The sequence below is a fragment of the Papilio polytes genome, unplaced genomic scaffold, assembly GCF_000836215.1.
Source record: "Papilio polytes unplaced genomic scaffold, Ppol_1.0 DF821544.1, whole genome shotgun sequence".
NCBI lineage: Eukaryota > Metazoa > Arthropoda > Insecta > Lepidoptera > Papilionidae > Papilio > Papilio polytes.
Genome location: NW_013527660.1, coordinates 326,114 through 398,202, shown reverse-complemented (window position 1 = coordinate 398,202; position 72,089 = coordinate 326,114). Strand labels below are relative to the sequence as shown.

At 33.1% G+C, this 72,089-nt stretch overlaps 5 protein-coding genes across 6 annotated transcripts in view; 4 read left to right on the top strand and 1 right to left on the bottom strand.

Moving 5' to 3' along the window:
- The window catches only part of LOC106108399 (putative serine protease K12H4.7), a 7,310-nt gene extending 5,141 nt beyond the window's left edge, over positions 1-2,169 (top strand). The window contains exons 7-9 of the mRNA XM_013289558.1: positions 364-496; positions 1,087-1,256; positions 1,648-2,169. Of these exons, the coding sequence (XP_013145012.1) occupies positions 364-496; positions 1,087-1,256; positions 1,648-1,760 (416 nt within the window). The 3' untranslated portion in view covers positions 1,761-2,169. The remainder of the gene's footprint in view (positions 1-363; positions 497-1,086; positions 1,257-1,647) is intronic.
- Positions 2,170-3,961: 1,792 nt separating this feature from the next.
- On the bottom strand, positions 3,962-11,148 carry LOC106108405 (proton-coupled folate transporter). Its single transcript, XM_013289570.1, has 9 exons — positions 10,896-11,148; positions 10,352-10,546; positions 8,488-8,662; positions 7,574-7,759; positions 6,748-7,038; positions 6,293-6,447; positions 5,422-5,590; positions 4,995-5,154; positions 3,962-4,470 (listed from the first exon to the last, which is right to left on the bottom strand). The coding sequence occupies exons 1-9, from the start codon at positions 10,929-10,931 to the stop codon at positions 4,362-4,364; spliced, it is 1,476 nt and encodes a 491-aa protein (XP_013145024.1). The 5' UTR covers positions 10,932-11,148; the 3' UTR covers positions 3,962-4,361.
- Positions 11,149-11,454: 306 nt separating this feature from the next.
- LOC106108389 (peptidoglycan recognition protein 1-like) lies at positions 11,455-18,020 on the top strand. 2 transcript variants are annotated; one of them, XM_013289550.1, is made up of 5 exons: positions 11,455-11,952; positions 14,158-14,316; positions 15,250-15,456; positions 15,830-15,981; positions 16,448-18,020. In XM_013289550.1, exons 1-5 carry the CDS (start codon positions 11,589-11,591, stop codon positions 16,859-16,861), a joined length of 1,296 nt encoding a protein of 431 aa, XP_013145004.1. In that variant the 5' UTR covers positions 11,455-11,588; the 3' UTR covers positions 16,862-18,020. The 2 variants fall into 2 exon arrangements, with proteins under 2 accessions (XP_013145004.1, XP_013145005.1); XM_013289551.1 differs by lacking the exon at positions 15,250-15,456 and having other exon boundaries at positions 11,459-11,952.
- A 7,098-nt stretch (positions 18,021-25,118) lies between these two features.
- On the top strand, positions 25,119-42,720 carry LOC106108382 (sodium channel protein Nach-like). Its single transcript, XM_013289543.1, has 9 exons — positions 25,119-25,160; positions 25,293-25,453; positions 26,268-26,394; positions 32,443-32,607; positions 39,414-39,531; positions 40,193-40,246; positions 41,256-41,400; positions 41,758-41,864; positions 42,458-42,720. The coding sequence occupies exons 1-9, from the start codon at positions 25,119-25,121 to the stop codon at positions 42,718-42,720; spliced, it is 1,182 nt and encodes a 393-aa protein (XP_013144997.1).
- Positions 42,721-48,049: 5,329 nt separating this feature from the next.
- LOC106108406 (sodium/potassium/calcium exchanger 4-like) lies at positions 48,050-59,818 on the top strand. Its single transcript, XM_013289571.1, has 10 exons — positions 48,050-48,165; positions 50,861-50,970; positions 52,901-53,116; positions 53,466-53,602; positions 54,678-54,848; positions 55,768-55,990; positions 56,078-56,188; positions 57,000-57,224; positions 58,021-58,122; positions 59,353-59,818. The coding sequence occupies exons 2-10, from the start codon at positions 50,898-50,900 to the stop codon at positions 59,682-59,684; spliced, it is 1,590 nt and encodes a 529-aa protein (XP_013145025.1). The 5' UTR covers positions 48,050-48,165; positions 50,861-50,897; the 3' UTR covers positions 59,685-59,818.
- The last annotated feature ends 12,271 nt before the right edge of the window (positions 59,819-72,089 follow it).

The window sequence follows — 72,089 nt, the reverse complement described above, 5'->3', positions numbered from 1 at the left end:
CAAGTTAGTTATTCCTAAATGGAACACCGCAGATTTCCACGATTGTACATTGATTTTTAAATAACATAATTATCGATATGGATTTCTTGTATAATATAGAATCTTTAAGTCTCTGCTTAAATGTATTTTATGGGATAACTTTTTAAAAACATGTTAAATAAAATCTACGAGAGGTAATCTTAAATTTAATTTAAATGTTACATCTCGGGTTCAATAAAAAATATATAAAAACTCCCTGACTAATATTCTACTATTGTTACTGTTGTTGTTGTGTAAACCTATAATTAGGACAAATTATCTTCACGTTACTTATGGTATGTCTACTGGTATATCTCAATAAACAAATAAATAATTTGATTTCAGGCCGTCAATGGATGTACCAGACTTGTACCGAGTTTGGTTTTTACCAAACATCTTCGGGAGAAGTTAGTGTATTCGGTGACCATTTTAAATTGGACTTCTTTGTGCAACAGTGTCAAGATGTTTTTGGTAAAAAGTAAGTATAGACTATTCAATAGCTTATAATCATGCTAATGAAAAGTTTAGTTGGATGTTTGTTAGAGTTTGTATCCTAAACAGCTGAATGGATTTCGATGAAATTTGGCATTATGTTGGCTACTTATGTTTTTGCGGATGGAGTGGCAGACAACAGCTGGTTAATATACATTTTCTCGTATATGTAAAACAGATTGATATGATTTATTTCTTATTTATGAAACAGAATATTTATGAAATAGCTTTCGCCCGCAAATCCGTCCGCGTGGTATTAAAAAAGTGAGTAGCCTATGTGTTCTTCCATACTATACTTTACATTTATACCTAATTTTTATCGAAATCCGTTTAGCCGTTTAGACTACAAACTCTAACAAACATCCATCCATATAAACTTTCGCATTTATAATATTGTAGTATAGTGTAGTATATTATTTTATAACGAGTGGTCAATTATCTCGTTTTTTTTTTAAAAAAAAAACATGGCTACATTCATTTTTTTATGTTAACTTGAATTGTCAAAATTCATCCATTAACACAATATTATTAAAAATGTTACAGTACAGTGTTTTTTTTTTATTATATTTTTTTCAGGTTTGACAAGGAATTTATAGAGAATGCAGCGGAATGGAGTAACAGTTTCTATGGTGGTACAGATATTGCTGTAGAGAGAGTTGTTTTTGTCCACGGCTCGGTTGATCCGTGGCATGCTCTTGGTATCACAACCACAAAAGATAATAATGCACCAGCTATTTATATTAAAGGTGAGTATATTTAGAATAAAAAAAAAAACTATCTATCTATGGATGGATGGATGTTTGTTAGAACAGGTTTCGATTAAATTTGGCATAGATGTAGAGGATAGTGTGAAAAAATATATAAGATATTCACTTTTTTTTTTAATTCTGTGCGGACGAAGTAGCAAAAAGCTAGTAAACAATAAAATAAAGTTTTGATAATTTTAATAGAAGTCGTACGAAAACAGCTACTAATGTTATAAACAGAAAGATTTGTATTTTGTATGTATTGAAATAACCAAGAGTAGCCAATGTGTTCTTCCAGACTATTATCTTAGGCTTTTTATTTAGGCTACAAACTCTAACAACCATCCATGTAAATTTTCACACTTATAATGTTAGTATGATTTTTTTACAGGTACCGCACATTGTGCTAATATGTATCCAGCAAGTGAGAATGATCTTCCTCAGCTGACGGAGGCAAGAGTTGAAATCCAACAATACCTTGATTCATGGCTTTCACAACCTTAAACTTTTTATATCATACGTAAGTTTACTAATAAGTGTATTTTAATTATGCTTTTTACTGCTAAAGTAGTGTTTGACGGTTACTTTTCACTGTCCCGGACTTTATAGGCGAAGGTATATTGAAACACTCTATTCTCATATTAAATTAGTATATTGTCAGGATAAATCAGTCACCTTTTATATTTAAAACAGTCTCATGTTTTACATATGTTGGCTGGTATGTGTCTTGATGAGAAGTCTTCCATCAAACATTCATTACACAATTCTTTATAAAATTTAAATACATTGTTCCAATATTAAAATCATCCTACCTGTGTAGTGTTGCCAGCCAGTAACATAACATATAAAAACTCCAACAAATTACAATAAATACTTATATCTTGTTCTTGTATAACTTTTTTTTTAATTTGACTTTAAGTTATTACAAAAAAATTGATTTTTTATAGGCCAAAAATGTATGGATATTTTCTGTTTTTTTTTTGTTTTTTTTTTTTAATACAGAAAAGTACTCGTATATTATGAATCTCTTTAGACGTAAAACATTTGAAATTATGCAAAACATCCAAAGGTAATGGATACCTATTTTAGTATAAGATAGTATAGTAAGAAATCTATTTTTTTAGACATAAAAAATGTTTATGTAATTTTAAATATCGTTTATATGAAAAAAAGACACGATTTAAATATTCAATTCCTATTTTACTTATTTTAAGACTATTGAATTATATTTGTGCCAAAAAAATGTATTTTTCATTTACTCCCGTTATATTTAACATTCAAACTTATTTAAAAATTTTGTAGATTTGTACTAAGTACTGCTTAAAGCAGTTGAACCTTTTTATCGGTAGATGAATTGTATTAATTAGGGTTGTAACGCAATTCCGCTTCCGCATCCGCAAGAAATGATAACTCCTCATCTGCTTCCGTTATTTCTTATGCGGAGTTGTAACGGAGGTTAATTTAATTTAAAAAAGTGCTATATGATTTAAATGCAGAAAAGTAATAAATAAAACAACAGAGATAGAACAAATATATTTTTAATAGTGGAGAAATTATTATCCTAGACATTTACAAATGCTTTATTAAATAATATTTTTCTTATAGGAAGTTTTTAACGGCAGGATAATTTATAGACTATTTTTTCCGTAAAGGCGAGGTTTATGATTAATGGTTATATATAGATTTAACAAAATATAGTTATTTTCAATCACATGCAGAGTATTTTAAATGTTCTCTAAAACAACTCAAGGCAGTCAACTGTTTAAAATGATAAAAACAATGAAAACAATATAACAGAAAACAAAAATATTTAAATAAATAAAATAATTTTTAATCCTTGTCAACACTACAATTATGAAAAAAAAGTAATTTAACACAAAATAATGAGAAACGTAACTAATGAAATGAAAAAAAAAAGAAATATTTAAAACTAGCTTTGCAATGCTGACTGGATTGGGTTCTCGCTCAGCTATAAATGCTGCATGCTCCTATTGAAGTACCAGCGCTGATCTTCCGCGAGAACCGTTTGATAATATAAATAAAATTATACGTTGGCGCCTGTCACCTTCATATGGATCCCTTTATGATCGACTACGAACATCACTAGCAACAGCGTCGCACGGACATCCCTATTTTACATTCATTCACTCCACAGAGTACTTTATAACATACTGAAATATACTGATTCACTCTCTTGCACTTCGTCTGCGCGGTCGTGCATCGTATCTCGCGCTAATCTATTCATGAATACAACCAAAAGGTAATATAGTAATTAAACAACCATGTAGCTAAGTACCGTTTCATTATGTCTATATAATAAGAGACATAAATGCTATAAATTACACAACAATTATGTTAAAAAATAATGCATATTTTTGGAAACTTTCTGAAATATATTTATATATTTATTTTATTATGTAATTTCAATATGTAGTTTAAAGGTAATCACGTTTAAAAGTTGCACACTTAATTAAAAGAAGAAAACATTCTTTCTTTCTTTCTAAAACTAACTGATTTGGTGTTACATTTTTATAATTATTAGTTTATTAAATTAATAAAACAGTTAATAATTGTTCTATTAGCTTATATATTTTTATAAACTTTTTTTATTAAGAAAATAAAATTGAGCAATGCAATGCTTATTGATTTATTTTTTGGTTTGATTCTCATAAAATTAATAATGTCTCTTAGGATTTTTATATGAATCTTAAATATTAAAAATTACCCTAATACTTACCTCTGGAATATGATCATACTAAAACAAAACCAATAATAAAAAATCTTATTTTTTTTCCTTAGCATTGGATACTTGGTCCTAAAGTATATGTTTTCAACATATACGTATGTATTTCATTGTATATTTAAATAGGAATCTTACATAAAAACATACAGTATTAATAATTTCATATCTTAATATTGGACACAGCCTTATAAGTAATTTCATTTAGGACCTGTCCCACTACTGGCTGATAGAGCATCAGATAGCTTAAAGCTGACGTCATTGTTATAAGGGAACCATCCGATATTTCCAAGATATATTTTACACGTTTGTTTAGACAATTTACAATTTGGTGGGACAGGCCCTTATTTCTTTATTAATTTATTTTAATATACTTCTTGGTCGTTATTCACAGCTGATGTGGTAGGAATCTGTGCTTCGTCTTGTTCAATAAGAGTTTCTATACGTCTTCCATGCAAAACTATTTCTGTTGCACTGGAATTAAAATATATTAAAACATTATTCAAAAGGAACTATAATAACATAAATAGTAATTAATTGTAAAGACTCAATTTACTTTATAAATTAACTAGTTTTCGCCCGCGACTCCATCCGCGTGGAATTAACAAATACATAAGTGAGTAGGCTATGTGTTCTTCCAGACTATCCTCTACATCTAGACCAAATTTCATTGAAATCCGTTCAGCTGTTTAGGCTACAAACTCTAACAAACATCCAGTATGATGATAAAAATTTAAAATCCATACTAAATTAAGAGGAATGATTTGGATATTTGTATGTATTGAAATAACTCAAAAACTGCTAGGCCGATTTTAAAACTTTCACCATAACTGGGTAACATAGGCTACATTTTTTTAATATTTTTTTTAATTTCACACGGAAAAAGTCGCGAGCAACAGCTAGTCATTTATAAAATCGTTAAAATGTGATACCCATACCCACAAACATGCTGTAAATTTATAATCTAACTAGTCATATTATGAAAACATCAAAGTTACCTTGCTAATATAAATACTGCTGCTTGTGTAGCTATGGTAAGATAGAATATAGAGTTTATGTAATCAGTTTTTAATGTCGCCTTATATAATTGCGAGTAAATGATTGAAGCGAACATTGCAACTGCATTTTCCATAACAGAAAGAAATGCAAACGCCACACCTGAAATTAAACACCGAATTAACTTATTTCTACTTATAGTTAAGCACTAAGACGCACACTTAGTATTTTCTTATATTAAAAATGACAACTTTGACTTGACTGTCAGAATTATATATCTTAAGATATGTTATTTTTTATTATACAATAATAGAAAGTAAAAAATTGATTTACGGGGGTTGGACTCGTATAAGGTAATATCCAATTTTTGGAATCCCCTCTGATATGTTTATCTATAATTCGCTATTTTGGCGAAATAAGTTGTTTTACCTCTTTCCGCAGGCGGTAGAACTTTTGACGTCATAGCTCTAATCAATGGTGCAACACAAGGACCAAATGCCGCTATAGTCGCACCAATATATAGACTTTTGCCAACTGTAGCGTGTGCATATATCGTGTGTCCACAAATATGAGCCGCCGCGCCCAACATTATTATCGCCTAAAAGATAATGTATAATGATATACAAACTTTATAGCTGCTCGGAATATTGTACGAGAATTAAACACATTATTAGGTAGCTTTCGTCCGCGACTGACAAAATTAAAAAAAATCAATAGCCTATGTGTTCTTCCAGACTATCCTCTACGATTATACCAAATTTCATCGAGTTCCGTTTAGCCGTTTAGGCTACAAACTATAACAAAGATCCATCCATCTAAACTTTCGCATTTTTAATATTAGTAAGAGTAAGACAATACGAACCAAATTTTATGGCAGCTCGAAATCTCTATGTGTTAGGCACTGGAAAGTAAAGGGTACGGTAGAGCTTCCTTTTAGCAAATATTTACGAGCTATCATAAAGTTTGAATCTCATGATAACGCTTAATTTATTAAAAATAGCATTCAAAAACGTACAATTTAATGTTAATAAAGGGTTATTAAGAATAGAACTAAATTGTTCTGTCTTTTTGGTAATACTTTGGTTTTCATGTACATCTTACTAAAATTATAAATGGATAAATTTTATATGTATGGATGTTTGTTAGAATGTATCTCCTAAACGTAACAGATTTCGATGAAAATTGACATTGTTCTGGAAAATATTGTGAAACACATAGGCTACTTACTTTCTTTACAATTTCCGTAAAGACAGAATCTAGTAATTTTATATACAACTATTTAGTTTGTAGTAATACTAACTGTATCCTTCCAATTCCACATTTTAGTGAACACTGGTATACCAATAAGCATAACTGCGACATACGCTGAACTAAGGAATGTACGAAATTTACTGAAATCAACTTCATTCCAACCGAATACATTTGTCACGTAAAGATACATTACTGGCCTTTCATCTGAAAATATATCAAATCTAAATAAACTTATGAACAAAAAAAAAACAGATTAATTGAGAACCTTTTGGAAGTCCGTTAAAAACGACTAATAAATCTTAAGGGATGATCTGTAGATTTTTTATAAATTCCTAAATAGATTTTTTTTAAATGTCACATAGCTAAGTAGTATAGTAAATATGTTTATTTTTCACAAAAATAAAAAAAAAAGATTTTTTCAAAATAAAAAATTGGTCTAAAGCATTTAAACTCCTATATTCTAGTTTAAATAATGCATAATAAAGTAATAAGAGTTTCTCTTACCTCTTTGAAATGTGTAAAAAGCCATAGAAATTAGTAGGAACCAGAGTATCATTCTTCTGTTATATGATCTCTTCTTTGTTAAAGTGACAATAGTCTGAGTTATATTGTTCCAATCAAAGAAGTCGGTGATTGGATTTTTCACATTGGCTTCTCTAAGGGATTTTTGTTCTATACGTGTTTGCCATTTTAATGCAAACATGCAATAAATAGTCGCGATTACCATAAGGCAAGTGTTAATTAAGAACATCGCTGTAAAAGATTTGTTCACCACTTTTGTGTATAAAAAATTACCTGAAATTAATATTTAATTTGTTAAATGTAACGTTACAAACAATAACGTAACAGTGGTAGAACCCGCTTAACATCTTGTAATACCACGACCACACAGAAGACAGGCGTGAAGTGGGAGCAATTCCGCGTACATTCTGATGAGTGTGGTGCCGGGGACCAAATTTTGGTCCCTTTCCCTTTCCAACCTTTTCTTGAGAGGAAAGGATGTGAAGGAAAAGTGGATTTGACAGCGGAGGAGACGGATAGAAAGAAGAAATATCCTGTTTATGTGCGTCTCGTCTTGTCACTTAAGGGTAGACAATGCATATGCAATTGCAGATATATATGGGCAGCGGTCGCTTCGCCATTTCGGCGGATTTAGGTGGCCGCTTACTCGTTTGCCACCTTATGTTATAAAGGAAAAAGTACATTTTATTACATTCATATTACACTTCTTAATCATAAAATTGTTAAACATAGACACTTCGTTTAATGAAAAAATAAATTAAAAAACAGTCCGAAGTCCACTTAAAATCATTTGATAAAAGAAACATACCTAAAGCTACTCCAACTGGCATTGTACTTAGATAAACAATATCTAAGATACCAACTCTTAACGTTCTATTCTTCAATGAAGATACATCAGATATGTAGGCAAAACTCCCAGCAAATATCGACAAATCCGCTCCTGTCAAGGCACTTGGAAACGCAGCCGTAAAAATTATATATTCCACTGGCCATGCTAAAATAATAGTGAAATTAAATTAATAAACCAACCAACTATCTAATACTTGCTATTGCCGACTTTGCCCTCGTGATTTCAAATTCTTACATCATTAAAAAGCTACGTTATTAGTAACATAGGCTATATTTTTAATTCCACGCGGACGAAGTGCGCCGTCGACAGTTACATTAGATTCGATAGAAAACGATAACGAAGTACAAACTTACATGACGCCTAAAGTATAAAAACTACAAGACATGAGCGATGTTTTCTGTCTGGGTTCTTGTTACATCCTTCTTAGAAACTACGTATACGAACATTGTGTAGATTTCTGTATTACGCAATTGTTTATTTTAAAAACCTGTTACGCTGAGATGGTAACGATTCAAATTATGCTTTCACCCGAGACTCAAAAGACAAAAGTAACTTATGTGATCTTCCAAACTAGGGTCTACATCTGCTAAATTTCATCGAGATCCGTACAGACGTTTAGGCAGCAAACTCTAACATCCAACTATCTAAACTTTTGCATTTATAATATTAGTGGAATTTACAAAGTGAATAACATCCCTTCATCCCTTCAAATTAATATTCTGTACAAAAACTAAAGCTGGAAATCTTTACGCTGCAAAGAGATGGAGATAAAATCAGAATTTGTATGAATATGAATGTGTTTTTGTTAAAATACAATTGGCAATTGCCGTATATAATCTTAAGAAAATTAATGTCAAAAATCATAAACTAACCTTTAATTGTATTCAGAGTAATCATCATAGAGAAAAAAAGTTTGCCCAATAATCCGGCAAGGAGAATCGACTTGCGGCCTCGTTTATCGCTGTAGGAACCAATGAAGAACGCCAACAAGAGAGGCACTATATGACTTGCGATGCCATTCCATTGGTGAAATGTTGATACTGTCACCTGGGAATTGAAATTTTTAAATAAAATATTAAATCTGTTAACATCCCTAAGCACTAGGTTAGATGGTTCACTTTCACGAACCACTGGATTCGAACTACGATCAGTTGATGGGATGTCAATACTGTTAACAATTAGACTATTGGAGCTTAGTGGTCTTAATAGAAGAATCATTCAAACGAGATTTTTCATTTGGAAACATTGCAAGACACAAACAACCTTTTATCACGAAAAAATCCGAGGGAATCATAACAAAAGATGCATTTTCAACATAGAAATGTCATTATCAACACATTATACCATACTAAATACGAAGTTGTTTAAAAATGGTATTATTTTTTTAATTTAATGCGTGATTTAAAAAAGTTAGAAAACATTATTAGTTGTACAACTTAACATAATCAGACATATTGTGAATAAGATAATTTGACATTACTGTTTTCTTAAAACGCAATAATTTTTACACATCAGCAATAATTTTGACCTGATTTAAATATTACACATTACCAATGCAACAATTTGGATGTACTAATTTTTTAACGCCTATCGGGCTAAGTCGGACTACAACATGTACTTACATATAGTAAAACTTTATAAAATACAGTAAATACTTCCGTGCGACAGCGATTTAGAGCGGTCGCACACCTTGGACTAAATTATCGCAAAACTGTCTGAGATTGTCGATTGTTTCGCAGCCAATTCAAATGTTTAGTTGCACAACTAAAAATCGAGTAATGGGTCACCTTAGGAATCAAAGCGAGACTAAACAGTTGTGCGACAGTTCCGTTCTAGGTGTGCATGCTCTCATTATGATACGAAGAGAAAACTACAAAACATTGTTTTTTTTGTTAATTTGCCATTTAAAAACTTAGTGTCTTTAGTTGTTACAAGCACATTGTATAATTACATAATGTAGCAAAAGACGGATTTAATTAATGTCAAAGAGTATGCTTTTATTATATTTCTGGTCATATTTTAAATCACAGTTGAAAAAGAGTTCAATTTTACTTAAACTAATGTTTGTGCGCAATAAACCCGTATGAATTTGGGAACAGTAACTAGTATATAATAAATTGTCAATATGGTGTCTATAAAAAGATAAATATAGACATATGTCGAACAAATAAGAAGACTTATGATAAGGAAATATTGAGATAAAGATAAGTAAGACATTATATTTATCAGTCATGGCCATACATATACATTTACTTGTTATTGCCCGCAATTTCGCATGCTTTTATTCTATAAGTAATCTGTGTACACATGTTTGTGCAAGATTTCATTATTCAGTATTTAGTTAAGGTACAAAAGTGTAACAAATTAATTATATTAACACTTTTAATAACACATATTGTAATTAAATTACATACAATCTTAACTTATAGGTATACATTTTAAGCTGACATTCAAAAAGTACTATAAATGTCTAGTCATCCTAAAACCTTTGTAATAGCTATATTTAAATGTTGTAATGTACACCGGTATAGGTAGACCTAGAAAGAGATGGATGGTGTCAAAGGTGACATGATTAAAAGGGACTGATGACTGAGATGATGTATTTTAGAGTTTTGTGAAGAACAAAAACCTGTTGCTCTGACCCTACCCTACCTGCCCTAGGATAAGATAAGATAATAAGATGATGATTATAGTGTATTATTCAAAGTTAAATAAAATTAACATTATTTTTCTCACCTGAACTTCAGTTTTGATATCTTTATAATCACTTATATTGTAACATATCTCCTCACTGTACCCATGGTTCACTGTACAAGCTTTGAACACATAGAAAGTTTGTTCTATTACATTAGTTATCATGAAAGCAAGCATGTAGAAGAACATCAAAGGCTCCACCGTTATATATTTGTACCATGGTTTTCTTGCAATATCCTAAAATATTTTACATCATCAATATCATCTTACTCTGGGTTTCTATAGTTACTATTTTTTTTAATTCTGTGTAGCAGGAGTCAGCTAGTAGTTAGATAACAACACAGTTTCAGCCAACAATAAGAATATTTAATCAGATAGAAAACGTCTCTAGGTTGCCTACCCATTTAAAAATATTTTTTTTATTCATAACATCTTAAAAACATAAGTTATAACTTAGAAGTTATTTGCTGTTATAGTGAAATTATCAAATAATATAATACTTCGAGGATTTTTTTTTTTATAAAATGTATTTTTTTTAATTACCACGGCATAAAGTATTACTTCGTAAATACACGTAATTACTTACCACGCTGTACGAATCCTTACTTGAAAAATTATCCATTATATTTCTTAATACTTTTTTTTAATTAAGGTTAACTTTAACAAATTGCACTCAACTTTTCAAACACCATTTAATAAAATAAAAACATTAGAGTTAATACCAGTCAATACTACTGTACTGCTGAACGGAGTTCGCTGCTATGAACTATGAAACTTTTATTCGTCTTAACTTGCACGCAACTTGCCAATCGGCGCCAAGCCGCCAATCCTGAATTTAACAGTCATGTCAAATGTCAATGTCAACTTAATGTCAACGGTCAAATGAGCGATGCAGAATATAAAGAATATGAAATAGGTAAGTAAGATTTGAAAATTTATTTTTATAGCATTTTATATGCGCTAGACTGAGTTTCCAGAGATACAAGGCGATACTTATATTCGCAAGCGTAAGTGTTAGAGGAATATTAGAGGAATAAGAGTGTCCGAAAACTTGAGGCAAACATACCGCGGCGCACTCAGAGAGTAATAACTTATTTAGACAAACTATAGGCAATAAACACTTTCACTTTTATCTATAACTCTATGACAGTTCCACTTTACGTGTTTAGCGAGACAAGTGTTTGGTTTGTTTTGTTTGTACAGCAATATAACAATTAAAAATTAAAATGCCTTTTTACAATGTTTAATTCATATTAATAACGTGATTGTCTATCCTAAAATGGCAATGAAAAGTGTACTCAACAATTCAAGTAATTCAGGTTTAAAAGTGGAAGGTGACATAGGAGATGTCCAAATTATTGAGGAAGTGAGCGACGACGATTCGGATTATGACAAACAGACAAAATTAAGTACTACTAACTTTACGCCTAAATCTTTGGGATTATTACCCTCGACTTCTCCTGTAATCGGAACTGTGTCAGTTGCTAATTCCGAAAATGTACATTTTGGTAACAACACTTTCTTTAACGGACCCGTTACAATCATACAAAATAAAAATGGTGTGGAAAACGCTTCCTATACAAATACAGAAGATAAGAATGTGGAAAAAGATGAATGCCAAAACAAGCCTCAATGCGCTCCAAGTAAGTAGATACTCAATATTCAATTCAAATGTACTCATAAATAAAAGAAAGAATATGACATTTACACATACAAATAATATATCAATCTGAGAATAAGATTTTTTTTGTGATGGTATTATTAGCTGTTTTTAAAAACTTTTTGAAAGTAACTTAAAATAGTTTAGTTTAGACATCTTGGTATATGTTAACTTCTCTCAAGTTGCTGTTCAGAAAACCATTTAAGTGCAGGGAATAAAGGGATGCAGGGGAAGGGAAGCTTAAGGCAACAATGTCCTTAAACCACCAAGATATATGAATGAAGCAATACATGCTATAATGCAGTTAGCGTTAGAATGCATAATTTGGTATTTTCGCAGAACAAGTGCATATGCACAACTAACCAAGGCTAGATATTTCATTTCCCTGCCGTTTTCTCTTGAAGGGTTTGTGGCGTATGTTTTTACTACTCTTTCATACACACACCAGCCTATATCTAATACATAATTTGTTAATACCAGTTTTTAGCATGCTATGAGCGTTATGAGGAGGGATGAATTGCATGTTACAAGAAGAATGTTAGTTATGAGTAAATAGGTAGAGGTAGACCTAGAAAGAGATGGATGGATTGCATAAAAGGTGACATGATTAAAAAGGGAGTGATGACTGAGATGATGTATGATAGAGTTATGTGGAGGACAAAAACCTGTTGCGCCAAACCTACGGGAGTAGTATAAGGAGAAAGATGGTGAGTAATATTAGTTTTTGGATCACATGAATTCTTAGAATTTTGCATTAATGTCAACAAAGTAGTTCAATGTTTCATTCATTAAATCAACAAGCTTTATCCTCCTTACATTGTTTTTACCAGTTTCCATTGTCAAAATATATACAAAGAGATATTTTGATCCCTGTTGTTATTGGAATAAGATATCTATACTAATATGACAAAGTGTAAACACACTTTACAGTAAGATGAATTTACTAGAAGTACGGGCTAATCTTCTTTTATATGTTTTCGTTTAATACTTGGAAGTCTGATAAAGTTAAAAATAGTAAGAAGCTTTTTGAGTTATAAGATACAATTGGCATTGCTTATACAAGTGACTTCAATATTAAAGTTTTTTAACATATTCAGTGTCACCAATTTAAGTCTTACCTCTAGAAAACTTTATTGTCATGTAATCTTACTTCTTACTAATATCATAAATGCGAAAGTTTAGATGGATGGATGGATTTTTGTTAGAGTTTGAAACCTAAAGGGCTGAAGGGATTGTGATGAAATTTGTAGAAGTACATACATGTGGTCTGCAAAACACATAGGCCATTTCCTTTGTTTTTTTTTTTAATTCCGCACAAACAGAGTCGCGGGCGAGAGCTAGAGTGGTAAAATTTATTAAAATCAACATACAAAAAGCACACCTTTGACTGAAACCTTAAATTTGCATTTTATGAAGAAATTGATTGAGGTTAGAATACTTAGATATATGTTAGCATAGGACTTTGCTTTAGAGTAAACAAATTCCCCTGATAAAAAAAGCAAAGTAGATAACAAAAAATACATTCAGTTTGTACCTTTTATGTGTTTCCCCATTTGAGGTAGTGGGGAAGTACAAAAATACCAGAAAAAACTGGTTTATTGAATAATACAGTCTTGCTTTTACCATGCTTATAAACTTTTGGTCAATTATTCAGAAAACTTTGTTGTTAATCCATTTAAATGAAATATTTTAGCGATTTACATGACTTTACCATATATAAATTATTGTGTTGTGTGAAATTATATTATCTTTATGAAAAGGATTCTCAGTTTTATTCCATTATTGTTTTCTTGTTATTCCAAAAGAATCAATCGAACTGCTCAGTTAAAACTAGTAAATAGGATATATTGAAGTAAATTAGTAAACTGAATAAGTATAGAGCATTGTATTCTTAGAGCGTCTGTGGCTCAGTGGTTTGAGCTCTTGACTTGACGTCTTGAGTTCGAATCCGAATTTTATATGCACATAATTTATCCGACGTTCTTACGGTGAAGGAAATCATCATGATGCCTGCACATATCGGCGAAGAAATTCTAAGATATGTGTAAAGTCAACCAGCCCGCACTAGACCAGCATGGTTGATTATGGCCTAGTCACCCTAACTTATGGTAGGCTCCGAGCCCCTTGGTGGGGACTTATAGTCACCTGTGTTATAATGATTGTATTCATATGTTTATGAAATTTGCAGCCATAAAGAAGCATGATATACTAACAAAGCAGAAATTAATAATCTTCGTAATTTGCATTATCATAGTCGGTGGTATTGTTACAATAGTTTTAATTACAATGAGTAAAAAAGATGGTCAAAGTAGCGGTACATCCACTTCCTTCAATGATGCATACTCAGGTAAGATTTTCATATAACATAAACATATAATTTCTTTCGTACAGCATACTCTTACATTCTAATGACTATAACAGACTAATGATTCTCATTTTTTTTAAATATTTAAAGGGCAAAATTTGCATTCTAAGTTAAGACATCCATAAATTTATACATGTTTTATCCTACTGGTTAATATTACTAATTTGATGTAAAATATATTTGAATTACTAAGCTTTGATAAACAATTAAATACAACAAATTATTCATTAATTTTATGCCAGAATTTCATATTGTTTTTTTGCATTTTCAGGCCACTTTTTTCATTTAATAATCATGTTGTTAACATAACCCTAAAATTTTTAAATATATTTATATTAAAAACTTTATTTTGTCTGGCTCTTCATTGCACTCTATGAATATCTTTATTTTGTACTAATAATGTTAGAATTTCGTAACCAATGCTTGTACTAATTTTGTATGTGTTGAATGTTATTTTCATACTGTTACGTAATGTGTCACCATCAGATTGTTAATTTTGCAAGTTTACAAACTTACTAGTACTATTAATAGATAATCACTGAACTGGGATGTTAACTCTGATATCACGTTAATGTTTGTTTTTATAAGAAAAAATATTGTAACATGTCAAGGATTTCTTAAGTTCAATCAGTTAATAATACTTAATTATTACTATATACTATAATTTTATAAATGTTAAAATTTTGGATGGATGATTGTTACTATGTATCTCAAAAAATGGCTTAATGGATCTCAATGAAATTTGGCACAGATGTAATTAATTTAATTATTACAAACAATTATCAAAATAATATGATTTTTAATTTATACAGACGAAATCGTGTTAAACCAGTTCTTTATAACATAGCTTGTGAAATTTGAATTTTACAATATGAAGGTGACAAAAATACTAATGAATTATTAACGCTATTTCAGCAAACGAGGTGGAGGGGTTAGGCTATGACACACTATATACAATATTCCACATAATAATCATCTCACTCACTTTTGTACTTGTATTGTACATTGGTAAATCACTAAAAATCATTTCGGATAACACAGATGAGAAGAAATGCAAAAATAAAACCAACAAATCATTGATTAAGACAAAATGTGATATGTGCATGAATTGTTATTTCCGAGGTATTTATTTATTCTGCTTTTTACCCCCTATTTTCTGGAAACCCAATAACTACAATTGGTTTTCCTATGAAAGTAGAATATTCTCACTGGAATGATAAAATGTTTAAGATAATATATACATAGTTTAAGGAGAATTTTTTAAATATATTAATATTCTTGTTATAAGTTCTATAGGATATCTAATGATAGAATGTTTGTCAAGAATAATAATGTATATTTACATCAGTATTTTTTCATTACCCATCTATTTAAAAAAAAAAACCTTTTTTTTCTTTATTTTTTCCTATTAAAACTATGTTCAATTTCTACCCCTTTCACATTATAATGTTAAAAAACCATGCATTTAAGGGTTAACATGTGATATTGTTTGTAGTGGACCCCTTGTTGATAGCTCCGGACCACCTGAGGATAGTATCACGTACAGACTGGCTGGCACAGCCGGTTGAAGGACCACTTGATAAAATAGTACAACCGGTACCATGGGTTATCATAACACATACTGCGACAGAAAGCTGTTATATACAGGTAAACAAAGTAATAATTGTATTTATAAATATTTAACACTAGCTTTTGCCAGAGACTCGGTTCGTGTGGAATAAAAAAAAAACAAAAGTGAGTAGCCTATGTCTTCTTCCAGACTATCCTCTACGTCTATGCCAAATTTAATCGAAATCCGATCAGCCGTTTAGGCTACAAACTCTAACAAACATCCATCCATCTAAACTTTCGCATTTATAATATTAGTAAGATAGTAAGATAATTTCATGGAAATAAAATTACTATAAATATTGAACATGTAAACTAGAAATATAGAGTTATCTTACTTCTTAATATAAATGCGAATGGATGGATGGATGGATGGATGTTTGTTATCATATTGGTATAGATGTAGATTATAGTCTGGATACTAATTTTTTGACTGCAATAGTTTTAATTACTAGTGTAAAATTCACTTCTAATTTTAATTAAGATATGTACATTTCAATTTCAGAGCCAGTGTGTGCTTGCTGTTCGGTTGATACAATCATTTCATATAGAATCAAGGAAATGGTTCGATATTGGATATAATTTCTTGGTTGGCGGCGACGGGTCAGTGTATTTTGGACGTGGTTGGAATTACATAGGCGCTCATACAAAGGGATATAACAAGTATAGTATAGCGATAGCATTTATTGGAACTTTTAACAATGAACCACCACCGAAGCAGCAAATAGATGCTTGTAAGAAATTAATTAAACATGGTGTTGAAATTGGTGTTATTACAAAAGATTACAAACTGTTTGCTCATAGACAATTGATGTCAACTCTTAGTCCGGGTGACAAATTGTTTGATATTATCAAAGAGTGGCCACATTTTGTAAGTAATTTGACAGATGTTGATAATCTTATTCCAAAAGGATATTAGTTGGTAATCATTTAATCTAATAATAACAATAAGTGCAACTTATGGTCAGCTATATTATATTAATGTATATTTTTATTATATTGTATTACATATTTTTATGTATACAATTTATTATATATCTGAGCCATCAAGCTTATCTGTGCATTTTTTTAAAACTATACCCGAATAGTTTTTTTATAACGAAGGCTCCTAAGTCAACTATAGTAAGTCATAACTTTTAAATTTACACTTTGTATTGTATTTTTCATATTGAGAAACAAAAGGTTAGCGTATGGACATGTAATGGAACGAGAGAATGGGGACATAAAGCATAAAGTGTTAAGATTGAATGTGGATGGCTACAAAGGTAGAGGAAGACCGAAGAAAGTATGGATGGATTGCGTAAAAGAGGATATGTTTAAGAAAGGAGTGGATTTAGATATGACGGTTGATAGAGATGTATGGAAGCAGTACATAATGTACCCTACGTAGGGATAAGAGCAAGTTGATGTTTGCATTTTTCAAATTAACATTACCAATACACATTTTGGTGTAAAAATGAAAGTAACATTAAAAAAAATATGTTGTAATTTATCGTAGTATTATATCAAGATTTATGATGCAAAATGTGCGTTTCGAACATACGATAGTTTACATAGGAGCGATTTATTGACGACAGAAGTTGGTCGTAGCATTTATTTTGAAACCATGTGGTTTAATTAAAAAGGTTTTTTTTTTTTGTATCTACAATAATAGATATTATCTCAGAAAGTTGAAATAAAAGTAATTTACAATATGTATTAATTTGATGTGTTCAATATATCTCACAAAAATATAACTGTATTTTGAATTATTAAGAAATTCTTTATTTGTAGTAACTTTTCCTTTGTTATTAAAGTAATGTTATTGTATGTATGTTGCCTTGTGCATAAGTGGACCAAATGTGTCTTATTAAATATAGATAGATATTCTTATTGTCAATTCGAATAACATGCTCAAATATAGTAATAATAATGTTCTATGATATTCTTTAGTCTGTGAGGACACTTTTATCGACACGTTCACATTCACTTTGACATCAAATATATAATCATACTTTATAGTGGTATTACAAATGCGAAAGTATGGATGGATGGATGTTTGTTAGCGTTTGTAGGTTAAACGGCTGAATGTATCTCAATGCAATTTAGTATAGATGTAGAGGATATTCTGGAAGAACACATAAACTACTTACTTATGTTTATTTTTTGTTAAATTCCACGCAGATGGAGTCGCGAGCAAAAGCTAGTATGTCAATAAAAGTGTCATAACAGTAAAAACACAGTTATAGCCTGACAAGGATATCTGACCCATGGATCGGCTCGGTATGGATGGCATAAGTCAAATTGAATTATTAAAAATAATTTAATTAGAAAATGTTGCCAGATGCATTTTACCATGTTTTTATGTTGTATTGTGTAGATTTTATATATTTTCTAACTGATCAAGCCTCTTACTGGTTAAGATATCCTTGTTTGACTGTAATTCCATAGGAATTAAAATTTGACAACTTGTAAATGTAACTTAATTATTATTATATTTACTTATTTTCATATGTTTTTGTTGAATAGAGCAGTTGAATAATACGTCTAATATTTTATATATGAAGGTGACGTATGGTGTGATTGAAACCAAAGGCATTTTAGTATCAAATTGTCTTATTTACTTTTTAAGTACATACAACGAAATAGAAGATGATCTCATATCTTCATTCCAATAGAATAAGTTTGTTTTCAAAGATCTTTAATTTTTATTAAGCATTTAGAGCGCGCGCACACCTTTGACTATACTATCGAACAACTGTTTAGTCATGCTTAAATTGATTCCTATAAGCTTATATGGCGGTGCACACTCGATTTTTAGTTGTGCAACTAAACAGTTGAATTGGCTGAAAATCAATCGAGAATCTCACGACAGCTGTGCGATGTTAGTCAAAGGTGCGCGCCCGCTCTTCATATTAACATTTAATGTATGTGTGTCTTATAAAAGTACAATCAGCTGCATAAATATAAATATATTTACGAAGCTTTAAAAAACATACGATTTCAGTTTTAATAATAATCTTCGACTTATTCATCCGTATATTTTCGACCTTGAATACATAATGTTCATGTATACATGCTTGCATATTTTTAAACCATAGGCCAATATACTAATGTTATAAATGCGAAAGTTTAGATGGATGGATGTTTGTTAGAGTTTGTAGCCTAAACGACTGAACGGATTTTGCTGAAATTTGGCATAGATGTAGCGGATAGTCTGGAAGAACACATAGGCTACTCACTTTTGTTTTTTTTTAATTCCACGCGGACGGTAGCTAGTTAGTTTATAAAGTTTTTTAAATATATTCTTATTTATTCAGCTGACTGTACTATTTTAGTATGTAGAGTGACAATTTTTCTATTTAAACATTAGTTAAATAAGGTTAAGTGTTTACTGTAAGTGTTTTTATATGTTTATATTGTTATTTACATATGAGTATGGTACTACAAAATTATTTGGCCCAGTGATTTAAGTATAATAGCTCGTAATTGCACCAATTGCAATTGTAACATGATTCATATATCAAAATCGTCATGTCTCGTGTATTTTCTAAATTAAATATTACATTTTCTAAATATAAATGCAGCATTTCTCACTGGGCGAGATATTTTTTTGGTACTATATTAACAATGTTACCAATATTATCAGATTTATATTTTTAACATTTTGAAAAACATCTATCGATATCCTGTAAATTTTTGACTTAAGATATTCATTGTATCCCCTACCTTATCCTATTCCCGTAGGTCGGTGCGCCGGGTTTCCGTCCTCTAAATAACTCTATCATCTGTCATCCGTCATCACCCTTCTTGATCATGTCATCTTTCACGCAATCCATCCATCTCTTTCTACGTCTACCCTTCCACATTCATAACGACAATTTTTTTTTGTTGACTTAAGATATTATATTTTGATATAAATGTTTACAAAAATAAATTTAATTCATGGTAGATATTACTTTGTTATAATGAACTTATTTAAACTTTGTGTTAGTGTTACTGGATATGGGCAACATGGGCGTTCCCAGGGGAACAAAATGGGACACTGCTCCCTAGATCAGGGGTAAGGAACATCTGGCACTACCATAAATGCACGTAATATTTTGGGTATGTCGATAATCATACAAAACACTACGAAAAAATTATGCAGTATGTGCACCATGGAATTGATGTAATATTTGCAGTCAAAATTAATCAATGGCACATCTAAGACTGCATTAAACATTTCTTTAAAAAATTGATGCATAAATGTTCGCCGTCTCTGCCCTGGATAATAAAAAATTGTAAAATAGATATAAACAATCACTTAAAACCATATTGGTAGCTCATCCTATAGATTATCGCCTGGCCACGCCCATTAAGGCATAATGGTTATTGCCATAGAGATTAATAGAATAGGCAGTTTTTATAATAAAATGGTGCTAGATTTTTATAAACATTTATCTAGTAGTAAGTGTGAAGTTGTTTTGTATTCATAACTTTTATATGCGCTGTGATTTTCCACTGCAAACCTGTAAACATTTGTTATCTCTGTTTTTTCAAAGACAATGCATTTCATTCTCTTTTTTTTATAATTTTGGCAATGGAAAGTCACTTAGCGTTTTTGTTTATGTATGTGTAAAACCTATTTTGTACCTTTATCTTGTCTGATTTGGTTATTGTAAGGTACATTTTATATTTGATTTAAATTTTCCAATCAGTAGTGATAAGTTAAATGTTAAAAACATACAATAAAGTCAGCTAAGCGATGCCATATTATAAATGTTTTATGTTTCCGAACCCTATGTATATAATCTATGTAACTTTATATTATTCATTTGTCATATTAAATAGTATATTTTAAGTATAGAGTTAAGAGTAGACATAAGAATGTTGTAAGATTTAAAGTTTTTAAAATTCTAACAATAAAGAAATAAAGAAACACCCCTCACCCCAGATCCCAGATCCAAAAATATGTTAGGGAAACAAGAATGTGGCATAGTATTGCCCAAAAAACTACAATTTCTTATTACAGTATTAATTGACTTTGCGAAACAAAAGATTATATTGTACAAACTTAATATCATCAGCATCAAACATGATTGCTTTGAATGAATATGTTATGCATCAATAGGATGGGGACATAAACCAGAAAGTGTTAAGATTGAGCGTGGATGGCTACAGTGGTAAAGGTAGACTGAAGAAAGTATGGATAGATTGTGTGAAATATGCTTAAGAGAGTGGATTCAGATATGACGGCTGATAGAAATGTATGGAAGAGCAGCACATACTGTGCCTTTCATCCTAGTACGGAACTGTGCAGATTTCCAGTATTCTATGTAGCTTATGAGTACTTCCAGATTGATATACATGTATAATCGAATTGATGAGATCTATTTGGCCATTTTGAAAATACCTAGTATAATTTGTATATCTAAACAATCCCATTTATAATAGATTAGATGATTCTTTAAGCTGATATAGAAGAGAGAATTAAAAGCCTGTCCCACTACGGGCTGATAGAGGCTCAGATAGTTTAAAATAAGGTACCAAAATGCGATATTTCCATACACACGTAGGATTGTCATTAGACAATTTACAAATTGGTGGGATAGGCCCAAAGAGTGGCAAAGTGAATGTATTATCTTAGGCAAACGTATCGACCAGATTAATCACAAACATAAGGTTATATTAAAGCACCTGTTACTGACGAACATGCATAATGCATGTCTAAGCGAAATCAGTCCAAAGCTCGTTAAATGTCTCTGAAAGTTTACGAAAGACATGTATGTACAACATTGGTTCTTCTTTTAATCCATTTATCGTTATTTCGATGATTAATGATAAGGTGATTTTAATTTAAAAAAGATAACATAAAGTGAAAAACATAAGACAAATGTAAACGTCAACTGATTTTTATTTGATAGGTCTTTTATTGAAAATGACAGCTTTTGTTTCGTTACGACTTGAACGCGCCTGTAGATATTTCTGACAGTTAATTCTATCGCTATTGTTAGTTCGAATTCTCACCACCGCTATTATTCGCAACCGCCAGCGCCAAAATGGCGGAAATCAAATTGGCACAAAATATACGGCTCGTAGCCTACCAGTATTTTGACACTGACAATAATGTCATGTTGACAGTCGCTCATTGCCATATAAAATTAGATGATAAATCTTTGTTTTTATTTTATTTTTCATAAAAACCTGAAATATATAAAAACAACTTTATCGTTTAACAGACGTTTAAAAAAATGTTATTTCACTTACAATTACTATTATTAATACAATGGTAATGTCATTTTAAGAGATCGTTGTTTTTTTTGTAGAAACTATATTTTAACCCTAATCGTATAAAAAGGGAATAAACTGAATTTAGGAAACTAACTGCATTCTGATAGTATTTGTCCCAGCCGCCCACTTGTCGTTGCTACTGTTATCCTTTCCCGTAACTCTAAATGTGGCCTTTCAACTGCCTGGAATGGCTATAGACATTCGTCGTGGATATATTTGTTTAAAGAAAAGGAGAACGTAACTATTTGAGAAAGTTAAGCTCCCAATAGTATAAGTAAGTTAGAAGCGAGTTGAAGTTGCGATTTTCGTTTATACGATGATAGTTTTATGTTCGGAATAAATTATGTTAAATTACATTTAATAACAACCTTCGAGTATCAAACATATATAGCGTGTTAATAAACGTTCAATGATAAATGTTGACGCTCGGTATGGAAACAGACTATGAATTTTTTAATAGACCATTAAGTGCTGAGTTTGAAAGTGGGCATTGATTGATTATAAGCCACGCAAAATAATAATGCATTCACACAGTAAACTAAAATATTACTTGATATAACATTTACTACTATGCTGTTTATTTCTCGATTAACTTGTTGCGACCTTATAAACAATAGTATCAATATACTGAATAACTTTTAAGCAATGTTTTTGTTATCTACCTTCACATATTTCTTAAAAAAATAAGTGTTTGTCAATTGGAGTGGTGGCATTATAAAAGTATCATCAAACATATAATGCTTTTATTTCGTATACAAACTAAAGGGTAAATTTTTGAGCTTTTAGTTTTTTAATTCTTCTGCATGTTGTACACATCAGTACTCCTCTTATCAACCTGTTTGATCAAACCATTATAATTACAGGGTCGTGTACTCACTCAATATTTTCATTCCGTACAGGAAAGGCGATTTTGAAACACCCCTTATTCAAAAATTTGAATTAAATAAAGTTATTAAAATGTTAACTAACAATCATAAAAATCCTGTATTTAAAAATAAAAAAGTAAAGAACGAACCGAACTACAATTTTCTAAAGAGTAAGTTCGCTGAATTCTGTAAGAGAACAGATTTGCATGGCTTCAAGTACATTGTAATGGAGGAATTAAATAGCGTTGAGAGGTTTGTAGAAATTTATTTACTTGGAATTAGTTGAGTAAAGGGTGTTTATTATTTCAAATATCCTTGTTATTATTCGCGTAGTAGTTGCACCTTTCGGTGTCGCAGTTTCAATCAATGATTTTTCTATAACAAATTCATCAGGGGCTGTTGGGCGCTCGCGGTGGGTTTGAGTCTTATTTGCGGCGCTTATTTCGTCATCACCGCTTATCGATGGTATGCGAGAAATCCGATAGCTACGGTAAGCACTAAAACAAACACTAACTAGGATAATTTTTTAAGACAATTCCTGAGCGCAAATGCATCATTTGTATTTGTGTAAATACCTACTTGCCAATCAAGCGTTCGTTGTTTTTCTGATGTCTTGTTCTTCTTCTTCCTCTCTTCATCTTTTTTTTTAAAACAAACGAGCTGTCGCCCGCAAACTTCGTTAGCGCATATTTGGACCACCCGTTACGCCATTTTGACAGCGCGGAATTAAAAATGTGGTCTATAATATGCCTATTCACGTCAGCTACCCTTCAGTCCTATTGAACGCAGCCCAGCCGTTTCGGAGATTACCTGGGACAAACGCGGCTTGCGGACAGACAGACAGACAGACAGACAGACAAAAAAATTGTTCATAATCAATAATTTTCTCGAAATCTGTTTTTTTTTTTATATATAAAACAGACATTCGAATTTATTGATAAAATGACATTCCAAATTAATCAGACATGATAAAGATCTTTCTATTGACCTCGGACAAAACATTCAAATTTGTTTTTGTAAATCGTGATATTGCCGCTTTCATCAGTAGTTTAAATAATGACTCAGTTAAAAATTGCTCAAACAAATGAAACGAATAAATAGATTCGGTAACCGGATGAAGGAAGTTTGCATCAGAACAAATTTTGTGAATATTCGTAATATCAAATACGCGTAATAAAAATGAAACAAAACAATCATACAAAATATTTGGTAAACAAATGAAAAAACGGAAGTTTTTATAAATAACAAGTTTCGCTTTACATTTTACTCTTTATAATATTTTTATGTTATATGACTTTTTCTAGTTTTTAATTTTATTAGCTTGAGACATAATGCATAACACCATCCTCACAGAACGGCCAAAATGAGAGAATTGTCCAATGCAGAATAATTAAGAAGAGCAGTCTCGATCCTCAGGAATGAGGAAACGATGCAGAAACTGTGAAATAGAGTACTTAGAATTAATTAAAGTATACAATACTTTGTTTTATTGTAGGTTATTGAAAGCACACAAGGAGCTATTTGGGACGTACCTTTTCCATCGGTGACTATATGTGATTTGAATGGAGTCTCGCGTAAGGCTGCGTACGCCTTAGCTCACAATTTGTAAGATATCATGTTTAGATTGTCTTAGTTGAAATCTGCATTAATTCCTTAATACCACGGATTAATGAACAAAATTTTATTTAACACTAGCTTTCGCCCGTAACTTCTTCCGCGATGAATTAAATAAAAAACAAAAGTTAGCAGCCATGTGTTCTCCCAGACTATCAAATTTCATCGATATCCATTCTGCCGTTTACAAACTTTAACAAACATCCGTCCATCCATACATCAAAACTTTTGCATTTATAACATTAGTAATATTATTAAACATTTTGTGTATTTTGTGTTTTCAAGTATTTCTTTATCAAAAATCCGTGAACATGTTTTAGATCATTGCCGAAGAATATTACAGAAGAGTTTATTTTCAAGACGTTACGTTTTGTACCTTTATTAAATTCAAATAATATTGTTCCAAATAACGTGAAACATGATTTGAGTATTCTGCAAGATGTTATGGAAAATAACAGTATTAGTATTGAATCACTATTTTCACAAGTAAGGCGAACAGTTTTCTTTATTACTCTTATTAATTGGTAACTCCAAAGAGTATTGTGTTACAAAAACAAATTGTTAGCAACTAAATTATGTGACAGCGAAATTCTAATGATATTTCTTCGTTTAATTTAGCTTACACCAACTACTTCGTGCAACAAATTGATAGAACGTTGCATGTGGAAGAGCAGGATGTACCGTTGTCAACAATTATTCCAGCAAATAAAAATAAGCTTCAACATTTGTTGCTCATTTAATAACTTTTTCATAAAAACAGCTGAAGGAAAGCGTAATGCGTGAGTATACATTTAATTTAGAATAGATAGCACTATTTTCTTACATAATAACCAGCTACTGAAATAAATGAGTATATTAGAGGAAGTTTGAGAGTAGCCCCAGTGGTTGAGAAAATGAGGAGTAAAAGGTTAGAGTGGTTTGGGCATGTTATGAGAAGGGATGAATCGTATGTAACAAGAAGGATATTAGTTATGAATGTGGAGGGGTACATCGGTAGAGGTAGACCTAGATAGAGATGGATGGATTGTGTAAAAGGTGACATGATAAAGAAGGGAGTGATGACTGAGATGACGGATGATAGAGTGCTTTGGAGGACGAAAACCGGTGCGCCGACCCTACGGGAGTAGGATAAGGCAGGGGAGATGATGAATAACCAGCTACTGAAATCTTAGTTCTATACAATTTTGAAAATTCTTTTAGCTATTTTATAACACTACAAAATGATGTCGCAACAAGCGAAGTGATCATTGCATGTAAGCTAAAATAAGTTAAAAAGATGGCAACGATGTCTGGCATTTCATAGCCGCGTCGTAGAACTGTTTGCCCTCGGCAGTATTTTCAAACCAGTATCTACGACTTAGGGTCCTTTAAGAAGCGAGCTTACAATTTCCTCAAAGCTGTAGTTCCTCTGGTGTTGTGGATGTCCGTTGTCGTCGTTGAGCACCTCTTTGTTCCCGCCGCTCGTTTGCCTTCTTTTTTTTTATAAAAAAAGAAGTTCTTCTTTTTTTTTATAAAAAAAGAAGTTGCTGAAGTAACTAGTCGTTTTGGTTTTTCATGCTGTTATCTACACTCGTGGATATATTTTATTTTCAGGGATCTAATTTATATGCCTTCACCTCGTCGAGTCGCTTCCTGTGGATATCAAACTGCTTTAGCAGTTCTCATTCGAACAGATTCTGATGATTATTACAGTACCAACATCGCAACGACAGGAGCCCTGGTAAATACAGACTATAGCATACAAATATTGTAGTCCTTGGTTTATCAAGGGGTATGAAAGAGTTGACAATATTTTCTAATTCTTAAGCAAAATGTCGGTTTTTTGTTATCATTACCTGAACGATTACTAAATAATTGTAACAGTTAAAAAAACTATTTTAAACCTTAGTCCGCATAGTTTTGCGAAATTAATAAATACCCTATCAGTAACCTATGTTCTTCAAGAGTGTTTGACATCTGTGACAAACTAATTCGAGATAGTTACTTAAAGTATCATACTTAAAGCATTTCTGCATATATTTAGTTTTCGCATTAATTTAAAATGTGGTAAAAATGTGTCGGTTTTAAAGAACTTTGTTTAGTAAATGAATGTATACTATTATAATAAAGCGTAAATACATACTTCTTTGTCGCCTAAGATGTAAGCTATAACAGCATATTTTTAAATAATCCTTTTTTTAATAACAAGCCCTACACTTGCGTCACGCTTTAAACTATATATTCTAACGCCATTAAACTTAGGGGGTAAATATTATGGAAAAATACCCTAATGTCGGAAAGAGACCATAAGTTCCTGCCAACATCACGGAAGCAAGGTTATCATCATGTCATGTCATTTTGACATTTGTGATTTAACAAATGTAAACAATAAAATAAAATTTTCATGATTTCATCCGGATGAAGTCGCACGGGAACAGCTAGTATTTAATAATTATTTTTTAAGTAAACATTACAATAGGTACTTGAATTTGAATTTTCAAATTTCGAATGCATTTTCGCTGCAATAAGAAAGATAAAAAACTAATCACATTTGTTTTATCAATACAGAGATAACAATTGTTTATTCCGTGTAAAAATAATATTTATTAATATTCGAACTTAAAAAATATTACACTTAATAAGTTAATCTTAAGTGATAATCGGTAGGACTCGTAGAACGGATAATCGATCGGGTCAGAAAGCTATGGAATAGATCTACAGTAAATTTTACGAAAAATGATTTCTTTTTAAATACAAAATATGCAATACCTTAGTATGACCTTACTCATGATATGTTTTCTTGGTCCACGATGTTAACAAGCGAACCATGAAATATTATTTGTGACGTTCATTATGCAGTCATGTGAGGATAGCTTTTAAGTGTCTGTTTTCACTAAGCCGTTAGTCGCGCGAGATACGCCGCTAGTCTTTATTATAACAGTCTACGTACGGTCGCACTTGTGTGGTTGGTTAAGTGGAAATTGGTCCTAACATCTTATGAATCTTAATTTATTTAAAACAACTAGCGCCAGATCGTCGGGCCTTCGGAGATGGTGTCTGCCCTTGTATAGGTGATAATAAATCTTTTGCACATTTTCAGTTTCAAACGGTATGGAAGCCCGCTACCCACACGCTTATTGTTTACTGAATTTTCCTTTTCCGAGTCAAGTTCGATCTTTCCAATGAAAATTTCAAACAATAGATGGCATTGTATGTCCAACATTAATTAAACCGAATTCATTTGCGCTTCGCTAAAATATTTTTACTCATATATTGAAATTAAATTCCTATATCAGCTAGTAAAGCGAACTCACAATGGAAAATATTTTGTATTATAATTGCGTCAGTAATTCTGATCTGTAATTTCACTTATAAAACAACACATTATTTTATCTCCTCAAAAATAAATAATCTTGCTACAGACAGTCTGCCTCCCTACCTCCTCCTGGGAGGAGAATCTATGATCCATAATGCCTTGATTGACTTTTACGTATAATATGTCGAGCGAATATAATTGATCTCTTCGCCATGGACATAGCTGTGGGAGGGGGAGACATTGTATAGCAACACCCTACCTTAAAAGTAACAAAAGCTAAGATAAGTTACAGTGAAATTGTTCACAGTTAGTGACAAAAAATACTATGGACTTATCGGTTTGAAGAATTAATTTCGAAGGCAGATCATATACAATGTAAACATCTTCCATTGTGTGCGTGCGTATGTCGGAGATAATTAAATAACAAAATGGTAACATTAGAAACACCATCCTTACTTGACTACTATCTTAAATGAAAACTGCACAACACGATCTAACATCAGATTGCAAAAATGTACAGAGATTAATCGTCGTCTTGACATCTGTCATGCGATGTACATTCAGCCAGTACTTTTTTTTTTATTTTTTTACATACATCAAATTTACTTTTTTTCAGCCAGTACTCAAAATTATTAATGACCAGTAACTTTAATCCTTCAAAAACTATTAACCATTTCGCGCCGTTAAGCTTATATGGAGGTGCGCATACTACTCATTAGTTGCAGTTGCAACTAAACAGTTAAATGACCTGCGAACCAATCGACAATAGCACGACAGTTGTGCGAGATTTTAGTCAAAGGTGTGCGCCCGCTCTTATAGCTCAGGGAAAATAGACGGACTAATCCGATAGACTCAGAGTAATACAAGGAAATCGAGACACTGTTTGACATCGTCCGAGGGGCGCTAGTAAGCTACCTTAATTAAGTTTGACATAAGTACACCTGATGTGCCAATGATTCCGTTCTCTAATTGTCTTAGTCAATCACCTGGAATTACTGACCATTACAATTTCCGTTTGAGCTTGAATTCGCGTAATTTAAATAAATGAAATCAGTCTACCGGGAGCCAGTGTTTCTCTTACACCATTGTGCTAATTTTATACCAAGAATAAAATACTGATGCAAATTATTACGATTTATAGTTTTGAAATACCAATATCAAATTATGAAATAACAAATTCTCAGAGTTTGTTATTAGGTCTTATCAATCACACTGCCCCTATAGATAGGTTTGACTTCACACACTTCTTTGAATTTCTTTTCACATATGAGCTTGGACGCATCATGATGTTTTTTTCCTTAACCGTAATAATATAGAATAAAGGTATTCGAAAATCGATCACGATTCGAGAATCGAACTCACGTAATATAAAAATATAAAAAGCAGTGTGGTGATACATATTTACTGAGAAATATACAACATATATTTAAATCACGTATTTTACTAAACAGTGTCTAATTTTATGTTTTGTGGCGACAGAAGATGTTACAATAAGTATCGACCGGTAATGTGTTGTCCGGGCAGCGCCGCGCGCCGTATCGTCGCCTCAAACCGCCTACGTAATTCCAACCCCATTAACCTGACATGTCACTTCACAATACCTATGCATTTCAGTGAAACCAAACGCGTGGGTCGGACCTGAATTATTGAATATTAGCTGTTCCCGTGCGGCTTCATCCGCGAGAAATTATTTTGTTGTTTACACTTGTCAAATACTCAATTTCAAATATGAAAATTCAAGTTACCATAACAACCTTGCTTCCTTAATGTTGGCAGCTTATAGTTTATTGTCCCTTTCCCACATGAAGGTTTTTTACAACTTATTTACCCCCTAAGTTTAATAGCGTGAAAATATATAGCGTAAAGCGTGTAGTAAGTATAGGTTTTTTTTTTAATAAAGAAAGAAATAATTAACCAAAAATGTGCTTTTTGATATACTATGCCATAAAGTAGTGTGTGTTTACGCTTTATTATATTAGTATAGAAGACGCATGGAAGATTCTATGCCATTATTAATAAGTAGCGGCCAGACCACGCATAAACTCCAAATTACATACGAATTTTAACGTCTTTGAAGTGTTTAAGAATAGTTTGTGAATCTAATTGACACTGATATCAATATAAGTAGTGTAGGTTCTGAATTATGATCTAATATAAACCGAATATCGACCACAAAGTAAAAAAATTCGGAAAGATCACATTTAAATCGGTGGCGCAGTTGTTAAGCGCTCGGTCAAAGACCGGTAATCTACGCAATCCAGGTTCGATTCCCGACAATGTAACCAATGTTTTTGTATGTATAAATTCATATGTTTACTTTATCCAATATTTTTACGCCGAAAAAAAAAACATCCTAAAGCAAGCTTCATTATCGGCGAAGAAATTTAACATACGTTTGAGGTCAACGAACCCGAACCGGGCTTGCAAGGTTGACTAGCCATGACCTTGTCACCTTGTACCCAAGTAGGGTAGGCTTTGAGTTCTTAAGTGGGGGCATATGAGGTGAAAACTAGCGTTTAAATAAATGTTATCATTTCTAGTGTTTATAGAATCATTAGTGATTCTTACAAGCGGTATATTCGCGATAAATTGGTGCAATAAAAAATATTACATAAGGTGTGATTTTGTAATGAATATAAACGGATCTCACGTGTATGTAATCTCAAATGTAAATGGATGATTTATGCGTCAATTTAATCAGATTGTATTAAATTCAATGTCTCGATAGAATGATATAATTCGAGGTGAAGTTGTCAAAATCTATTTTGTAATTAATTAAAATAGATTATATACCGATTTATGATTTGATCTATATACCGGACGAGGAAATGATTGTTTATTCATATCAACAATACTTTGTCCCTTGTAGACAATAATAATTTCAGACGAAATATTTCGTGAATGATGATTCCTTATTTATCAAGGTTACTTTATCAGTACAAAATTAGTATAACCTAACGCTGTAACAGACCTTAATCATGTAAGTGAAAATATTCAAGATTATTTCCGCACAAGGAAATATTCAAAAGTCTCAAAACACTAAGTTTCCGAGAGATTTTTACACAATGAGCATTTGACGACGGCAGAAGTCTTTAATTGTGCAATCGTTATAATAATTATTACCCTGTAAATAACCCTGTAACTTCGTACAAAGTTGAAGTGATTTTGATATTAATAACGGATCTTTGGCCAATCTTATATAGACAATGTTGCAATAACAGACACACAATAAAAAAAAACCTAATCATCGTGACTTAACTGATAATTATTCGCAAGCCATCAGCTTTCATAAAAAGATGTCTACATTTTTAAGTTCAAAAACGTTACGTCCAGAAAACCTTTCATTGAACACAGGATTTTAACAGTGGTAGAGCCCGCTTTAACATCTTCGCACGAATGGGTGGGCTCACCCGGTGTAATACCACGACCACACAGAAGACAGGTGTGAGTGAGACAGGAGCAATTCCTCGTTTCGTTTGTCTAGTGTGGTGCCCGAGGTCTTTCCTTCCCACCTTTTTTCTTATACCAAAAAGGGATGGGAAGGAATCGTGGAGTTGACGGTGCAGGAGACGGATAGAAAGGGGAAATATCCTTTATGTGCGTCTCCTCCTCTGTCCTATGTCTATGGGCATCATGTCATTTGTCATCTTTTAATATAAAAAAAAATACTGCAATTGAGTTAAATGATAGAGGTCATCTCTGTTATTAAAAACCATATAACATTTTTCACATGTATGTTCTCTCTATCGTAAAATTTACAATGGTTGATTTAAATATATTAGTACATAGCAAAACAGATTATCAATTTGTATCGAAAATAACAATAACATGCAAGTATTTTTGTTACGAACTTAATTAGCAACGCCTATAATCAATCATAATTAACAATATTAACTTCAATGTGGTATAATATTACATTTCTATTAATTACGAACTAGCGAATTTTAATATTAAATTGTTAATAAATATCTATCTAACTATAAACATAATAAAATTGGAGTGTCTATGTAATTTCGACAGCAAAATTCCAGATTTCGGGAAAATAATTTATATGTGTTGCTAATAACGTAAATTTTCGTTATTTGAAAATTTTTTTGTCTGTCTGTCCGCAAGCCGCGTTTATTCCGGGTAATCTCTGAAACGGCTGGAACGATTTCGACCGGACATTCACTGAAGTGTAGCTGACATAAACGGGCATATTATAGGCTACTTGTTATCTTAACAATGCGTGGACAATGTCGCGGGCAACAGCTAGTATCTTTATAATATTGTAGATGCGAGTGTTTGGATGGATGTTATTAGAGAGATATTAGATTTCGTAGCCTAGACTGATAAACGGATTTCGATGAAATTTAGCACAGATGTACATAGTCTTGAAGAACACATAGGATAAATTTTAACTTTTTTTTTTTCAAGGATGGTGTCTAGTCAAGGTGTCGCTAGCGAAAGTAAATAATGAATATGTTTGTCCAGGTTCTAATTGACAACCCTTATAATATGCCTGATTCGGATTCCACGTTACGTCTGGTAAATCCATTGACGGAAGTGTTACTGGCGTTATCACCGGAACGCACTTACACCACGCCAGGGATAAAGTCATTCAGTATTGAGGAACGACAATGCTATTATAACGATGAGGTAAGTCATTTTATTGAAAATATTTAGTACTATAGTTTGTCTTAATAAGATAGATTAGTTTGACAATTAATTTGATATTTAGTAGTGATGGGTTGTGTAAAAGCGGTGATGAATCTTATCGATTTTCGATTTTTATTCTTATAGAAGTTGGAATCGATAGATTTATAGTTATAACTTATAAATAAAAAAAAATGTTTTCTCAAATTAATAATGACTATAACAAATAAATGAGACTTAATATATATTTATTACTACTACAGCCGTACGTAATCGAATTGGATTTTGATATCATTTCTGTCATCGCTAAATTCTCTACACTATAATCAATACTAGAATTGTCCTCTAAATTAGTAATTAACAAAATAATAATTTTAGTTGAGTTCGATAATTATTTAAACCGAATGTCGATAGTTCATAATTGTTCTCTATGCGTGTTTGCTCGTCACTACGATAACTATTAAGTACGGCATTTACCTTCATACAAATTGAATTCGATACTTCATATGCACAAAATTCAAATGACCTTGGAATATTGCTTAACAGATATGTTCTGTTGCATGAGCTCAAAGGTCACGAAAAACTTTATTTAATATATTTGATAGATGTAGATTATATGTGTTTGTGTTGATAAAATATTCCGGATTCAGATAACAAGTCTTGGCCCCCAATATTTGGATATATTTTATCGTAACAAAAATATTTTATCATAAAATCCGCCACATGTTAACTATATAAAATATTCAACAGTGTATGTTAGTTACAGAATTATTTTACAGATATACATGTAACGTTATGTCGCTTGTTATTTTTTTTACACATGTTAATAGCAAACTAGCAAAAGGCTAGGTAAAATAGCAAATGACAGGTGCCTATACACATGTGCAGCTACGGGCAATAAAGGATGTGTAGGATCTTTTTTTTTAATATGTCTTGTAAATATAAACAAAAAAATATTCATGATCTCTTATTATCAAAATTTCCAATAATCTTGTTACTAAAAGTGTATGTTAATTTAAAAATTTAATAATGATTGATCGCAAGATGGTAATCGTTATAATCTTATTTCATTTTTATTATCAGTGTTCGTGACTTCTAGGTTCACGGCTGATAATAAAGCATAAACTATAAGGCGTTGTTTGTATCAAGTGATTCACTTTCTTTTAAGTACTAGTATTTAAGTCTCGGATATGTGGCTAACAAACCAACAGTGCGTCACTACTTCATCGACGAACGGTTTCTAAATCTGCAAGTATTTTCAACCAAGTTTATTTTCCTATTTAACCACGCGTCGATAACGCACGTCCACGCGACGTACTCGACTGTGATTAAAAAATAGAGATGACATTGTTGGAAAATACGTCGTTATTTCATTTTAATTATTATCATTATAGATAATTAAAAAGCTTTCGATAAATAAAGTGATGTTAACTTACATGACGCGTTTATTCAATACTAGCTGTGGCCCGCGACTTGGTCTATTATATGCCCGTTTATGTCAGCTACCCTTCAGCGAAACTCCGGTCGAAAACGACCAGCCCTTTCGGAGATTACCCGGAACAAAGGCCGCTTGCGGACAGACAGACAGACAAAAAAGTTAAATGCGATTTTCGTTACCAGCAACGCAAATACATCATCTTCCCGAAATCTAGAATTTTTCTTTTGATATTACAAATAGGCACTCTAATTTTATTATATGTATAGATTCAACAGAAATTAAACAAAAGGTCATTCGCGTAATTTGCAGAATAAAATTGTTTTTATATTTTTTATACCCTGCCCTGCCTTAAGTCACATATAAAATAATAACGTTAAAGAACAAATTAATGTTTACTTACGTTCACTACTGTTCTACGACTGATGGAAAAATCACATATTTATACTCTAGGGAGAGATTTTTTAATCTACACGATATTTCTATTTCACTGATATTTACTTCGTATGATTTTATGTTTGAAATTTCTGTAATAATCAATAACATTAATCAATCAATGATTTTCATCAAACGATTATATATTTTCGAATAATATGCGTAATCGTGAAGCAATTGACGTAAAACTGAAAATGATAAGTTTTTCACTAATCCTTATATCACATGTTAAAAATGCGTTGTCTTCGAATAGAGCGGGGGTTATTTACTCAGAGTAACTTAAGAGCGCGCACCTTTGACAAAAATATCGTATAACTGTTTAGTCGCGCTTTGACTTCTATGAGCTTATATGGAGGTGCGCATACAACTAAATTTTTGAATATACGTTAAAATACTTATGCTAATTACACAAGAAACAAGAATTTTAAATCGGTTAAAAACAGCATTTTTGCGGGTTTGCTAAGGATTCTATTTATGTAATTGTTAGCTAGTGATTCATTAGTACGTTAACTTGACTTGCAACGGAAAACTCAAGTTACTTAGTTCAGAAACAAATTTCCTGAAGTTACAGAACCAAAATTGTATGAATACAGCATTTAAATGTATCACAAAGAATTTTAATTAAAATCAGCTTTAACGTTATTAGTACGTCAAAGAATTATTTTATGACAGAATTTCTCGTTACCGTCTGTGTGGAATTGGTTTTCAAAGGCCATTATTGTGTCATACTGACCACGTTTGTATGATACTTCAAAAGAATATTTTGCTTAATTAACTGTACTCTTCATCATATATAAAATTAAAATTTTGTGCAACGCTGAATACTGTTAAGCGACTATGTTTTGCTCGCGACTTCGTCGGTGTGGAATAAAAAGCAAAAATAACCTATGTTACTTTTGCATATGCTAATGTCTATTAAATGTCTGTCATAATTGGTCCAACCCTAGGACAGACAGACAAATAGACCGCTCAAAATTTTAAAGATCTTTAATTTTAAGTTATGCAAATACATCATAACATGTAGGTGAAAATGTAAAAAATATTACGATGTTATAAACAGACAATACACTTTCTGTCGATATAGATAAATGAAAATTAATATTTTATATGAAAGTTTATATCATTTTATACTTTTCATTTTAAGCTTTTAACAGAAAGTATAGGCTAATAAGTTACGGTGTTGTGATGGTTGGGGACATCCTCAACAAGGATTACTTCCAACCGTCACCCCGCTCTGTCCCCATGTGAAAATAAAAATGTTCATCCGTCCCACCTTTTAGTCCCACTGTCATCAATAAGGTGTCAGATGGAACCGTTATGAAATAAAATAAGATCCAACCGTCCCCTCGTCGCAAAGGGTGGGATGGATGAAACTTTTTATTCTCATACAGATGAAATGAAATTGGGAACAGTCCCACGTGGAGACTGAGTGGGTTGACGGTTGGGAATAATCCCTAAACAATAGTTCAGGTATTTTTTAAACCCAAACACAATGCGCGCCTTCTATATCTCTTTCTGGATGTGGACTTCCCCTCATGCCTCAACAGAGGGTAGAGTGTCAAATTTATTTAGTAGTATTCAACATAGGATCGTAAGCCTTTGATATACTAAGGTCTTAGTTGATAAAATTTCGTTCCATTGAGAGCTTCGTATATTATTTTACATTGGAAGAAGTTTATTTTTTTAAGTTGAAATGTCATTTAACGATCACTATACAATATGGTCGAAAATATGTTGGAGCACCATACATATGTAATAAATTATAGCTCTTATGGTGACAGTTTGGTCTACGATTTTCCATCATAAGTTTAAAACGTGTTTAACTCTTCGACTACTCGTATATTGACTCACAATAATGTAAAACTCGACTCGACGCGACGATCCTGGAATACCAAACTTTTCATGCTTGATTTAACTTAATGCTGTTGTGATTTTCGTACTGGAAAATGATCGAGAATAAAAAATAAATAGACTGGTGATATTGCATTTATTAATTTTCTCAATATAAACAGCAAGGAGCTCTTTGAAACGCGCAATAGTGAATGTAAAGGCGACTAATATTTTCTACTCCCATAAAATTCTGTACGTAGTTAAATAAAACTACTTGTTAGCATCTTCTGAATTAAAAAAAATCTTACGAAAGATTGTCCTTGTGTTAGCTATAGTAAAGTGATGATCACCATCATCAGCTCGACCAGTTAGGACAGACCAGACCTTAGTCAACCCAATGGGTTCACTGCCGGGTACGCGAACGTGCCGGCGAAACGCTGCCGCCCCGCAGGGCTCCAGCGAGGGCCCGCCGGCGTGCGAGATACGCCGCGGCCCTTCAGATGAACTGAGAGGGCCATGCGCGACGGGTCGGGGGACCAGTCGAGCCGAATGTGGCGGATGTGCCTCTTCTTGTGTTCCCGAGGGGGCCATCATCGTAGGGTGATGGGAGGGGCTTGACATCTGACCCCTCCCTACACATGTCGAGCCCCTACCAAGGGGCTCCCCCAAGCCGGGTCGTGGATAAACTAACGTAGATGCCACGGCCCGGTTGGGCGAAGGAGAACACCGCGGGGTTTAGTGGGTAGTCCGGCCGGAATTAAGGCCGGGAGTCCCACACGAAACTGTCCTTGCTGCCCCCGCAGCATGGACGGTGAAGTGCGTAAATGCATTCCCCGCGACAAAAAAAAAAAAAGGGTTCACTGCGGGTTGGTTGACTTCACCAATTTCTTCGCCGATGTGCAGGTACCAATGTAGGAACGTCGGATAAATGTACAAGATCGAAAAATCCATTGGTAGACAGAGATCAAAAGTGGACGAACATGCATCGATCCCGTCAAAAGCCTAACAACTGCACCGACGCTCTTTCCGAACATTTCATTTTTTTACTAATTTTCACGTGAAAACCTACAAGTAATTTTCACCCTTTGCAACTAAACGCTGTTTAAATTTGTGTCTGTGAAAAGCGTCTAGAACCAATTTAATTAATCTATCAGTCTTATTTACAAGGATGGAATGTTTGATTCAGTTCACTTAGTTAGACGTGGAAGTTGTAAACTGCGCTAACTACAATCTCGATTTTCAGAACAATCGATTGAAGGCAGCCTTTGATATTTGTTCCTGTTAAACGTTGTATTATTAGTGTGTTGTTTGATTGTATTTTCTGTCAAGCTGAATATTTCGAACTATGTATCATTTCACTATATGCGTATTGAGAATACATGCTCTATGTGTTAACAGTGGTAGAGTCCTCTTTAACATCTTCGACCTGCAGTGCCGACTCGCCCGGTGTAATACCACACAGAAGACAGACGTGAAGCGAAAGCAATTCCACGTTTGTCTGATGAGTGTGGTAGCGGAGGCCAAATTTTTAGTTCTTTTCCCTTTCCACCCCTTTTCTTGAGAGGACAGTATGGGAAGAAAAAGTGGATTTGACGGTGTAGGATAGGCATAGGAAGGGGAAGTATCCACTTTATGAGCGACTTCCCCTCCGTCGGATAAGGGAAGGCAATGCATCTGCAATAGCGGATGTCTGTAGACAGCTGTTGCTTCGCCATTTCGGAGGATTCAGGTGGTCGCTTGCTTCACCACCTTGTAATATAAAAAAAATGTATTTTAAACTAGCTGTTGTCTCGCTACATCGTCAGGGTGAAATGAAAATAGTCTAAGTAGATCTCGCGTAAGCTACCTTTCAATAAATGTCCAGTTGTTTCGTATATTAACCGAACCAAGCGCGGACTTGCGACCAGACAGAATGTACTTTTTTATTAAAAGTAATGCTACATCGTAACGTGTGTACGAAACATGAAAATTTATTTATCATGTTATACGAGTATATAGAATCTCTATTTTTATTAACTGTTAAAGACATTACGTAAACCCAATCAGGTTCTGAGCCGTTCAGAGACGCGGCGGCGGCGACGCAGCAACCGTGGTATGCGGAAAAATTTAATTCATAAGCTGACAGTTTTTGTCCCTATTTTTAGACTTTTACCCGACTGACTCAGGAGGGTAATGTTTTTCGCGCGTATGTCAATATGTATATGGGTTTGTACGTATGTTATTTTTTGGACTAGACCAATTTTGAAAATTGAAATGTCATTCTATTAGTTTTTTTCCATTGAATGTTATACTCGCACACATGGCGCATACGAATTATTATCGCACAAATGTTCTGCGATTGTCTGTTGTTTTGCAGCAAATTCAACTGTTTAGTTGCACAACTAAGCGAGATGAAACAGTTGTGCGATAGTTTAGTTAAAGGTGTGCACACGCTCTTAGACAGTTAGTGTTTTTTTATTAACAAAACGTGTTTTTAAAGAATTTATTTAAGACATGTAATAGCAGGTAGGAGACACACGTGTTTTACAGCGATATAACACAATCGAGCGTTTCCCAGTTAGGTTACGGTGAGAGAAAATTTAATTAAGTTGTCAGCGAGGCATCGTTACTCTGGAAGATTCGCAGGGGTCAGCCCGTAACTGTATAATATTTTATACGCTGATGGCCTAATGGAGTTGTTAGTGGACGGACACGAAATACAATTACGAAGCGCACTTTTAACTTTCGGACGGCTGACATGCGCGTACATAACTATGTTATGTTAGAGCTCGCTGCATCTTTTCTTTTGTCGAACTGACAAGCTCGACAGGTGTTGTGTTTCTCTTCCCTTCTCACAATTTTAAAACAAGAAAAAGACGACGATTTATTGCTTATATAAAAAATGTTTTTTTTCGAATAAAGCTGAATATTTGCAGTGGCGTCAAACGATTTTATACGTATTTTGCTGATGCGGGGAGCTGAGGAACGCATACAGCAAATACGGACAGATGATGATAATAATAATAGTGATGATGATGATGGTGAAACGATAATCTTTAGAACACCTATATGATGATTACTCGAAGATTAAAAATTGACAATTGTATGTATAAAAATATATATGTTTCAGATAAAAGTTGGTGATTTCGAACGATATTCGTTTCATAACTGCAGGGCATACGAATATATAAAAATAATAAGGAGTATTTGTCACTGTATACCTTATTATTTTCCTCTACGAACGGCAGGTAACATTTTTAAAGGTGTAATTATATTCAACTTTATTGCGGCTCAATATTAGCAACGAGCATGTTCAACATGGGCTCGCTATGAAGGGAAAAGCGTCTACTGTGTATGCCCCGCATCTTTTTAAGCCCCTTCGATATCTATATTTTGTTATTTATTGTCTTTTGCTAGATATTCCAAGGCATCGTAAAGTTTGCGTAGAGTCTGTAACTACTTTAAAATAATAATTAAAATGTTTATGACATGTCAAAAAATTGTTATGATCACCTTAAATAATACGGAACATTCTGATGCACTATGTTAGGTAAATCGCATCTATTCCATTTAAAACTCACGAAGGAAAGTGCTGGTGCTCTGTAATTAGTAATACGAGTATATTTGTATCTCTCTAGTTCACGAGTAAACGAAACCATGCGCTGTATTGCATGTTACTGTGTAATTGATTTTATTTTCCCGGTACTCAGTTTCTTCATACTCTGACTAATTAAAGCAAAGAGCTAAATGTAGTTTGATTAATCATTGGAACATAATGCTTTACACATTACATATTATTTACGTACTGTATTGTAAAATGAAAACGTTATTATTTAAAAAATCTGCATAACAAAACCTCGATATTGTTATAATTAATAGCTTTGTTATAATAATAAATTATTGTTTCAGAATATACCCGGCATTGTAATTTTAAAGACATGAACTGCCTCGAGAGTGTTTTAGGTAATTGTTTACTGCTATATTATTTTTAATTATGACTTTTCAAACTATTCCCGTATTGACCGGCGTGATACTTGTATTGACATATTATTCTGTCTCTGTTTTCTCAAAGAGAATGTAAGCGATAACAATATGTATTAAAGTCAGTGCAGTTTATTTAGGGTAAAAAAATATGTGATATGTGGAAGGCAATATTTCCTAAGTTTTTTCTACTTTTGTAGTAGCATCAACATTATCTTTTTGGCATGGAGAGTCGGCACAGTATTTACTAATTACCCATACATATCTCAGTATAATTTTCACTTTCATCGTATTCGACATAATTGTAGTCATCATCATCATCACCAGCTCACTAAACGTCCCCACCGAGGGGCTCAAAGCCTACACTAAAGTAAGGGTGACTAGGCCATAGTCAACCACGCTGGCCCATTGCGGGTTGGTTGACTTCACACATATCTTTGAATTTCTTCGCTGATCTGTGAAGGTTGCATTGTGTAGTGCTTTTTACAAAAAAATATAAAAAATAGAGTGACAAATGAATTAGGATTTTCTTTATTTGAACTGCACAAACAAAATTATGTTTGTAACCGCAGCGCAGCGCCCCTAGAGATTATTCCAATTGAGTCCTGACTTTATAAGGTCATTCGTCCGAATAAAACATAACAGTTTGGCGGTTAATTTGGCGTAATATTTATTTGTCAAATTCATAAATTGGGTTTACACTGAATCGTTTCAATTGCTTTTTAAATTAGGAAATGTATTTGTTTTAATAAGCGTTATTATTACAAATGACAGCAGTGACTACTGTTATTTTATACTACTACTAGCTTGCGCCCGCGACTCCATCCGCGTGGAACTAAACAAAAACTAAAGTGAGCCTATGTGTTGTTCCACACAATTTCATCAGAATCCGTTAAACCGTTTAGGCTACAAACTCTAACAAACATCCATCCATCTAAATTGTCGCATTTCTAATGTAAGTATGATTAAAATATGTTTTTTTTTACTACAGTACCTTTACAAGATGTAAGCGTTCGCTATCAAATTTTAAAAGACTACACGAAATGTTTGCCAGAGTGCGAGCACTTTGACTACCCACTGGAAGTGGCATTTGGACAGTTGGCAATGAACTTGCCGTTAAATAGACTACCTTTGATGTAAGTTACTTAACACATCAATGCAAGCCGCACTACGTTTTCAGTTAGCCATCTTCATCACATTAATGTGATTAGTTGCTTTGACCTTTTACTTAAGAACCCTCATATGGTATCTTTATCAACTTAAAATGTGGCATTTCAATCGTTATGTGTAAATTTGTAGATTACTAGATTTCGCTTGCAACTAAAACTCATTAAAAAAGAAGTAGAGTCTATGTTTTCGTCCAGACTATCCTCTACATATCTACAAAATTTTAACAAGATCTGTTCAGCAACTTAGACTACCAACTCTAAAAAAGATCCATCCATCTAAACTTTCATATTCACGATATTAGTAGGTTTTTATGGTTTTTACAGACATAATACAATTTTGGAAAACCGGTCCTTGTTGAATGTGTTCTTCAACGACTTAGTATCTACCAGATATCGACGTGATGTTTATTTGAATTGGCAAAATATACTTGGTATGTATGCTTTTACAATCCACCTTATCTTAATAGTCAAAAATCAATGCTTGTAAAATTTAGAGTACAAGGTGGCAGCGTTAGTAGACTTCCAGGTAAAGTTGGTGATGGGAATTACTGAGCTGTTAACTTGCGTGGTCAAGCGCAGGTATAATTAATTTTAAATCGATGCACCTAATCGTCCGTACGAGTATTTTAAATCAGATTAAATGTACACAATTCAAGACATGATAGCATCATGCTGTCAGTAGATGTTGGATTATGTTCCTAATAATTTAACCTCGTAAATACTTTTATAGTATTTCAGTACAGTAAAATTGTAGGGTGACGGTAAGACGGTGCGACTGACTACACTATCGCACAATTTTTAGTCATGCTTTGATTCCTATGAGCTACTATGGACACACTACTAGATAATTAGTTGTGCAACTAAACAGTTGAATTGGCTGCGAAACAATCGACAATCGCACTTGTACGATTGTCAATGTGCGCTCGCTCTAAGGAATAGTAAGGGATTGGAAGACATGGGGGTTTCTTTGTTAACCGTTACTATATGTGAAAGATTTTATGCTGTTTTTAATACTTTTTTGCAGCTTCCTTCGGTGGATTGTTAAGTCTGATGCTTGGGTTCACTCTAGTATCCGGCTTTGATTTCATAATGTTTTTTACATTTCGTGTGTTCTTCAACTCATCGAATCGGGTGGCCCCAGACAGCGATAGCTATAGACACAATTTTACACAGGACAAGGGTAACATTATACAAGTGGCAGAGACCAACAAGAAAATCACCGCAAATAAAAATAACAAAGAAATATACAAGTGGCTGAAAGACGTACAGAAGGCGGAAAAACATTGAGTTTGCCACAACACCTGGGCATATTGTTATCCTTATCACTATTATTATGATAGATGAGATAACTTTTCTACACTGACAAACTTTTCTACAGTGGTAGTGCCCGCTTTAACATCTTAGCACGAATGGGCCGGCACGCCCCCAGTAATACCACGACCACACAGAAGACAGGCGTGAAGTGGAAGTAATTCCGTGTTTCGTCTGATGGGTGTGGTGCCGGAGGCCTAATTTAAGTCCCTTACTCCTTACCACCCTTTTCTCATAAGGGGAGGATGGGAAGGGGAAGTGGATTTGACAGTGGAGGAAATGCATAGGAAGGGGAAATATCCTCTTTATGTGCGTCTCCTCCTCCGTCGGATAAGGGTAGGCAACGCATCTGCAATTGCTGATGTCTATGGGCAGCGGTCGCTTCGCCATTTTGGCGGATTCGGGTGGCCGCTTGCTCGTTTGCCACCTTATGTTACAAAAAAAAAACTATGTTTTTTTATAAGAGTGTTTCAGTAATGTAACCTTTAATAAAGTCTCTACATTTGACTAGTGCAGGATTTACTTGGAAATCACCCTGTTAAAAGTCGTCTCTTCTACATTGCACGTTTGTTAAAAGTTTAGAATGTTTGTAGTTTGGAAGTTGATAGAAGTTTCTTAAGATGTCTGTTGCACGAGTGCTTATAATGAAGTTACACTTTAGCATTGAGGAATAAAATAACAATGTGTGTAGTTTACATTTTTAATTGAATTAAAGTCAATCGAAGAAAAAACAGGCATTTTCATTTTTACATTCTAGATAAAAATAAAATCATGTTATAAAATGATTTATTTATTTTCAAACGTATCAATTATGAAATAAAAATAACTATGCATTTTACTAAGGAATAACTGGAATCCAAAAATAAATGTTGGAAGGTTTGATCGTATAAGAGATTCGTAATAGCTTTATATACGAAATCAAACTTCTTATGGGTCGTTAGGAAACCAACGTTGTTAGGAAACAACGTTAAACGTTTTTTATTCGATTACTTCATGAAATAATGGAAACTTCAGAAACCCAGTTTAATCCTCATAATATTATAATTATTTTGTTTAAAATTAAATACGTGTAGGATATATAGAAACCGTCGGAAAGTGTCAGTTAACGCGTGACGTCATGACATCATCGGCAATGCTTCTGCGCACGAGTAATGCATCATCATCATCATCATCATCATCATCATTGTCATCATCATCATTGTCATCATCATCATCATCATCATCATCGTCGTCATTATCGTCATAATCATTATCAGCCTTTGTCCGTCCACTGTTCGACATAGGCCTTTAATACCTATGGAAATGTGTATATATTTGGTTTTATATTTATCACAATTTATATCTTAAGTAATACTGATAAAAAAAGTAAAGTGCCATTTTTTTATTAAAGTCAGATAATCCCTTTAGAAAAGTGTGAAATTTATTTAACATCAATGCTATATGAAACCATAAAATTGTAACATTAATGTTATGTGTGGGTTCATGTAATCTTGTCCAATTTTCCGAAGCTCCATAAACAAATATTGGGTATCTAAAACTGCTGCGGGCGAATTCACACTGGCGGTGCAAATATGGCGTTGACGCCAAGGTTAAAAATATTACGCCGATAATTGACTTAACATCCTAACCATATTGCACCCGCTATCGTCAACGTCGACTGTATTTTTATTCTATTTCTTTGACATTCAGTAGATTTATAAATAAGTAATAGTTATTCTGGTCCTTCGAGTCGGACAAAGTTACATTTTAAACTTTAGTGACACATTACAAGTAATTCATATAACTTTTTTATTTTGTGCGTATCGTTTAATACTTTAATACATTGGTTAATTGTTCAGTTCTATAGATACAGGAACGTAAGTTAACAAAACATTTTTCTTCAAATAAGATTTTTTTTTTACTAGAGATTGTTACCCGCAACGTTTGATCGTGTTGCAGAAAATGCCCAGCTAAGCTGAACCCTGTGACATATGTCCTATCATAAAATCGGAGGTCAACTTATACTGGAAATTTAAATTGGGCTGGATTTCGTTTTTTCTCGGAATTAACAAGAGTTGTAGATCTGACCTGGACCGTTAATCTGACAGAATAGTAATTTAGGTACGATCTATCTTATGTTTTAATTTCTATAATCTTGTCTGTTTGCAAAATACGTTAAAATAATTGCAGATAGGGATTAAAATGACAGGACTATAAGTTGTATAATAGTTTGAAAAACGAACGTTATAGATCGACAAACTTGTCTGGCCCGGTGAGCATAAGTAACGGTAAATTACAATCAAGAGTCACCTCTTACGCGGTTACTTTCGTCATAAAATGTAAAACTTAGTTCGTATTACATCTAAACTAAAGACCCTAATGTCGGAAAGAGATCATAAGTTACTGCCGACATCAAGGAAGCAAGATTGCCAAGGTTTGTCATGTTTTGACATTTGCAATTGATAATTTGACACATGTAAACAATAAAATAAAATTTACATAACTTTATGCGGATGCACGCGGGAACAGCTAGTAAAAGAATAAAATACGAAACTGCTACAGTACAACAATAGTATTTTTTGATATTGACAGTTGCGTTAGTATTTGTCATAATTTTAGTTGACGTGTCAATCTATAGCTATCTAGTTATGTTATCTATGTCTTAGGAGGTCTCACATAGTTTCTGATAGAAGTGGAAGATGGGATTTTCACCGGGCCAGAAGTATGTGTCGCATTGCAATTCTAATGGGTTTCTACCGAGGAACTACGAGTGGCATAAAATGTTTTCTTACCGTAAATATATGCCACTTTAAAATAGCTGATAATTTCGCCTGACAGTTATTTAAGGTGATGGTTGCATTTCCGCATACAAAACTACTTAAGCCATATTATTAGTGCAGTTGTTAGTAAGATTGTAGGTAAATTATAAAACATTCTATGCACCATTTATGGGGACAATTAAAATTTACAAGGTCACGGAAATATTTAAATAGTATGTATCTTCGATGTTTTTTTTTATTAACATTTTTTTTAAATCTTAACAAGCTGTTGCTGTGAGGAAAACAAATAATGAGAGAAATAAATGGTTACTCTTATTGTTTGTGATGTGCTTATTAGTTGGAAGTTCATTATAATACATATAAATACTTGTATGAAGAAGAAAAAAAAGTGCAAACTACTTGAACATTATTAGGAATAGTAAAATTGAAATTCGTTATTTAAAAAAGAAATAATTCTCTATTTCCCTTGTTCCGACATTCTTCATACTAATATTACAAATGCAAAAGTTAGAGTTTGTAGCGTAAACGGTTGGACGGATTTCGATGAAATTTGGTACATATGTAGAGGATTGTCTGGAAGAACACAAGCTACAAAATTTTGTTTTTTTCTTAATTCCACGCGGACGGAGTCATGGGTGAAAGCTAGTTTAATATAACTTACGATACCTTAAATTAGTTTCTATAGTTATTTGTTCAAGTTGAATACTGGCTATTGGTAAACAATTCTTCTACAAAAAAATGTTTTATCAAAAACCAATCCGTATTTATTAGATGACATCTACATTGTTCCATACGCGGTTTATATTGCACTGCTATTGTAAAGCGAATGAATGTAAACAAAAACGAATGTGTCACCATTTCGCAATCCTTTTATATTTTTAAAATAGATTCCGAATGTATTTTAACTGCGACCACGCTAAAATTTTGTCAAAAGTAATTTCAGGAACTATTGCGTACAAATCAAATATATGTCCTCTCTCCGACAATATTGGTTTTTTGGTACACAATCACTCTTTTGACAGGAATAAACATTGCAATGCGGCGGATATATGGCTTCAAAGTATATTAACACAATATTTATTTACACTACACGAGTTCGCCACAGCGAAATTAAAATTTAAATAGCTGATTTTACTCCCGCATATATCCGCTACCGTCCATGAAAAGTTCAGACAAAATCGATCGAGCGTTTTTGGGGATTATCCGTAATAGAGGTGCGGAGTTGCGGAAGGGCAGACAAAACTTTTTACTGTTTTATAACTATCACTAGGTCTAGGCCCGACGTTAAATAGAAGGAGGTTTTTTTTTACATTATTTTTGTATGGTATAATTTAAATAAATCTTAATACTTAATTCTAAAGAAAAACTTAAGACCGTTAATTTACCTATAGTTTGCTTTTATTCTTCATATATCTTTATATCTTATTTTTATGTATTTTAAATGATTTATTATAAAAAAAAAACAGATTTTATAAAAAGATAGAATGCCAAGAGCTGCGGAATGATGCCTCAAGCAACCAGTGGTCAGGGATGCAGAGATAGGAACCTCCTCACAATACTAGTGGTTTCTAAAATAACCGCCTTTTGAATCGGGCCCTTAATCCAACTGTCTAGCGAGAGTTTCTTGAGGTGGCGGTCGAAGCTTTTCGCTATAAGCCCGTGCACCGAAACGAATATCGATTTCATACGCCACATGGCGGTAATCTCGTCAGCCAAATCCAAATATTTTAATAATTCTTCATTTTCGGTTTTCACGAGAATCTCGTCATGTGGGATAGTGATATCGACTAACATTACACAACTCTCAGACCGATCTATTATTACTATATCAGGCCTATTGGCAGCAATAGTCCTGTCCGTAATAATAGATTGATCCCAGTAGAGCGTGATACGGCTATTTTCTAGAACTGGTGAAGGTTGATATTGGTAATATGGTACCTTAGATTCCACAAGAGCATATTTATTATTATTATTATTCTCATATCTTTATTTTCTTATTTTTATATATAACATATTTCACATGATTTTCTTAAAAAAAAAACAAAATAAAACATTTTATATAGAAAAATAGAAGTCCACCGGCTGCGGAATCCGATGACTCAAGCAACCAGTGGTCAGGGCTGCAGAGACAGGAACCTCCTCACTAGTCGTGCGGTTTCTAAAATAACCGCCTTTTGAATCGGGCCCTTAATCCAACTGTGTAGCGAGAGCTTCTTGAGGTGTTGGTTGAAGGTCTTCGCTATCAGCCCGTGTGCCGAAACGACTATCGGAATAATGGTAGTCGATTTCATACGCCACATGGCGGTAATCTCGTGAGCCAAATCCTTATTATTATTATTATTAGTATTTTCGGGGAACATTAAAAATTCAACACTAAAAATAGGGCGTGAAAAATCAAAGCGAAAGATAATTATAAATCACGAAATCGACAAATAGTAAACACAAGTACGAGAATAATAATTGTAACCACTAATCATTACGAAGGAGCGTTATCAATTAAGATTATCATTTAAAAACCCTGGCGTTCGTATCTTTATTTCAGTGTTGACTATGAAATCCGTGCAGAACGCTGACAGCTATTCAATTTTACTGTAAACATCGATAATGTTTAATTAGTATTTTGTGTACAGGCGATCTGGATTTAGTCCCGAAGGTGTTTACTGTAAGTATTAGTGATGTGATTGCTGAGCGTATTCTATCGATAATGCATAGCTCTATTATTATAGCCATTTTATATAAATAGGTTATCAAATTTTGATATTAATACACTCCATATTGTGAACATTTTTATTTGTCTCGTTATTGATTTATTGAAGGATATTGTTGTTATACAAATATGTTTGTGTTACACTTAAGATAAATCTCTGCTTGTCCGCAGCAATCCTTCAGTAAACATTTGTGATATTAATTACAAACGAAATCATTCGCACATGATTGTGTTCCGAGATGATTATTACAATTACCTCTTTGAATGTGTATACGCAATCTCTAATTAAACATAAATATTGCAGTTCAATTAATTTAATATGTTGACATACCAATGGTTTTCCTTACTAACTACTAATAAGACATTTTTTTAAATACTTTTATAATGAAGTCAGCATAATTATATCTTATGAAAATATGTTAATTACATTTAAGAAAAATTATCGTTTCTAATTAATTCGATCTTTGAGACGTACTTTGATTAAAAGAATTGAAAACATTATGTAAAAATATTATAATTGTAAGTATTACCATCTCAAATTACGATAATTGAAATAAGTATAAATAGTCTGGTACATTTAATTGACCTCAATAAAGAAAGTCATTACCGAAGGCTTAGATATTTTTTCCCTCATAAAAATTTACACAAAGCAGAAAAGCAAAGCAGAAAAAAAATCGTATAAATGTTGCCATGGAGAGGAAAATAATTGGTGATTTTATGAGGATGTTTTTCATATCTTCACTTATTCCTTTCTGTACGAAAGATAAAAAAATATTCCGTTACGTAAAATGAAAGTATGAATTACGCGGAATTGGAAATATGTGTTTGAAAATCTTTTAATTGATTACCGTGTTACTAGCATCTAACCGTTTATTTGCTCATCACGTAGTTCAGTTCGAAATTTTAAAACGCGATTTTATTTCGAGACGCTGTTGCGCCGAACACAATTCTAGGAACAGGCGGCACGAAAACCCCCATGGGGGATCCACCCCGCCTGTCCACCACTCGCAGCTGCCCACTGGCGAACTACGACCTTTCTGCGAAAAAATGAACTCGCATTTTACAAGTCGCCGTTAATTTTGAAACTTGTAATACATTTTCTCGTTAATCCAAATGAATAAATACATTGCACGTATTGTATGAAAATATGTTTAAGAAGGTAGTGAATTCAGATACGACGGCTAATATATCCATGGAAGCAGCATTATGCCTAATTCGTAGGAACAAGGGCAAGTTTATGTTATTTTAGTTTATGTTAATAATGCACCTATGGATTATTTACTTAAAAAGATTTAGATATTAATACTAATTTCTTTGTCTTTCTTGTCTATTATTATCTAAAGTATAATCAGCAGTCATATCGTAAAAATTTTGCGTAGCTCATAAATTGTTGCTATGGATTATTCTTTATCATAAATGCATTCCAGTGATATTAATTCAATCTGATACTTTGCATTAAAGATGATAAGAACTGTTGGTAAAGGATGGGACAACCTTTTGTAAGGTCGACGCCTTACAGAGTTATTTCGTTTAATTATTCCGATAATATTGACAATAGTCAATACGCTGCAGAGATCGAAAGCTGTTTGAATTTCATAAAATAAGATTTATTTAATCATGCTAATACTAATACTATAAATATGAAAGTTTAGATGGATGGATGAATGGATGGATGGATGGATGAATGGATTGATGTTTGTTAGAGTTAGTAGACTAAACTACTGAACAGATCTTAATGAAATTTGGCATACATGTAATGGGTAGTCTGGAAGAACACATAGGCTACTTAGTTTTTTTTTATTACCACGCGGACGTAGTCGCGGGCGAAAGCTAGTAACAATATAACAAATAATATTAAGTAAAGGAATATTTCCGATGAATCTGTGGAATAACGGCCAATTAGATATTTCCACATTATATATACGAGTACAGTTCTATTTGGAAGATAAGGCGATCATTTGGAATTCGCAGTATTTGCAGGAGTAATAAGTAACTCCCAACTATTCGACTGCGTTTGTGAACTAAGCTTTGACTCGGATGCAAGTAGAATAAGCTGAGAAATTCACATTTCCCGTTTTACAGTCCGTAAAGTATTTAAATGTTGTAATAAGAGAGGCGAAGTAGAGATTTTAGGACTAAGTCGAGCGTAGCAGTAGCAAGGGCAGGACCCATGATTCCAATTAAATGCCATACGTAAATCTGTAAAAGAGCAATTTGTTTGCTACACGAGTTCTATTTGCAGCGAGTGTACTTCACTGGCTGTAACATTGCCCCGTTTCGTTTGACTGTACGCGATTCGAGTAAATCCTTGCTCCGACTCCCTTACTATTGGTATTGTTTTTCATACTAATGTTTTATTACAATTACTTTGCTTTTAACTTTACTTAAAAGTTTTATGTAATTGTTTTAAACAAGATATTAGACAGAAAAGCGTATTTAATTCACAACTCAAAATTGCCATAGGAAATGAATTATTAAAAATAATTTAAACGAGAACGTAAATTTAAACAACCTGTATAAAACTGGATTGCGTTAAAAAATTGCCAATTAGGGATACATTATGAACTGTTTGAAAAAATGTACAAAACGGGTTTTTGTAATACCTTTCGTCGAATTGTGTTACCAACAAATTTCAATATCTTTGTTGCAGATAAAAGCGGAAGGGACAACATCGGATAAACTTTAAAATGTACTCGGTGGCGTCTCTTTTTATTCTAATTGTGTGTGTCGCAGCCAGTGGTACTGCATTAGAGGACTTCAGTAAGTATAAGATATGTATAGAGGTACTATTTATCTATACTTTCATTAATATACATTACTAGCATTCGCGCGCGACTTCATCCGCGTGGAATTAAAAAAAATAAAAGTGAGTAGTCTATGTGTTCTTCCAGACTATCATCTACATCTGTACCAAATTTCATTGAAATCCGTTCAGCCGTTTAGGCTACAAACTCTAACAAACATCCATCCATCCATCCATTCATTCATCCATCCATCTAAACTTTCGCATTTATAATATTAGTATGAAGTATGATAGTATAATTTGTTTATGAAATAAAAACCTAAATATACTTCTTTGTTATATACGATGTCAGCAATTAAAGCATATTTTTGAATAATGCTTTTTTTCATCAAATATGCTTACGATATTCTTAAGGCTACATTTTTCAATACTGGGTATTGGTTTCTTTGTTATTTGAGTTTTGACGTTTGCAACAATAAAACAGATTATTTTATGTCATGAGGATGAAGCCGCGTGCGAACAGCTAATTACATATGTAATTAGAGTAACAAATTAAATGTTGAGTACATAATAGACCCAATCTGTATGTAAGATATTAGTATTACGCGTAAACTTAGACAAAACACTTATCGCAAAAGTGTATTTTATTTATATCGACAAAAGTACATTGCGTTATCAGTGATTATTTAAGGCGGAAACGCTTAAGAATATAATGTTAGGACATCGATGATAAACAAATTATTAATACATAATTTAGATGTGTATTAAAAATTATAATAAAAAGTGTGTGCTGTACATTAGTTTTATAACCCTATGGTATGTACTCGTATTATGTTGATAGATGAAGGATTCTAATTATCATCTCTCCTGCCTTATCCTACTCCCGTAGGGTCGGCGCACCGGGTTTTCGTACTCCAAAGCATTCTATCATCCGTCATCTCAGTCATCACTCCCTTCTTGATCATGTCACCTTTCACGCAATCCATCGATCTCTTTCTAGGTCTACCTCTACCGATGTACCCCTCCACATTCATAACTAACATCCTTCTTGTTACATGCGATTCATCCCTTTTCATAACATGCCCATACCACTCTAACCTTTTACTCCTTATTTTATCAACCACTGGGGCTACTCTCAAACTTCCTCTAATAATGATAAGATGAAGGATTCTAATACGATTTTTTTAATTAAAAAAAAACAGACATTCTTATCATCTTCTATACGTCAACAGTGAAAAGATACACACGACAAAAATGCATCTATCTTCTTATTTTTTTGTGTAAAGAATAAGAACATCATGATCAATATTTATTAACCCAACGCGTCACGTTCGTGACAAAAGGAAAAAAAATCTATAACGTTATCGCAAATAACCATGCTATGTTTACAAAACGTTCCAAAAATCGATGTACCGACAAGAAGCGGACGATCTAGATTACTGATTTATCCCTGTTTCACACGAGGGCGGAACAGTGACATAGATAGTAGACAATTAGTACTGCAATTAACAAAATGCAAACACCTAAACTGAACAGAGTAGTACAGTCCTTGAACGTGTATTTATTTTTAAAACCATACTGTCTTTTCCAAACTATTGTTTTGATTGTCTGGAAACGACAGTATACTACTATTGTAGTACTGCGTTATTATCCTGTTCTGTCTCGTATTCTGCCCTCGTGTGAAAAGGCAATATGTTCAATAATTTTGTCACTGTCGCTAGATACGTAACAAACCGCAGAAGTTATTAAAAGCGCGTTAAATACCAACGTCACACATCGTCAGAAAATCAAGTCGACAAATTACTTTTTTAATTTATACTCGATCTAATTTTTGACGTGTAAAAATTATTTAATTTAATACTTTCGTGCAATAACAAAATTAAACTTTAAGTTAAACATTATAAGGCACAGTTTACAGTGTACTAATCAAGGTCTATAAATACACAGATTCGACCAGTGATGTTTACGTGCCGATAGTCAACAATAATGGTGAAACTGTGTACATTACCGAGGAACTGATGAGGAAACTCGAAGATGAATGGGAGACGTGGCATTGGACGCCGTGGCTGCGGACGAGGACCGAAGTGGCAGAGAATATTGTGCGGGAGATAGATTGCATCGGTGGTGATTCGATAGACAGTTTTCCTGATGACGCATTTACAGGTGAGTCTTGAATATGCAAATAATGCAAATGTAATTATTATTTTTTTAATTACAGTTATGCAATTTTAAATACAATAGTCTGATACAAATTAAATGATTCATTTTAAATTTGTTAGGAATGTCAGTTTATTAAAAAAATCTGCAAAATTGTTGTAAAATCTAAAAGTTAGCAGTCGACAGTTGTAACTTTGAGACCTTTGTTCTGAAAATCCATTCAGAGGCGACACTGCGACATATGAACAGACTATCTTATTTGTTAAAACATAATCCGCTCTTTCTCGTGCGTCCATTTGTAGAAAAGTTTCTCACTCGGATTTATCAAAGGGCTTAAAACGTTTCCCGTTTTCAGATGATCAACTGAGAAAAGGAGCATTTTTGCTGTACGTTTTATTCGGAGTGTACGCGTTTACACTTTTGACGATTGTTTGCAACGATTATTTCATTCCATGCGTCGAATTTATATGCGAGGATTTGAAAATACCTCAGGTTTGTGATTTTTAAACTTATCTTTTGAATTACCCGAGTTTTTTTTTATATTAGAGGAAGTTTGAAAGTAGCGCCAGTGGTGGATAAATTGAGAAGCAAAGGTTAGCGCGATATGGACATGTTATGCGACCAGACGCTGAAGACATTAACCAGAAAGTGTTATGAATGAATGTAGATGGCTACGAAGGAAGAGGAAGACCGAAGAAAGTATGGATGGATTGTGTGAAAGAGGATATGCCTAAGAAAGGAGTGGATTCAGATATGACGGCTGATAGAGATGTATGGAAGAGCAGCACATACTGTGCCGACCCTCCATAAGGGATAAGGGCAAGTTGATGATGATGATCAGACTTTTTAGATATCCACATATCATGTATGAAGGGTATTTCTCAAACGACTTTCTTTACGCGTTAACTCTTACGAGTATAACTTTTATCAGTACCCAAATCAATAATTTAATGTTATAGAAAAATTTAGTTTTGTTAAATTAAAAGGACTTGTAAATCTGTTCACGGAATATTGCATAAATATGCAACAACTCATTTTTCCAAGAGAGCAAATAGAGTTTATATTCAGAGAACTTTTCAAGTAAAATAACGATGAAATATCTCATCGCTATTTTACCTGAAATTTTAATAGACAGAACCTGTGAATCGTGCTCATTACTATCTGTCAAATAAAAACGAATAACAGATTTTAAAATTGCTTGCTCATTTGCTTCAATTTTAAGTGTCATTATCAACTTTACTTTACTAGTCTTAAAATATGACTAAATTTATTAAATATGGCGGCGCTGTGCCTAGTCCTTTTCTCTTTAGTCAAAGTGATCATATCATATTTGTTGTTGTTTTCATATAATGAGTTATTCCTGTAAGTGCTTCTGTAAACTATAATTTTATTGAAAATTGGGATTTCGGATTCAATAACAATTTTAAATGAAGTGATATTAAAATAGGCTTGTATTTTGTCGATAAAATTCATAGCCACTTATACTTTTGTGTTTTATAATGTGCAATGTTTTTTTTCTGTACTTTTGAATTCACTTTTGTTTTAATTATCTATATTTTTGTCACAGAACGTTGCGGCGGCTACCTTTATGTCGGTAGCAACATCGTGTCCCGAGTTCTTCGTTAACGTGATATCCACATTTCTTACGGAGTCTGACATGGGTGTCGGTACAATCGTGGGCTCGGCGATCTTCAACGCGTTAGGTGTTGCTGCTATTGGAGGTCTTGCTGCTATAAGTGTAAACAATTATTATACTACTATGTTAAGAAGTGATGCCTTATACGGGCTAAACGAACTCCCCAATTAAATCCTTTCTTTATGAGAAAATTTAGGGAGCAGACGATTTAAATTTGACCACATATCAGAATTATCGCGGAAGGATAACTTAGCTATTTCTTTTATGTCCTCGTGTTAATGAGTTGAGCGAAGGGATAATTAGTGATTCGGCTAATATTATTGCGGAGTCAACCAATTTGAAAGTATAAAGACGGACAAGATTGAAACATTGGAAGACGGATAAAGAAATTTGCCCACGTACTCCACTTTGTTGTGCCCAATCTTGTCATATAAACGAGATTCAAATTTAAATTTGAAAATGGCTAATGAATATTTTTGTTACCATATGTCTGTTTGTTTCATCATTGTTAGACTTTAAACTTGCTGGACATAGGTCTCAAACAAATATCTTATACAATATGCTATCCTCCGCCGTACATATTAATTCGTCGATTCACTTGAAGTGAGCATGCCCTACACATTTTCCCATTCCATGGCCCCCAGTCTGAAACCCTTCTCCACTTTTTCCCCTATGTATTGAAAATTTTAATTATAAATCTGTTTTCATCAAAACATCCATTCGCGTCCGAGTATTACATTTTGAATGTGGGCTTAAGTCTACGGTTACTATATTGAAATAGCAAATCCGATTATATTCGAATTCGAATAGTAAGTACATCATTGTGATGTTTTCTATATTTGTATCTTTATTTTAAAAAAGCAACGTAATAAAAAACTAATACAGATCTTTTTAACATTATAAATACGAAAGTTTGATTGGATGGATGTTAATGTTAGGTCTTCTTAATCCTGTTTAATCATTCAATGTGTTTTGTTTAATATATTGATACCTGTTGGTAATTACATCTTTTTCATTTCAGCCAATTACAATAGACCGTCGTCCAGTTACAAGAGATGTCATCATTTACATGTTCAACGTTGTCGCTTTGGTCATTATTGTTTGGGACGGTCGGATCGAGTGGTATGAAGCGTTAGTGCTCGGCATTCTGTACGTCACATACTTCGTTGTGATGTTTAACAGTGTCAGAATATTCGCTTTATACGATTCTATTATGGAAAGCAGATCGCGGAACAATAATCAACGTAAGTTTTAAGTATTAAAACAGTTATGTTTGTGTTCTTTAATGTTTGCCAAAGCAATCGCACAAATGTATTTGCTTTGTTTTCTAGATATTGTGACGAATGACAACAAGACCACAGAGGGCATTGATAACAAAGGCTTCAATAACGGCGAGATAGTGATTAACAATATTCCCGAAAAGGTTGCTGTAAATGAGAAAGGTAAGATAGATGTTAGCCCGGTTTCTGAATCTGAAAAGTTTTCATCAAGCAATGGAATGAAATAGGTTGGTGATAATGATTAAATTATGAATGATCTGATAATTTCATATCAATGTTACAACTCGGAAATCGGTAATTAATAAATTTCATGCAGATATCCAATACCGTTATGATAGATTGTTTTGAGTCATCATCATCCTCCTTACCCTGCACCCGTAAGGTCGGCACAACAAGTTTTTGTCCTCCAAATAACTCTATCATACGTTATCTCAGTCATCACTCCCTTTTTGGTCATGTCAACTTTCACGCAATCCATCCAACTCTTTCTAGGTCTAGCTCTACCGGTGTACCCTTGCACACTCATAACTAACGTTCTCCTTGCTACATGCGATTTATCCCTCATAACATGATCATACCATGCTAACCTTTTACTCCTATGTATATAGATTATTATTGAGCGTCGGTGGCTCAGTGGTTTGAACACTTGACTTGTAATCCACAGGTCTTGGGTTCGAATCCCGCCGCCGTGTACCAATGTGATTTTCGATTTTTCGAATTTTCATATGTACATAATTTACCCGACGTTCTTACGGTGAAGGAAAACATCGTGATGCAACCTGCACATATCGGCGAAGAAATTCAAAGATATGTGTGAAGTCGACCAACCCGCACTTGGCCAGCGTGGTTGACTATGGCCTAGTCACCCCGTATTAGGGTAGGCTCCGAGCCCCTCGGTGGGGACGTATAGTGAGCTGGTGATGATGATGATAAAGATTATTTTGAGTTTAAAATGTTATTTCATTTGTTTCAGCGGAAGAGCTGGAAAAGCCTAATAAAAGTGTATGGCGTTATCCAAGAGAAAATTCTTTAGCGTACAGAATTTGGTGGGTGTACACTTGGCCACTCAAGTTAATACTAACTTTTACAATACCTTTGCCCGCAAGATACAGGAAACTTTATCCGCTGTCGTTTATTATGTGTATTGTTTGGATTGGTGTTAATTCTTACTTCGTTTCATGGAGTATGACCGTTATTGGTAAGTAAAAAATCATCGTTCTTCTGTTAAATTTAGTATTTTGTTATTTTTTTTATATCATGTGTTAATCTGAATACTACTTTAAAGTACACGAGTAATGCAATATAACTGTAAAGTCTTGTAACATTCAAATGTTATGGGGGTTCGAGGTGGGAGGCAGGTTGGTCCACGTCGGGTGGACATTGCTCGCGGGGGTGTAGCTTACACGTACTACGCCGATATTTTCAATTGCGTTCCATCTAAGCCCGTACATAGAGCTATAAAGTTTGAATGGTACTTTATTAATCTTCAGAGTTGAAAATTATTCATTTTTTGCTTGTGATATAATAATTCTATTCATTATTAAATAGATAATTATAGGCACTGACAGGTAATGTTTACGACATAATTGTGTATTAAATATGCGATAAAAATGTTAATCACTCAAATATATTTAAATGATTAAATAAATCATTAGTCATTACTGATTTTGATAAAAACTTATTCGTTACAATCTATAATCATTTAATACCAAAGGGCTTATGATATTTCGATTACTTGTCTGGATTCCAACTTATTTATATACAATCGCCTATACTTCTTTATATGTATACGATATGTATAAATTCAATACTTTCAGTATACAGTATACTTTGGATTTGCTTTACAAAATTATTATGTTCTGCATTTACTTTGATGTATCTTTTTATTTGAAAACTATTCTCTTCTTTAATTACTTTACAATATTATTCTTATTTATTTTGTGCTTCTATTAAACTCTAGCGAATTACTTCACAGTAAATTTGCAACATTTCAGGACACACATTCTTCATACCGGACTCCGTGATGGGAATGACGTTTTTGGCGTTTGGAGGCTGTCTGCCTGAGGCCTGTTCTATATTTATTATGTCGCGGAGAGGTACGTATTACGAAAATACAACTTTTACCATAGGTTTAATTATATCATTTGTTGTACCAAAAATGTTATTGACTCATAACGTAAGCCTTCGTTACCAATACATCAAAAAAAGATCTTCTTTCTAGGTACTACCTAATACTTCATGCATGATCATGTTACCTTTCCAAGACTCCTGAATTGTTACTAATTTGCTTAGTCTAGGCCAAGGCGCCACATCTTTATTACTTTTTTTCTTAATGCTACGTTTTAATTGAAATAACAACTTGACTTTCCTTTTTACTTCTTCGAGTCCTTTTATACCCTAACGTGTGTAAGATTTATCATCGTAAATATGCTACAAATATCCTATTTCCTACATTTATGATTCCCTGACGCATATTCTATCTTCATCTCCTTTTGTAGCCTTTGTGTGTACAATGTTCTACGATTGCAATTAAGCGATTCCGAACAACTTCAAATCCCATCTGTAATAATTAGGTAATATTGCGAAATAGCGAATTATAGAGTTTGCATTCACAAAGCGTACAGCGAGCTGCGTTATTGAATATGAAGTGTGCTTGAAATTCGAACATATGTAGAACTCTGGCAACAGCGAATCGTGTTTATCGGACATTTAATATGTATTTTATCGATGGCAATCTAGTGTGACCAGTGGAGTATTGATTGTGTTTTCGACTACGTGAAATATTATTGTTCGTTTAATCTTCTGATAGGAGTTGTGGACACAGAAAAAAGCTGATTTAATCATTGCCATGTACATGTTGCAATCAATTTGATTAAAGTTAATGCGGAAAATGTTACGTACCTGTTTCTTATTTTAATTAATAAAATATAGTCATTATTTTAATTATTAAACATTTTTTTATAAAACAATAGATAGGGCTTTTAGATTCTTTCATAGAACTCTTAACATAATTCTGCATGGTAATGCCAAGATTAACAAAACATCAAACAAAGCAAATAAATACATCACTGAAACAATTGTGTTACCAAAAAACCTTGTTAAGTAACTTTGAGTATTTTACGCCTTTCCCTTTACTAACAAGTTGTACTCCGATATCATTATGTGTTTCCATTATCGTTAAACTTGTATAGAAACAGGCCTAATTAAAGAAACTGAGATATTAATTTTTAATAAAATGTTGGCTGTGTAAGCGAGAATGTTTTAAAGCTCGGCGTAGTTAACAGATGATCTACATTTATTTAATTACATGTAATCTTTGTTTTCAGGTGAAGGCGGTATAGGTGTCTCTAATGCGTTGGGAGCTAATTCTTTAGCGATCCTCTTCGCTCTCGGTGTACCTTGGCTCATCAGAACCCTGACATTAGTGGGACAAGGCGCGGAAAGTTCTGCAGTGTACATAAACTCCGCTGGAATCGGATTTATTGTGGGCTCTTTGTTAGTTGCGGTTGCTGCTTTATACGTTACTCTGTTTATTGGGAAGTTTCAATTAAGGAAACGAGTTGGTGGTGTTTTAGTTGTACTTTATGTTATCTTTATAACTTTCGCTATTCTAGTAGAGATGGGTATCATTATTGATAAAGGTATCGATTTCTGTTAACGATTAAATTTCATTAAGACTGTACACGGGTGTGTTTGAGTAGACGACAGCGGCTGTTTCAATCTGTCCGTGTACAGTTAACCTTAGATATTTTTTTCGCTGCAATTATCAAGGACTGATATATTTATAATACGGTTTGCACTTAAAGATACAATTAATTTATGGAGATTGGTTAAAGATGAAACAAATTAAATTTTAATAATTGGACAAAAATCGCCGCGCAATTTAAATTGAAGTGTACTGTCTCTTCGTAGGCAAGGAAACGTAAATCTTCGATATTATTAATGTATACTTACGTCGCGAGTCGTTACCGCGAGCTTTCTATTCGGTCAACGGTGGCAACTTTTATACCGACGATCTTTGCAGCGGCGCTTACCTGTGCACGAAACTCTACCCTATTACATTAGCACTAAAGTCTCTTTTTGAAGATTTATGTTGCCTTGTGTACGAAAGGTCTAACTTGTAAATAGTTCGTTTACTACTATGGCTGAGATTTAAAATCTTTTTCCAGCCTATTTCCGTCTTTAAGTAGATAGATGGTAGATCTTTTTCGAAGGTGATACCTATTTAAATTCTCTAAGAGTGGACTAAAAAGTCCTGCGAGAAAAATGTAATCATATAATTCTGTAGATATTCTAGTTAATGTTTTAGTCAATTGTAGAGAATTAGTCATTTAAATAATAGAATAGTTTGTATAAATAAATATAAGTCATATCATTCTGAAATATGTGATAACTATATTATGTATAAAATGCATTATTTAATTTTTGTTTGTTTTCTTCAAACAGACAAGTGCTTATTTGAGAAGTACAATAATTCTTTCGAGATGTTTTAATCATATTCTTTTAGAGATCGTATCAGATAAAAAACAATAAAAAAAGAAACAAAGCCAGGATATTAAAACTCGATTTTTTAATATAAATTTAACGACACAATTTAGAAAAAAATCGACTTGAACCCCTAAATTAGTTTAGATCTGACTATCAGTAAAATAATTTAAATAGGACTTGAAACATAAATTAAAAAAAAAAAAACATTAAAGTAGTTCTTAATTGCAAAATTCTAAATAACATTATAAGAACTGCAAGCAAAAAGTTTCATTAAAACGAAAAACATGTTTGTTTTTTTATTTACATCTTTAGAAACCCTAACCAGCTAACAATATGAAATATAATTTACAAAAAAAGTCAACTAAAATCATAAAAATCGGTTGACGCATTGAGACCAGAAACGTCGTGACGCTAAATTTTCTCAAATGCCTTCTCACTAATATTATAAATGCGAAAGTTTAGATGGATCAATAGATGATTGTTAGAGTTTGTAGCCTAAACGGTTGAACGGATCTCGATGAAATTTCGTATAGATGTAGAGGATAGTCTGGAAGAACTCATAGGCTACTCACTTTTGATTTTTTTAAAATTCAACGCATACAGAGTCGCGGGCGAAAGCTAGTCATTTAATATAAAAAAAAATTGACGATTATTTGCAAATTTTAAATTTTTTTTTATGCTGGGTTTCTGAAGTTTCCATTTATTTTATAATTACCTAGCGATTCATTAGTATTCGGTTTACTCATGTTTCGAAGGAGTAACTCAAGTTACGTAGTTCGGAAACGCATATCATGAAGTAACAGAACCAAAAACACTAGCGAATTCTTAAAAGTATTTGGGAAACCGGTCATAAATCAGATTAATTTAAAACATCGACATTTCCAATCTAAATGTATAATTATTATTTAATAATCCAAAGTCGACCATTCGATCAGTCTATATGATACTCTGAGATGTAATTTTACGTTCATTACAGAATCCAATTAATGAACATCTATTTATACCTATTATATTAACTTTGTAATTAATTTTCGGACGCTTCGTACTGTTACACTTAATTATCTATGTTGATAATTTAATCAACACAAGATAATCTATGAATTAATTTAACAGGGGTTAGAGGCTGCACGTAACATGAAAGTCGAACAATATCCGACGGCAAAAATATCGATTCAGTCATGCACAGGTTTAAATATTTTCCCAAAAATAACAATGGATAACAATTTTATGCGGATTTCGCAAGAGCATTTATTACACACACTCGTGCACATCAAAATAATGAGTGGAATGGAAAGTTTGAGTGGAAAGAATAAGTTGCTAAACGCTAATCTTCGGAGCCTACTTGTACAATGCATTTAAATCATCCTATCATTATAAAAACTCACACATTTGACTAAACTATCGCACACATGTTTACTCTCACTTTGATTCTTATGTGCTATTACGGAGGTTCGAATTTTAGTTGCGCCAAAACAGTTGATAAACTGCGAAACAATCGACAATAGCACAGTTGCGCGATAGTTTAGTGAGGTGTGCGCGCGCTTTAACCCTATAAATACTTTGCTTTAATTATTCCACGAAAATGAAATTATTAGTGCTGGAAAACAAAAGCAAGTATCTGACATAATTTCATGTAGGAACAGGCTTGTGAAAACACTGACTTGTATGACAGTACCTATCATGCAAGAAGCATGATGTCTAAATTTGCGATAGCCGGAAGTGCACGTAATTTTAGAGAGCGGTCTAAGGGAGCTACGAAGTTTGATACTGACAGGTCTCATCGCGAACTATCTTGTAAACAGACTACACTGGCATTTTCTATTAAGCGTTGAGCCATTTTCTCGTCCAAACTCCGCTTAGCTTCAACCCCTGCACTTACAAAGAAAATGTTTTTATATTTTCTAAAGCCTTGTAGTACTTATAACGTAAGATTTTTAAAGTTAACACCTGAATTTAAACGTGAACACATTATTTATATTTGTTTAAAAAAGTGCAAATGACCTTAACAATTTAATATAACATTTTAAAAATAACATTTCAAATTATTTTTCTATTACATTCAATAAGAAGAAGCAATTTCAGTACAGAAATTACAAATCAATATGTTGCGAAGCCGCGGGAAATAGTAACTTAATATGAGCGACCGGGACGTAGGAGATTTACTCTTGTTCCTTCAACTGCAACATTTCTACGGATTCAGAGAGCCTTTGTGAGATTTTGAAATAGGCAAGCTGGAACGACTTAAACTCATGTCTATTATACTATTTTATTATCTCCTCACATGAAGCAATACAACTGAAAGTTTTAATTATATTGAAAAATAACTTTATTTAGAGAATGACGACTTTTTAATCTGTTCAGTCGTTTAGGTTCCCAGCGGACTAAAGGGAATAATTATGTAATCACAGATTTATTATCTCTTTAAAATTCGAATAACATCGACATACTGTAAAAAATCTGCTTGACTGTCCATCACTCAAAAAATGAATTAATATCGCTTCAAAATTGTCAAGCAATTTAGGCGATAGGAGTTCACAATAACTTTTGTACAAACCCACTTAAATACGTCCTCACGTAAGGTTACCCTTTTAATCGGACAATTAGTGTCCACTAAAACAACAATTTTGTTAACCATCCATATTAAAATAAAGCCAAATAGCATGTACTTACATCAAACAAGATTGTCTCGAACATTATTTGTTGCAGTATCCGGCGGAAACTTGAGCTCTTCACTGAACCTTGCTTCCGGCGGCGTGAAGCAATTTAATTGCCCTGTATGCTAGCGAGATAATATTAAATACTGTGAGAATTTACATACCTTTTTTGCTTCAATTGTTTACATATTCTTCTTACTAATTTTATGTTGAAAATTAACAACATACTTTCATCATCATCATCATCCCCTTATCCTACTCCCGTAGGGTCGGCGCAACGGTTTTTTGTCCACCACATAACACTATCATACGTCATCTCAGTCATCACTCCCTTTTTGATCATGTCACCTTTAACACAATCCATCCATCTCTTTCTAGGTCTACCTCTACCTACAACACACTTTATTAATTTAAATTAAAAATGAATCTTAATCTCATGTAAAAATTAACACAGAAAAGTTTATGAATCATTTATTAATCAACGTAAACTAAATAAATATACGAGTATTTCTGTAAATGTTAATTGTATATCCAATATTCTTGTATTACTAAATAAAATATTAGTTTATTATACTAAAGTATATATTATGAAAATTCTTTCAAGTTTCACATCCCGGTCTTCCAATACTTTTACACATTGGTTATATCTCGGACTCTACCAATAAAAGGTCATGATGTAAGGTCAGGATCTACGAAGAGCGAAAAGGAGAGAGAATTCAATTTATTGCGTGCCCGGCGAGACAAAATACAGCGGGTAACGCGTTGCCTGGCCGTTTACCTGAATTTATTATCTTTTTTTTTTCAATACGTTTTGTATCATGTAGGTAGTTACTACTTTTAAAAAAAATAAAGGCGCGATGGAGGTGATGGTGGTGATGATGGTGGACTTGAGCTTACAAGTAAACATTGTTATAAATAAGTTTGCATATACTCGTACACTGTGTAACTACTTAGGAGTAGATAACTGTAAAATATTTAATTTAACTTAATTCAAGTTACGGCGTATCGAAGATGAAGAAAACTTTTTCACTTTCCGGTGTAGTCTGTAGTACACCAACTTCATAACTTAACTAATTTTCAGAAATTGATAAGTACAGAATTTTTCAACCTGTATAAATATTACTTAAACATTCGCATAGTATTTTCAAGATTATTAGTACGATATTTTGACTGACATGTTTAATTACATTAAACTTTTTTTCAACTTTTTTCTAGTATCATTATCATCACCATCATCATCATCATCATCATCACATCATTATCACCATCATAATCATCGTAATAATCGTTGTTGGTCTGATCACGGCTGGACTTAGGCCTTTCAGTAGATAATGAATTAATTAATCCTTGCTACGTGGGCGGCGCGGCGCGGCTTCTAGTGATGTGCATTCAAAACATTTTCCAATACAGCAAGTACAGATTTTCAATTCACGTGTGAACAATAACTTGGTGTTAACATGTACGATAGGGTGACATTGAAATTATAAGGTCATGTCCACGTAAACTAGCGGGCGCGGGAGCGGTAGCGATTTGAGCATCAAGCGTTCGAGCGTACTCATGCTTGTATTCGATCACATTTATTTCGCGGAAAAATAGAGATGAGATGCTACAGATTATATGTTTTGTATTTTAATATTGGTTCTTTATGTTCCAATCGGACTCGCCACCGCGTCCGCTTATATTTACGACCACGTCTGTATTTGTGGGCATGTATAATGACTATGTAAATTAATTATTCAACCTATCAGTTTGTTTCACTGAACTTACGCAGACAGATTCAAAATAGATTTATACCATAAAATCACTGCGCATTTACTTCGTTCTATAGTGAAAAAAGAAAAGTGAAAAAGGTATGAGTATTGGGTTTATGAAAGTGTTTCCATTCCTGATACAAGTAGAAAGGCATTATCAAATTTTTTTGAAAACCTAACAACATCACTCTGTTATTTTTTAAGGCTGTGAAAACCTATGGTTTTATAATAATCGTTTCAGAAAAACACTATTCTATGTTTGAAATTACATACATTATCGTCTAATTAATCGGAATTTATTGACTTATACGACAGTAGCCGTTACGTTTAAAAATCTCAATTTTTACTTCGTCACTGAGTGTATGAAAATAAAAAATTAAAGCCATCCAACAGGCACCGTACATTTTAGGAATAAAAGGCGGGCTATGCATCATTCGAGGCATCAATCTCCGTGCCAAAGTTAACTGAAATCCATTTTGCAGATACTTCGTAACTAATATCTATGCTGCATTTCATCTGTGCTTATTTCTGTAATAGATGGCAATTATAATGAAGTCTCAAAAACGATCTAAAGTCCACAAGTCTTCTTGGCTTTTAAGTGTTCACGACGTAACAAAATATCAACAAACATTGGATTTTATTCCTATTAAATAATGACTGTAATGTTAGAAATTAAATTGCTCCTCTCATTAGCGTAGCGGAATTCAAAATCAGTTCCACGGTAGATATATCCGTTCCATTCCAATTGTAACCAAGTTGTTCATATAGTCTACCCGTCATTCGATACTCTCTTAAGTCTCGACATACGGTAAAGCAGAATCGTACCGTAGGTTCCGACACTTGCATTGCATATTGTCATCCCTTTCACCCTTCTTAAAAAATACAGACAACAATATGTCAATACAAGTGATCGACAACGCTTACAGAATTGTTTTTTTATTTCTTTATACAATTTCCCAAGCATGGAACCTAGAGCCTTTAATATTCTTCATTTACAACATTACATTTTTTTTATACATTAAACTTTTTATTTTTACGAATTTTATTAATACTTTTTTTAACATGCATACAGAATTGTATGTGTAGAATGTATTTAAAACAGTCAACATCTTAAACCCACGCCCTTTCCTGAGAGACGTGCGGCGTAATACGTTAATGCGCTTCGGTGAATTCAAGAAAACGCCACCGTGAAATTCTGAACATCGTACATTTCTAATTACAGTAACGATATTGTAGGTATTTTTAAAAAAAGTTTTCTGTCGAGAGTCCCTCTGTCGAGTGGTTTAGGAATAATGAAAACATATAAATGTGTAATAATTTTATTAGTAAATATGATTTGTCCAGAAAGCTTCTTAGTTACTAAGTGCTAAGATTGGTTACTTTATATTTTTTTGCAATGAAAAGTCCCTGATTAAAACGTTCTGAGATATAATTATCGTTTGTATGCAAATATTATTATAACACAAGAAAAATCACACAAAACTGAAACATACAAAGTTAGTCACCATGATATTGTCCAAATATTCGAAATACGAACCTTTGGTTAGAATTAGATTCAACATCCTAAAAAACAAAATGTCAAGGAAACTGGCGGTGTCCACCTTTAAAGCTACAAATAGTTGAACATTTTGAAACGAGTTTCGGAACAAATGGCAACAAAACGCAGCTTATAAATGTATCTGTAAGAAAAAGAAGTTAACTATACACGGCTTTTATTTATTACTGTTTCTTTTGCACTTCTCACTGCCATTTTTTCCCTTTTATTGGGAGGGGGAGGAGGAATTTATCTTCGCACTTTTGTCTTATTATTTGTAGGATAAGGTGGATTCTGTATACAATGAACAAGGCAATTTTTCCAGAAGTGGAACACCGCGGATGTCTGCCACAGTACCTGTGACTGATGCAGCAATTTTTGAGAATCCATCCAATTTTACGAAATCACGAAACATTTTGATTTCGCAGTAAACTTCGATATGGGTTTTCGCTTTGACCTTTCATGACTCGGTTCCCAGAACGCTCCAAGAGATGTTACAGTTAAAGTAAAAGAAATCTGCATTTAAACCATTAATGTATAATTCATTTAAGAAACGTTGAGTCCTTTATCTACATTAAATCGGGAGATAACAGAAAATCAGTACAAGCTGTAATATTTGTGATAATAGTGTTTCTGCGAAAGCGCTGTTCATAAATGTATTATTTTCAAGGCGAGCATTCAAGCAATGAAATGTTACTGGGAAACGAGCAACGAAAAACATTTTTTCTTCATTTTTATAAACAATATCATGTTAAGTATTTGAAAATATACAGTGCTATTAGATGACGTAAAAGCTTTGGAACGTAGGTGTCACTAAAATGTCTTCTTATAATACTAAATTGTTTTCAAGTCACAATGCATTAAGACCGGGCGCACACCTTTGGCTACATTATCACACAACTGATTTACGATTGTCGATTGTTTCGCTGCCAGTTCAACAGTTTAGTTGCACAACTACAAATCGAGTAGTATGGTCACCTCTATAAAAGCTCATAGGAATCAAAGCGAGACTAAACAGTTCTGCGATAGTTTAGTTAAAGATGTGCGCGCGCTTCAAGGGGTAAAGTTCTTCGATAGCTAATGCGTCATTAAATCTTTTGTAAAGGTATCGTTTTCTCCGATCATGTGACTCGCGTTTGCTCTTGATATTGCGCGTCCTATCGATTTATTTCTAGTAAAACTAAATGCGTTGTAATTACAAAGTCAAGTCAGTCAAGATGCAACATTTTAGGAAACAGAACTTCTCTGGTACATATCAAAAACTTCTATTTTCTTACCTCAAAATTCTCTCTAGTGTTTCAGGTGCACGTTTGGCTAACGTATGAACATTGATTTATATCAAAACTAGCTTTCGCCCGCGACTTTGTTCGCATGGAATTAAAAAAAAACAAAAGTGAGTAGCTTATGTGTTCTTTTACACTATTGTCTGCATCATACTAAATTTCATCGAAATCCATTCAGCCGTTTTGGCTACAAATTCTAACTTACATCCATCGATCTATCTAAACTTTTGCTTTTATAACATTAGTATGATAGATAGTAGATAATAGTAAGTTAATAAACTCAAGTTAAACTCTTATAAAACTAAAGTACTCGTAAAATAGACATTCATTAATATATTAAATCTGGTTTAATTAAGGCAGTATACGTCACTGGTTTTCACGAGAACACTATCTAGTTCTTTTGAAATATCAGCGACAGAATATCATTGTACAAAATTTCATATTTCAATATTGTAAATTTCCACAACTACTGCATGGATTCTTTTAATTAATTTGTTTTTAAAAAACTACTTAACCGTAGCTAAAAGGTTACGTTGCTCGCAATATTACATTTTCAATATCGCCGCTCGGACCTGTTTAACAATATTTAAATGAAATATAATTTCAGTCCAAAATAAGTACATACATCTATAGGTACTTATATATAGAGTATGGAAAACATGAGGGAAAATGTCTAAATAACTGTTGCCCGGGACTCAGAGTAAAAAAGCACCTTAATTAGGTACTTTTAATTAAGGTTTTTTCTATGCTCTATTCAAACTTATAATTTACATCTAATCCTATTTTCAGCCAGTAAGTACCGTTCAGCTGTTTTTTTTTGTTTTGTTTATTTAATTTTTTTTATATAAAAAGGTGGCAAACGAGCAAGCGACCACCTGAAACCGCCAAAATGGCGAAGCGACCGCTGCCCATAGACATCCGCAATTGCAGATGTGTTGCCTACCCTTATACGACGGAGGAGGAGACGCACATATACGAGTAGAGGATATTTCCCCTTCCTACGCATCTCCTCCATCGTCAAATCCACTACCTCTTCCCAACCTCTCCTTATAAGAAAAGGGTGGTAAAGAGAATGGGACTTAAATTAGGCCTCCGGCACCACACTCATCAGACGAAACACGGAATTGCTCCCATTTCACGCCTGTCTTCTGTGTGGTCGTGGTATTACACCGGGCGTGCCTGCCCATTCGTGCTAAGATATTAAAGCGGGCACCACCACTGTTAAATTTATTTTACACATTTTTATTTTTATTTATTAAACACACAAATGAATAAAAGCGTCTTTAAAGTTAAATTCGAGTTTGACAATACACTTTGGGTATTAAAATTTAACCGTAGGTAATGCTAGATGTTTATCTTAACATTTGCATTTACATGGTAATAATATACGTAAGACTAATTAAACCAATGTAACTAATAATGTTTCGGATTAAATCACAATACCCTTATGCAGTTCAAAGACGTTAATTTGATTCGGATTCAAAGAGAAGCGTAGCACTGTAGCGCATTGAACTACGAAAACGAGATACCTAGTAACGTTGAGTTCCGCGTAGAGAACATGTAGCTAATCGATACGTCACCGTACTGTATCTGCTACGGACTGCTACATCAACACCGTAAAATTAGCTTTGGAATCTAAACACGAATAGAGTATTTCAGTAACCAAAACGTGTATGTATGTATATACCATAGTTTTTAGACCTTGGTATATCATTGCGAATATTAAATATTATAATTCTTATAAACTAGCTGTTGCCCGCGACTTTGTCCACGCAATATTAAGATAAAAAGTAGCCTATAACATGCCCGTCTGTGTCAGCTACTCTTCGTTGAAAATCTGATCGTTGCCGACCCTGCCGTTTTCGAGATTACCCGGACCAACAGACAGACAAACAAAAACTTTTTAAATCTGTAATTTCCAGCAACGCAAAGAACGTCATCTTCCAATAATCTGGAATTTTTCTTTGGATATTACAAACAGACACAAATTTTATTATACGTATATATGAATGAATATTAAAATCGCTTTCAAGAGTGTAGTTAACATAAATTAACTAAGCGCATACCGTCTATCAAATTACTGCTTAACAATATTCACATGACGTGGGATCGGAGTCTATTTATTAGATACTAGCTATCATCCGCGAAACCGACCGACCGGAATTAAAAAACTTTATAAGTAACACGACCGTAGCATACCATGATGTTCCGTTAAGCCATGTTGAAGCTACGTAAAAACAAACAGCCATCCATTTAAACTTGCTTTTATAATATTGAAAGTAAAAGTACAATAATTCAAGGTGAACATTTCTACGTAAACAACATTGTTGTTGTTGTTAGAACCGTTGTTTTTAAATAGCGAAAGAAATCTGTGATGTTAATTAACAAGAGAATCTAGTAAAGGGTAAATTCTTAAAAGGATAATGCTTTTTTCTCAATGTCACTCCATTAGCTTCAGACTTTGCCCGTCGGCGATATTGATTTTCTATGGCGACTGTAAATTAAACTTGTAAACAGTATTTAGCTTTTGTTATTTATCAGAGTCTATTGTTTGCATACTTTTGCGCTTTATTAAATTCACATAATTTTGTAACATTATAAAAAAATCACATTTTTGTTTGAAACGTGCGCAGATTCCATCACGATGTTTTTTTGATAAAGGGCAAATATTAGTACACAAAACTTACGTTCATATTCCCATAAAATATAAACCCCTGGATGGGTGGTGGGTCAGACGAAAAATACGCAAAACACAACGTCAATCATTCGTTTAACTTTACTTTGTGAACACTGCTTCCCTTTGTGTGCTTTGTAAACACTTTTCACGTGCAGCCTGCCAGGTAAACGCATGAAACTGATTGTGCGAAATGACCCTTTGAAGCGGAAAATTAATAATCAAAAATATATGTTCCGCGTATTGAAATATATTATTTGAAATGTGCAAATATTAGTATTTCTCTTTGTACGTGTTCAATGATATCAACATTCGATTCTAATACTTTATCATTAACAATTAGGTGCGTCGGTGGATCATCGGTTTAAGCACTTACATTACTATAAGTCCTGGGTTCGAATCCCGTCATACGTCAATGTGATTTTCTATTTTTCAAATTTCGTATGTAAATATTTACTTGACCTTCTTACGGTGAAGGAAAACATTGTGATGCCTGCACATATCGGCGAAGAAATTCAAATATATGTATGAAGTCAACCAAACCGCAATAGGCCAGCATGATTGACTATGGCATAGTCAACTCTAACTTAGAGTTGCTCCGAGCCCCTAAGTGGTGACGTATAATTGGTGATAATGATGACGATACTGAACGATCGCTTTTATTTAACAACACGATAACACGTGGAAATATTAAAGCCGACCTTTTTTTTTATTTCCTCCCTAACGAAGTTTGCGGGCAGCTCGCAAAATGTATATTTGACTATCATCTTGAAAAAAAAAAATATTCCATTCATAATTTATATAAAAGTAAAGAAACGTGATGCAAGATTACTTGTGTGGTCGTTTAATTTGCGTTCGTCTAAAGGTAACCGTCGAGACAAATTATACTTATCGTCTGGAGCTATCAATCGAATACTAATGATTGTCGAATTACTTTTTACGAATAGACATCTTTCTTGGTATTTTGATTTGATGTACACGTGCTGTTTAACCCGCTTCATGACATACAAATTCTATTTTATATTATTCATTACGCAAATCTTTCATCGTACTCTCAAAAACAGGTTTAATAAAAAAGAAACCTTTGTGTTTTCAATATAAGTAATAGTATCTTCTCTATGCGGTCACCATTCTTGATAAAAATTTGCAACTAACCAACTAACTACATAACCTAAAAAAAGCTATACGCAGTTTTACTTAGAAAAGAAAAGACGTGTTAGAAAAGTCAAAGATAAAGACAATGGAATATAATAGAGCTATTCTCATTGTAACCTCTAATGCGTCATTGAGATAAACAACAAAATGAGTTACTAGATGCCTTCATTGTCTTGTTATAAAAATCCGTCACTTCGTCTTAGGAAAATGCTTTTATAACGGATCGACTGGGGGGTGTCAAAGGATTTACGTCTCATCTCTTTTGTATCTTTAAAAACGGTCCACTTATTTTTGAGTTTATTCATTTTATACAACTATACACATTTTTCATTTTTATAAAGTAAGGGTTGATTACGTCACAACAGTATTCAACACTAATTTTAAAACTTAGCAATAAACGTATGTGAATACAGAATGGAATTTTATGACGTCACGTGTAGGGACTTCTTATTTCTGCTCACAATATCGGATGTTATTTAAGCTTTAATCTTAGTTAGGAAACATGTGTTTTAATAAGTTTTTTA

What these genes read in the sequence shown, in the direction of transcription:
- LOC106108382 (XM_013289543.1), top strand. Translation starts at nt 25,119, where the DNA reads ATGGAAAATAACAGTATTAGTATTGAATCACTATTTTCACAA. An exon ending in TTGAATCACTATTTTCACAA is followed by an intron (nt 25,161 to 25,292) that starts GTAAGGCGAACA and finishes CGTTTAATTTAG; the next exon opens with CTTACACCAACTACTTCGTG. An exon ending in GAATTGGCAAAATATACTTG is followed by an intron (nt 41,865 to 42,457) that starts GTATGTATGCTT and finishes ACTTTTTTGCAG; the next exon opens with CTTCCTTCGGTGGATTGTTA.
- LOC106108405 (XM_013289570.1), bottom strand. Translation starts at nt 10,931, where the DNA reads ATGGATAATTTTTCAAGTAAGGATTCGTACAGCGTG. An exon ending in ATATCAAAACTGAAGTTCAG is followed by an intron (nt 8,663 to 10,351) that starts GTGAGAAAAATA and finishes TTCAATTCCCAG; the next exon opens with GTGACAGTATCAACATTTCA. An exon ending in TTTTTACACATTTCAAAGAG is followed by an intron (nt 6,448 to 6,747) that starts GTAAGAGAAACT and finishes ATATATTTTCAG; the next exon opens with ATGAAAGGCCAGTAATGTAT.
- LOC106108406 (XM_013289571.1), top strand. Translation starts at nt 50,898, where the DNA reads ATGTACTCGGTGGCGTCTCTTTTTATTCTAATTGTGTGTGTCGCAGCC. An exon ending in TCCTGATGACGCATTTACAG is followed by an intron (nt 53,117 to 53,465) that starts GTGAGTCTTGAA and finishes TCCCGTTTTCAG; the next exon opens with ATGATCAACTGAGAAAAGGA. An exon ending in ATTTATTATGTCGCGGAGAG is followed by an intron (nt 58,123 to 59,352) that starts GTACGTATTACG and finishes CTTTGTTTTCAG; the next exon opens with GTGAAGGCGGTATAGGTGTC.
- LOC106108389 (XM_013289550.1), top strand. Translation starts at nt 11,589, where the DNA reads ATGGCAATGAAAAGTGTACTCAACAATTCAAGTAATTCAGGTTTAAAA. An exon ending in CTTCAATGATGCATACTCAG is followed by an intron (nt 14,317 to 15,249) that starts GTAAGATTTTCA and finishes ACGCTATTTCAG; the next exon opens with CAAACGAGGTGGAGGGGTTA. An exon ending in CAGAAAGCTGTTATATACAG is followed by an intron (nt 15,982 to 16,447) that starts GTAAACAAAGTA and finishes TTTCAATTTCAG; the next exon opens with AGCCAGTGTGTGCTTGCTGT.